At 42.4% G+C, this 65,032-nt stretch overlaps 13 non-coding genes across 13 annotated transcripts; all 13 read left to right on the plus strand.

Annotated features, from left to right (window-relative positions):
* The first annotated feature begins 11,561 nt into the window (after window positions 1-11,561).
* Window positions 11,562-11,634, plus strand: trnak-uuu (transfer RNA lysine (anticodon UUU)). The gene has a single exon. It is a non-coding gene; the product is annotated as a tRNA-Lys (tRNA).
* Window positions 11,635-13,212: 1,578 nt separating this feature from the next.
* Window positions 13,213-13,294, plus strand: trnas-gcu (transfer RNA serine (anticodon GCU)). The gene has a single exon. It is a non-coding gene; the product is annotated as a tRNA-Ser (tRNA).
* A 1,009-nt stretch (window positions 13,295-14,303) lies between these two features.
* Window positions 14,304-14,386, plus strand: trnas-gcu (transfer RNA serine (anticodon GCU)). Its single transcript has one exon. It is a non-coding gene; the product is annotated as a tRNA-Ser (tRNA).
* A 1,010-nt stretch (window positions 14,387-15,396) lies between these two features.
* Window positions 15,397-15,478, plus strand: trnas-gcu (transfer RNA serine (anticodon GCU)). The gene has a single exon. It is a non-coding gene; the product is annotated as a tRNA-Ser (tRNA).
* Window positions 15,479-16,489: 1,011 nt separating this feature from the next.
* Window positions 16,490-16,571, plus strand: trnas-gcu (transfer RNA serine (anticodon GCU)). Its single transcript has one exon. It is a non-coding gene; the product is annotated as a tRNA-Ser (tRNA).
* A 1,010-nt stretch (window positions 16,572-17,581) lies between these two features.
* On the plus strand, window positions 17,582-17,663 carry trnas-gcu (transfer RNA serine (anticodon GCU)). The gene has a single exon. It is a non-coding gene; the product is annotated as a tRNA-Ser (tRNA).
* Window positions 17,664-18,673: 1,010 nt separating this feature from the next.
* On the plus strand, window positions 18,674-18,755 carry trnas-gcu (transfer RNA serine (anticodon GCU)). Its single transcript has one exon. It is a non-coding gene; the product is annotated as a tRNA-Ser (tRNA).
* Window positions 18,756-19,766: 1,011 nt separating this feature from the next.
* trnas-gcu (transfer RNA serine (anticodon GCU)) lies at window positions 19,767-19,848 on the plus strand. The gene has a single exon. It is a non-coding gene; the product is annotated as a tRNA-Ser (tRNA).
* Window positions 19,849-20,856: 1,008 nt separating this feature from the next.
* Window positions 20,857-20,939, plus strand: trnas-gcu (transfer RNA serine (anticodon GCU)). Its single transcript has one exon. It is a non-coding gene; the product is annotated as a tRNA-Ser (tRNA).
* Window positions 20,940-21,949: 1,010 nt separating this feature from the next.
* On the plus strand, window positions 21,950-22,031 carry trnas-gcu (transfer RNA serine (anticodon GCU)). Its single transcript has one exon. It is a non-coding gene; the product is annotated as a tRNA-Ser (tRNA).
* Window positions 22,032-23,042: 1,011 nt separating this feature from the next.
* On the plus strand, window positions 23,043-23,124 carry trnas-gcu (transfer RNA serine (anticodon GCU)). Its single transcript has one exon. It is a non-coding gene; the product is annotated as a tRNA-Ser (tRNA).
* A 1,010-nt stretch (window positions 23,125-24,134) lies between these two features.
* trnas-gcu (transfer RNA serine (anticodon GCU)) lies at window positions 24,135-24,216 on the plus strand. Its single transcript has one exon. It is a non-coding gene; the product is annotated as a tRNA-Ser (tRNA).
* Window positions 24,217-25,226: 1,010 nt separating this feature from the next.
* On the plus strand, window positions 25,227-25,308 carry trnas-gcu (transfer RNA serine (anticodon GCU)). The gene has a single exon. It is a non-coding gene; the product is annotated as a tRNA-Ser (tRNA).
* Window positions 25,309-65,032: the final 39,724 nt, after the last annotated feature.

Raw genomic sequence — 65,032 nt, forward strand, 5'->3', positions numbered from 1 at the left:
TTTATGACAACATACTAAGTCCCCTTTAGCAAATATGCATTTCTACATATAAAACATCCCACAAAAAAAAAGAAACAACACAGCCAATACATTTTCAATTAAGACCACATTTACCTGAATACTGGAATCCTTAATACTCAATACTGGAAGCTGGCATGCATGTCCTTGACTTTCTTCATGTTGTATTTGTAGTTTGTAATCATAGTGAGACATTCAAGATGAGCATGGTTTAGTCCTTTTTTAATTAAAAACAGACCCATTGTGCCTGCATCTCGCTAATGGAGCTAGCGTGCACTGCGGTCAAGTGTGACGGTGGTTTAAGCGAGCTGCGTTGCCAGGTTTAACAGAGCCCCCTTTAGGAAACACCATTAAGCCTTAATACTGTGCTGTAGTCGCTGTATGTTATTTAAAAAAATGTTACCATATTGTTATAAGCTACTATGCGAGTGCGAGCCATCAATTAAAGCGAGGAGCCGCATAATGAGTGTCTCTGCTTTAGCCTATCCCTGCTGCCAATTTAGAGTCAGGGTGCACCCTGGACAGCTCTCCAGTCCAGTCAGCAAAAGGTCTAATAATTTCCACACTTCCATTCACTGAGACTCTGCTAGAACTGTTTGGAGACCTTTTCTAGAGGGCCGTATCGGAGAGACTGCTGTGGGAGAGTACTTTGAAAGTTTGATTGTGCCAACTATTGCTAATTTAATAGCAAGTGATCTGAATCGAAGGAGTTAAAAAATATTTTGCAAATTGATCATGTAGCTTGGCACTCGAGGGGAATTTGAAAATGCATCTTCCACATGTGGTAGAATCAGGAAAACAAAAGCAGAGGAGATATTTAAGTCTTGTGTAGGATGAAAACCAACATGGGAAGATGTGATGCCATGTTAAGGACCGAGTCTGTATGAAGCACAGTGTCATAGCCCTCCAGCTGGTGTCCCAGGTGAGATGAACAAAGGCCGCACACACAGAGGGCAAGTCGAGACAGTTGGTTAAGAGGGATGTATGGCTCTGAGGCACACAGAAGACACCAAGTGGTGCCAAGCAGAGGGGCAAGGCTACGTAGCATAGGCTAACGAGTCACATGCAATTAAAGCTTGGAAAAGGCCAGCGAGTGCAGATTTAACTGAAACACCTTCATGGTGCAAGGTCAAGCAAGGCCACTGTACTGAGCGTCAAGTTATTTGGTCTGGGTTTGTGTAATGCAATTCAACCATGAGGAGAAGGAAACATGTGGTGGTGGAATTTAAAGCAGCAGTATTCAGTTTGCCCTTCAAAAGCAGAGTCAGCCTCAGTGGGTGTGATGAAGACTCAAAGCTATGAAGTGAAAACAAACCTCGAGATCAAGTATTCAATACACAGACCTCATTTTGTTGGTCAAGTTTATTTTGCCAGAGTTCAGCCACATGTTGGAATCTCCATGGAAGTGTCCATGAGAGTCACCTGCAGAAAACAGAAGGGGTCAGTATTGATACAGGAGTCTCAATACTTCAGACACTAGTCCAGCTTTACCTTAGTACAACTTCTGCCCTTTAGACCCAGTCTTGGCATCAGCGTGGTCAAAAGCATCCTGGGAGTAGAGAGAAATCAACCCGGCGCTCAGGTGTATCACGAACAGTCCAAAGTGGTGCTCTTGGGGTAGGGAAATCCACGATATGAAAAGAAATAAGTCCCAGGCACTCAAAAGTAGAAAAGGAAGAAGGTATAAATAAAAAGCCTTTAATGACTTTGGCTAATCATAATAAAAAAACAACATGTTATATAGATAGAGTTTAAATGTTTTTTATGATATTTTGTCTGTAGGTTTTTCTGATGTTATTATCTGCCCATTTGCTATTTTGTATATCTAAAGAGTTTATTGTTTTTGTCATGCTGGTACTTTAACAACAATTATTGTATTGTGATCTATTCCCCCCTCCCTCCTCTATGACAGGTGCGCCTTACTCTTCCAATTGTTATTGGTGGCACACTAATTATACACCTGATCCAGGTGTGGGGTTTAAACATGTGGTTGAAACATGTTGGTATTTTATTATGATTAGCCAAAGTCATTAAAGGCTTTTTATTTATACCTTCTTCCTTTTCTACTTTTGAGTGCCTGGGACTTATTTCTTTTCAGCATCCTGGGAGTATTTGGCGTACGAACTGGAGTCGCGGGCTCGTTGGTAGCCATTGCTGGACTGGACGATGTGGGATGAAGGGTATAAAGCGCGCATCTCAGATGTGTCCTTAGGGACCTGGTCGGAGGTCCAGACAGACTGTGGGAAAGAACTGTTGATCTTCAAGTTCATCAGGGCAGCAAGGAAACGAGCAAAGTCTGCGTCCTGTGCAGTAAAGCCAGCATTAGACCCAGAGGAGCCGCTGCCGTAGCCAGAGGAGCCGCTGCCGTAGCCAGAGGAGCCGCTGCCGTAGCCAGAGGAGCTGCTGCCAGAGCCAGAGGACCCACTATTTTGACCTGAGCCCAGAAATTAGTTGAAGCAAAGTATGACAGCATGGTTAGTCATGCTGTCAGTAGCCTCTGTATCACTGCCAATATGTTTAGTAACATACAAACAAAGCTAAAGGAGTATTTGCAGTTCAAGTGGGTCATTAAACCTGAAGTCTAATATATTGTAAGATTTGGTGCTGTATGATTAATATAGTTGCAGACCCTCTTCCCTCTCATTCCTACCAACATCATGGGTTGAGCATGTCCAGACTAAACAACTCCCCATTTTGGCTGCCTTTATATAAACTGCACCTAAATGTTGATATACTTGCTTTTCTGGGGGGGATAACATGTTCCAATGCTGAAGAGCAGGACACAAAGCCAGGAAATCCTGTTTGGATTTCAAAAGAAAAGAAAGAAACTTTAGTATATAGGAGAACAAAAACCTAAACCATTAAACATGAAGACTCACCTGAAGAAAACCTTAAACAACATGTTGAACAAGACAAAACAGAAGCAACACAACTCAGATCAAACTGGTCAAAAACAGCAATCTGATGACTGCTGTTGAGAGCAGATTTGTGCTGTAACTCATCTGAGGCTGCAGCTGACTTTATATTGGTGCTCTACCTGCTCTAATTACACTCATAAACCTCACCTGGGACCCAGTCAGATCGTGCTGCATTCAATTCAGCTCTGAAAATGAACACTTCTGACATTTAAAAAGGTTTGTTGCAACATGTGAGGAATGAACATGGGATGTTTTACAGAAGGTGAATTCCGCTTGGTCAGATACGGTGTTAAACATCTGGACCAAAGTCCTGCAGATCACTGTGGGCCCCTAATCTCTGGCTGGGGAGTGTGAGGGGAGTGACAGAGATTTGGTCTGAAGGACTCCAGGTTATAACCTCGGTTCTATTACGTCACAAAGTCGTCACAGCCATGAAATTGGGGTCCAACACATCACTTGTCCACTTCACTAGTGGGAGCTGCTAGTTGGGTTTCAAAGGGGAAAAAAGTGAGCTCAGCGTGACATAAGACTGGAGTCTTAGTAAGTTAACCTGCTGAGTTCTGGAAATAACTCTAACATAATGTTGACTCCTTGGCAGGAATAAGGAGCTCTGCAGCTCTCTCATCCAGAGGATCTAGAAGCATGGATGTGTTTGGAACATAGCAGAGGGTGTATTCTTCCTAAAGTCACGCTAACTGCCTTCTGCGCACTCTGAGATGTTTAAAGCTCAGATTAATATCTGAGCTGAGATGTAGAAACGTGAGACAACATGATGCAGAGCTGCTCTTTTATTAAGTGATATGGAGGAGATCTTAGATTTATTTCAGATGAACTTGATTAAACAGGACATAACGGAGGTTAAATGTTTAAAGCACCTTGTGCCACCATTTGGTTCATATCTGGAAGTGTTTCTCAAATTTGTCTTGATGATTTCTGTGGATTTCCATCATTCCTCCTGAAAACTTGTTGCCTTGTGAGAACAACCACAGACTCCCACAGACTCCCTGTGACACAGCAAACTTCCAACATGGGAAATGTGACATTTGAGCACTTAATAGTCTGTAGGCGACTGTTTTCTGTTCTTTGTACTGTGGAGGCTTTACCAGCCATCAGTGAGGTGGAACTGTACTGAAAATACACTGAAGTTAAAGCTACATTTTTAACTCATTTAAAAGGGAAAATGTGTCTATTTGAATCATGCTCTTTTTTAATATAGGTCTATGTTTCTGAGAAAGTCTTTTTTACTGTAAAATGTTGACTGTCACACCTGAACTTCATATTTATTTATGAAAATGAGAATATTTATATCCCCAGGTTGTTTTAATTCTGAAAACTAACATTTGTTACAGTAGTTCACATCATCTGTCCTCATAATTACTTTCATAAAATCCAACAAAGACCAGACTTTATCATGTTCATATTTAAACTGCAACCTGCAGGTTAACAATGTGAGTGACTTAAAGTGTGGGAACAAGTCCACAGAAGTTTTTCTTTTAATTATGTGTCAGTAAATGTCGACTATGTGCAAGTAGTCCCCACAGGCAGTGTCCTTGCTGTAGGGACGACCAGGTAAGACATCTGATTCTCACATATAGATGGAACATTTGATGTTGCATTAGGCCCAGTATTAATCAGACATGTTTGTTCATGTTCCAGACAGGATAGTGAATGCTTTTGTGCATTGTGTGGTTGTACAGCTCACGACTTAACTGAATATATTCCAACACCTGGCTCGCCTTCTTGCATCCAAATGTAGAACAAAATAGATGCTTGCCCAAACTTACTTCCAGGTAGTGACAACATTGAGCCTATAAATTTTGTTCCCAAGCCACTTAGGCCCCGTTTACACGATAGGAAGACGCAGATATTTTCCTGCGGTTTGGCCTCTCATTTACACCAAACCCCGTTTTTAATCACAGAAAACGATTATTTCTAAAACCTCCGGCCAAAGTGGAGATTTCTGATAACGCCGGTTATGTGTTGCCTTGTCAACTGGGAGAAACGGCGTTTTAGGTTCTTCAACGTCACATTATGCGCCAGAAAATGCTTAACGTCATGCGAGCGCCTTATGTTTACTGCTGATCAGGATTATGTCACGATTCACAACAGATTATAGGAATACAGAAATTAAAACATTCTTCATTCGAAGGCTACTCTCCTCAAAATGTAGGCCTACATCTGAGAGACACAGGAAATCTTTATTACCATTGGAAACTGTACAACACTTCGCTGCACATGAGGACGACTGATGTGACTTCTCATCTACTGTTTCATATGTATGCTTACACACTATGGACGGAACTCTTGTGAGACATTTCCTTCCGGATGACTTATTCTGATTGGCTTGCATGGCTTTATTCCTTTCCCTACACTGCCGCCAATAGGTTTGGCGTAGTTATTATGGCGCTTGACGGCATATTTATGCAGGTTGCTGTAAATGACAAGTTTTTAAACGATGTTGTGTGCACGATATTGAAAACCGGGGGGGGGGGGGGGGGATATTTGTTTCAATAAATGTGGCCTTAAAGTAGCTGCCACATCTTTTCATTTGTACAGCACAAGCTTCATTACAAGTATTCAAAGGTTTCCCCCTCAGCACAATATGCAGCAGTGGAATCTTCTGATAGAGCTCAAGGCCACACCTTTACCCACTGCTGTCAGAGAGCTGATGTTGGCTTTTCAGCCAGTTCCCATGGGAATACAGTCCAAGCTGAAGCCGTCAAGACCTTCATAAGCTCACCTTTGAGCAGAAACTGTCCTTAAGTTATGCCAACACCTTATTTATAGGATTAAGTCATCTCACCCTGTCAGGCCCTCAACTATCCCCTCCAACCCACAACTGGATGACCCAGAGACAGCTAGGAGCCATTTGATGGAGCGACAAGGTATTCAAGTTAAAGCCATTTATTCAAGCGGCAGCAGCAGCGATGCCTCTAGAATATTCAGATCTGCAAGACAAAGAAAGTCAGTCACCTAGCAGCAGCTACAGAGAGCACACATGCAGAGTAAAATGAGCCTCACCAGATAGATCCTCAGAAGCCGCTCTGAACTGGAACCTTGTGCTGAGATGTTTTGCCGTGGTCTGGCTCAGATTCTGTTGGGCTGTAGCGGAACTGGCTGAACAGCACACGCTTCTGGTTGTAGCGGGACCGAGATTTGTAAGCGTAGACTTGATCCTCGTCGGTCACAGGAGTGAAGACTGGCTCGTCCTCGCCGCTGGTGTCAGATGAAAGGCTCCAGCTCCCATCTTCAAACTGATAATTGCTGCCAGGAGCTCCAGACTGACCTCCCTGAGCACCATGCTGCTGTGCTGCAGAACCACTGGTTCCAGCTGCTTTCTGATACGTTGGCTTAGATAGAGCTTGTCCATAAACTGAATACATGGGTGAGGAAACGGAGAATTAAGATCAGCCTTCCATTTATACCCGAGTCAATTTAAACTGCTTTTAGTTGCTGAGCTTTGATTGGGATCAGCTTACCGCTTTGTGCAGGAATGCAGGTGATGCTTCCAATCAGCACACAAGAAATCCACAAAACCCTGCAGAAACAGGGACATCTCATATGAAGTTCTGAGTACATTTAGAGACCAGTGGGGTCCAACCACCACCTCCCCTTAACATGCCCAGTCCTGTTGAGCTTAACTGCATATTCATAGTGTAATGCTGCCACCAAATGAGGTTCTGCTTGCCTCAGACATTTAAGGCAGCAGAGGTTCAGTGCTACCACTTAGAAGCACTGGGACAGACTAGAAGTTACTCACCTCATTCTGCTGCAATATAATTACGGCTTGCCTGGGACCTGCTGCTGCCAAACTGCACTAACACAAAGTTCAGAGCCCTGTGACACTAACCTGAAGCTGCAGGAGCTGCTTTCATATGATCCTCAGTGCAGAGGGAACTGATTGCTCAGCGGTAACAGCTGCTGCTGAAAGCTGCAAGGCTGCAGTTAACTGGCAACAATGGACCAACATATGGAGCATCTCAGTGTTATGGCAATAAATAGTAGGGTGACCATACGTCCGTATTTCCCGGGACATGTCCGTATTTCACTTCCTGTCCCGGGCGTCCCGTGAAATACGGACATGTCCCGGGAAATACGGACGTATGGTCACCCTAATAAATAGATAATAATCAGGAACTCTTGTGAGTATTATGTATTTGATTTACATGTATAAATATTAAATTATAAATATAAATGATCAAATATTCTGAACTGCTGATATACGTGATAATAATAACAATAACAATGGTAGCTGCTCTCAACACGTGAAATCTCTCTCATAGTTCATTATTAGTCGGCTAATCGATGAATAAACATCCTGCTGCTGAATATGTGTTTAAAAATAAATAAATCAGAAGGAAACCTGCAGAAGAAAGTCTTCTAACAGCTGTCTCTCTGTGTTTATTGGCATACAGCACGGTTAGTGAGATCCAGATCCATGTGGGCACTCAGGACGGATTTAAATAGCGACTCTGAATGGACGGTAAACCCGCACTGAAGGCCCAGTGAGCCAAAGCACGGCCGCCACTGAAAAATATATTTGAAACCCGTCAATATGCTAACTTTGCGTGTTTACCTCTATAACTGATGTTATATGTAAAACAGAGCACATGGTCAATTAGCTTTTTAAAAATCTTTATTTTAAAGAAAACGATCAAAACAAGAGTTTTTCTGGAAGAGATTTAAATAAGTTCTGAATATGCACTGAAGAGAGGTTACATTTGAGTCTATTTTCTTTGTACATAACTTAAAGGGGACATATTATGCAAAACTCACTTTTTGCAGGTCTTTGTGTTCATATTTGGGCCTCTACTGTTCCTTTAAACACTCCAAGCGCGGAAAAACCCATCCATCCATTTTCTGTAGGTCAGTAGAAAGACTTTGGTGTCAAGAAAAAAATGCTGCTGTGAGCCATTTGGATGGCTCCCTTATTGTGACGTAGCAATAAGGGAATTTGCATTTACCTGTCGAGTCCCCACCCACTCCCCACCCTCTACATTAGCGATGCTTAACTCGAATCTTTTGGGCGATCAGGGCTGATCGGATCATTTCGAGGAGGGGATTCGAGTTATATGGATCACTTGAATCACTTATTTAAAAAAAAAAAAAAAAAAACCTTTCTGCCGTTTAGTGGCTATGCGCCTCGCCTTTTTTTGTCCCATTTATCAATTCATTTTGATAAATCAAAGAGCTGCCTACGGCTACAAGTTCATTCATTTATTTTTGTCAAGTAATAATTCAATGCCATTTAATCTGAAAGCCAGACACAACAGCTAGTGTGTGCATTTACACAGCGACAAATGTGGTAGCATTAGGTGAGGCAATGCTGAGTTTAGACCTACAAGTAAACAACATGGAATGATCTGGCCCTCCCTATATCACTAAATGATTCTTTTTCAACGGCTGTACAAGATGCATGAAGCCACGCTAACCGAGCCTGTAGCGAGCTACAGAGGCTTCAGCAGACGGGTTGACGACGACAATCCTTGCTGCCGGCAGAATCGAAACTTAAAAAGATCCGAGTTGGCATGGATCCGCTACTTGCCCGTCTGACCGCTGAATCGCTGGCTCTGGGTGACTCAGCGGTCAGACGGGCAAGTAGCGGATCCATGCCAACTCGGATCTTTTTAAGTTTCGTTTCTGCCGCGTGACTCGTCTGGCCGTGAGTCACCCAGAGCCGGCATGATTCGCCAGACTCAGGCACCCGCTTCCACACAGAAACAACACAATATACGATCTGACCGAGCAATGATCCGTCAAAGTGGCTGGCTTAACTAGAGAAAAAAATGCAACGCTACGAAGTTGGAACATAAGTGGTGGTGTGGCTCATTTATACAACTAAGAGTTGCGAGCAAGCAGAGAGATAGAGCCGAGCGCGAGCAGAGTGAGCCGTTCGAGCAGTTACGAGTCAGTGGGGATTCGTCCCGTCCGGACAGATCGCAAGTCAGGACGGATCAGTAGGAGGCATGGCTCACTTAACCGGCTCGTGACAAATGGGGCGGGAGTTAGGTTTCGTTTCACTCAGTGTGTCTGTGACTGTGTTCGTGACTGAACACCATGCTAGATAAAGACTGTAGCCTAGTAGGCAACTAAAGAGGGATATATATATATATATATATATATATATATATATATTCCGGTTTAATCTTTTTTTTAATTTTTTTTTTAAGGCGGATCAAATGCATGCCACCATCCGGTCTGCCCGGGGGACGTATTTATCCGGGTTGAAAACCGGATAACCCGGATTTTGTTACAGCTCTACTCTACATTAGTTGAAGATCCGCTATCTTGTATCGAGCATCAAGCATACATGGCTACGAAAGGAAAATCACTTATGAAGTGTTGTGTTGTTGGCTGCACCTGTTGTTGGCTGCACCACATGTTTTCTCAACAGCGGGACCTCGCGCTGCTGTCGCCGCGGTCACCTGTGTGCTGGTGGCCGGGAGAGGCTCGTGCTCACTGGCTGCAGCGGCGCGGCGCGGCGCGGAGGAGCAGCTCACACAGGCTGACCTGTGTGAGCTGGGAAGTATCACCGGCAGAGACTGGAGCTGCTGCTGCTGGACACCTGCAGTCTCCAGAAACGCACCACAGGTGAGTCAGGCTGGAGACTGCAGAAGCTCATCACTGAAAACAAATGAACCCTTAATTCATAGGGAATAGATAGATAGATAGATAGATATATAGATAGATAGATAGATAGATAGATAGATAGATAGATAGATAGATAGATACTTTATTGATCCCGAAGGAGATTAAAGCATCCAGTAGCAAGACATAATAAAGCAATACAATTATAAACAATCTAAGAATAATAAAAAAAACAGTTTAAAAATACACTCAGAAAATAAAGTACAGAATTGTACATTTAGGGGTATGATGGCTTGTCACTGGGGCAGTACCCTCTGAAGGATAGTTTTGTACCCTTATACTGAAGTAGCCTAACACAGACTGTCTATTGTACCCCAGCATGTAGAAAAAAAGGTACATATATGTACCTTTTACCACTTGAGTACATATATGTACCTTTTGGACCCTCAAAACAAAAGGGTAAACAGTACATGCAGCCAGAGGCTTCTCATGAGCGGGGTGGGGCGTGGCCAGCAACAGCTTATTTGCATAAAAGTGACAGAGCCCTTTAAACGGCTCAATTTGGGAGAGACTGAAAATGGCAAGAATAGAGCTGGTGAAATCTCTTTATGTGAGAGTGATTTTGTGCAAAGAAATTCATGAACATGTTTTGTATAGCACATAGACCAATTCTAAATGGTTTAAATAGGTAAAATATGTCTCCTTTAAAACAAAAACCTGAAGTCTGCACACTGAGGAAAACTGGTTTTGAGGATATTTATGAAATTTCCTCCTAATAACCAACTTGGGTCGGTGTCCCCAGTGGAACATTTTATGTGTAGTCTGCAGGTTTCATGTTTTCAGCTGGAGATGGATGCTTTTTGTTCTGTATGTTACATATTTTTATCTTGATCAGGACATTCAGAACGCTTGCATGCACAGGTAAGTCCAGCTTCAGTTCCAGGTGTACTCGTCCATTTAACTGGACCACCATGTTGTCCCAGCGTACATGCACGGGATAGACTGTGTAGGAAACCTTCATGACATTCTGGTGCCTCTAACTTTCTCTGTGGGACATCACGCTGCATGTAAGTGCAGCTGAAATCGCTGCCAACATGTTGTCTTTAAGTCACCTGAAGGGGGATTTTCTCACATGAGGCTGCGGTTACAAAATCAGGATTTTATTAGAGCAGAGCGACAGTCTGGACATGCTTTAAGTGACCACGAGTTGACCCGTAGTCTTAATGGGCTGATTTTCAGTTTAGCCGTCTGACAGAAGAAACAGAAAAATATGTGGATGAGAGCAGCTTTATGGGGAATTTGGCTGGAAATATACACTCATTCTTTCCTGTTTTTATTAAAAGATGCAGAAATGTTAAACTCTGTAACATGTGTTTAGTGCACCAACCCATGCCAACTCAGTTAGCATACATACAGTTATAGGAATAGTTTACTGAATGTCCCATCTTGTAGACAGCCTCAGTGTTGCATTTCCAGTCCAGTCTGCTGTCCAGGTGAACCCTCAGGTATCTGTAATCCTCAACCACCTCTTCACCGAGGATGGAGACGCTGTTCAGCTGACTGCTGCTCCTCCTAAAATCCACAATCATCTCTTTTGTTTGTATCCAGATGAGGCGATAGTTTATTTTCCTATAGATGTGATACTTTCATGTAGATGTGCTGAGGTGTGACAGGGAAGCTGTTGGTACATGGAGGATGTGAGGTCTGTAGCAGGAGGCAGCAGCATGCTGAGTTTGTCTGAACTCTTCCATCTGTCTGATCCCACATTATCCCAAAGCCTGTGAGCTTTTCCATTCCTGACCACACATCCCTCACACTGTTCTGCTGCAGATAGTTTCCCACCGACTTGTTCTCTTCCTTTTTTCTTCACACTCCTCCTTAACTCCCTGTTTTCCTCCATGAAGGCCTTCTTCTTTATGCTCAGTGGCTGCAACACAAGTTCACATCAACCAGGCGTTTGTTCAGAAAACAGCGTCACAGCTTTGGACTCAGGAAGTGTTTCAGATGTCAGCTGTCACTCAGACACACTCTCATAGGGCCTGGATAGCTCAGTTGGTAGAGCATCAGACTTTTAATCTGTGGGTCCAGGGTTCAAGTCCCTGTTCAGGTGTAGAAATGTAATTTACCTCTTAACCTGTACTTCCCTCTATGCCTGCACTCTGTTTCTACACTGTCACCTCTGACAGAGCCTGGCTGATGCTTTTCCTTCTATGTAGCTCATTGTTAGCTTTGCTGTTAGCTGCATCGTTATATCCTCATTTGTAAGTTATATAAACTATACAATGTTTCTATAGAAACTATAGAAATCACCTTAAATACACCAGCTGCAGAGTGTTGATCACATTCACTGAAACTACAACAGGTTAAGAGCATTTATCATGAATAGCTCTGCTTTATATCAGGGCTTCTTTTCACTTAGATTTCACTATTTGGACAATCTGTAATGAATGGAACAGAACACAAGACATTACAAAGATAAATCAACACTGGTGAAGTTTAAACAACAAGGGCATTGTTTGCTTCATTTAAGTGGATATAAAACAAAGCACTTCATCAGAAAAATCAGTGTCAGAAATATATTTTGTAAAGGCCTCAAGAGACATAGATGTTGGAGGAAGTTGCGTAAACTGTGATGATGTCACAAGTTCAGTCGCAGTGGTGCTTCCAGCTTCTCTGGAGTTTGTTGTGTTCCACATAAGGAGCAGCATTCTTTAGTATTCATTCAACTACTTACAAGCAGGCTTTTCAAACAATGCTTCTGTCGCAGAATTTTTATTTGCCTACACCAAGTACATTTGGGCGATTGAATCTATCATGAAGAATTTTGAGTGTGACTTCAGGCTAATGTGAAAGAGCTGTCTTTCTTCCAGTTTGCATCCACCTTTGCCACATCCAGCTGTTAATCATTTCCTCCACAGAGGACAAAGGAAAGACAACTGGAGAATGCGGGCGTCGATCCCGCTACCTCTCACATGCTAAGCGAGCACTCTACCATTTGAGCTAATTCCCCTTCGTTTGATGTATTCTTAGAGCTTCCAAATTAACGAACCATTTCTGACCAAACGATCCATTCCTTGATACATAAAAAGGAATAGATCTCACAACTGAAGCTTGTTGGTTTTTATCAGTGTTTTTAAGAGTGGTTGAATGTATCAAGTAGAGTCTTGCGTTCGATCAGTGAGACATGGAAAATCCGTAGTGTTTCATGGTTTGGCAGATTCTTTTTTCTTTCCGATTTTAAACAAATTTGAATTTGCACATAAGTTGGTTTGTCTTTATAAGATGATCATTAAGGCCTCTCACCAGAAGAGCACCTTAAAGATTTCTGAGGAGTGCGGACATCAATCCCGCCACATTTTGCCTGGAAAGCAAGCCCTTTATAATTTGACATAGTTTGTCTTCCATATTTGGGTATATTCTGAAGAGATTGTAATAACCCCAACCTTAAATTTGACTTATCCTAAGTGCAATTGCTTTTGTTTCGCCCAATTTTAAATCAAACAACCTCAAACATCCCTACATGGTACCACATTTAGATAATAATGATTCTCTTTTTGTGAAAGGAGGATAAATTCATATCCTCTGCACGCAAGGCCATTGTATCTAATGAGGCTCCAATTTTGAGATCAAAATTATACCAGCTGTAGTTTAAGACAGAATTTTTTATGGTCAAACTTGCAACAGAGAGGACGAGGTGGCTGAGCGGTTAAGGCGATGGACTGCTAATCCATTGTGCTTTGAACGCATGGGTTCGAATCCCATTCTCGTCGGCTTTGCATGTCAAGTTCTCTTGTGGTTTGTTAAAATTTCTCATTCAAGTACTTACAAGCAGGCTTTTCAAACAATGCTTCTGTCGCAGATTTTTTATTTGCCTACACAAAGTACATTTGGGCGATTGAATCTATCATGAAGAATTTTGAGTGTGACTTCAGGCTAATGTGAAAGAGCTGTCTTTCTTTCAGTTTGCATCCACCTTTGCCACATCCAGCTGTTAATCATTTCCTCCACAGAAAACAAAGGAAAGACAACAGTTAGAATGCGGGCGTCGATCCCGCTACCTCTCACATGCTAAGCGAGCGCTCTACCATTTGAGCTAATTCCCCTTCGATTGATGTATTATTAGCGCTTCCAAATTAACGAACAATTTCTGACCAAACGATCCATTCCTTGATACATAAAAAGGAATAGATCTCACGACTGAAGCTTGTTGGTTTTTATCAGTGTTTTTCAGAGTGGTTGAATGTATCAAGTAGAGTCTTGCGTTCGATCAGTGAGACATGGAAAATTCGTAGTGTTTCATGGTTTGGCAGATTCTTTTTTCTTTCCGATTTTAAACAAATTTGAATTTGCACACAAGTTGGTTTGTCTTTATAAGATGATCATTAAGGCCTCTCACCAGAAGAGCACCTAAAAGATTTCTGAGGAGTGCGGACATCAATCCCGCCACATTTTGCCTGGAAAGCAAGCCCTTTATAATTTGACATAGTTTGTCTTCCATATTTGGGTATATTCTGAAGAGATTGTAATAACCCCAACCTTAAATTTGACTTATCCTAAGTGCAATTGCTTTTGTTTCGCCCAATTTTAAATCAAACAACCTCAAACATCCCTACCTGGTACCACATTTAGATAATAATGATTCCATTTTTGTGAAAAGAGGATAAATTCATATCCTCTGCACGCAAGGCCATTGTATCTAATGAGGCTCCAATTTTGAGATCAAAATTATACCAGCTGTAGTTTAAGACGGAATTTTTTTATGGTCAAACTTACGAGAGAGGCCGAGGTGGCTGAGCGGTTAAGGCGATGGACTGCTAATCCATTGTGCTTTGCACGCATGGGTTCGAATCCCATTCTCGTCAGCTTTGCATGTCAAGTTCTGTTCTGGTTTGTTAAAATTACTCATTCCACTTCTTACAAGCAGGCTTTTCAAACAATGCTTCTGTCGCAAAATTTTTTTTTGCCTACACCAAGTTCATTGGGGCGATTGAATCTATCATGAAGAATTTTGAGTGTGACTTCAGGCTAATGTGAAAGAGCTGTCTTTCTTTCAGTTTGCATCCACCTTTGCCACATCCAGCTGTTAATCATTTCCTCCAATGAGGACAAAGGAAAGACAACTGGAGAATGCGGGCGTTGATCCCGCTACCTCTCACATGCTAAGCGAGCGCTCTACCATTCGAGCTAATTCCCCTTCAATTCATGTATTATTAGCGCTTCCAAATTAACGAACCATTTCTGACCAAACGATCCATTCCTTGATACATCAAAAGGAATAGATCTCACAACTGAAGCTTGTTGGTTTTTATCAGTGTTTTTCAGAGTGGTTGAATGTATCAAGTAGAGTCTTGCGTTCGATCAGTGAGACATAGAAAATCCGTAGTGTTTCATGGTTTGGCAGATTCTTTTTTCTTTCCGATTTTAAACATATTTGAATTTGCACATTAGTTGGTTTGTCTTTATAAGATGATCATTAAAGCCTCTCACCAGCAGAGCACCTGAAAGATTTCTGAGGAGTGCGGACATCAATCCCGCCACATTTTGCCTGGAAAGCAAGCCCTTTATAATTTGACAAAGTTTTTCTTCCATATTTGGGTATATTCTGAAGAGATTGTAATAACCCCAACCTTAAATTTGACTTATCCTAAGTGCAATTGCTTTTTTTTTTCCCAATTTTAAATCAAACAACCTCAAACATCCCTACATGGTACCACATTTAGATTATAATGATTCCATTTTTGTGAAAGGAGGATAAATTCATATCCTCTGCACGCGAGGCCATTGTTTCTAATGAGGCTCCAATTTTGAGATCAAAATTATACCAGCTGTAGTTTAAGACGGAATTTTTTATGGTCAAACTTGTGACAGAGAGGACGAGGTGGCCGAGCGGTTAAGGCGATGGACTGCTAATCCATTGTGCTTTGCACGCATGGGTTCGAATCCCATTCTCGTCGGCTTTGCATATCAAGTTCTCTTCTGGTTTGATAAAATTTCTCATTCAACTACTTACAAGCAGGCTTTTCAAACAATGCTTCTGTCGCAGATTTTTTATTTGCCTACACAAAGTACATTTGGGCGATTGAATCTATCATGAAGAATTTTGAGTGTGACTTCAGGCTAATGTGAAAGAGCTGTCTTTCTTTCAGTTTGCATCCACCTTTGCCACATCCAGCTGTTAATCATTTCCTCCACAGAAAACAAAGGAAAGACAACAGTTAGAATGCGGGCGTCGATCCCGCTAACTCTCACATGCTAAGCGAGCGCTCTACCATTTGAGCTAATTCCCCTTCAATTCATGTATTATTAGCGCTTCCAAATTAACGAACCATTTCTGACCAAACGATCCATTCCTTGATACATCAAAAGGAATAGATCTCACAACTGAAGCTTGTTGGTTTTTATCAGTGTTTTTCAGAGTGGTTGAATGTATCAAGTAGAGTCTTGCGTTCGATCAGTGAGACATAGAAAATCCGTAGTGTTTCATGGTTTGGCAGATTCTTTTTTCTTTCCGATTTTAAACATATTTGAATTTGCACATTAGTTGGTTTGTCTTTATAAGATGATCATTAAAGCCTCTCACCAGCAGAGCACCTGAAAGATTTCTGAGGAGTGCGGACATCAATCCCGCCACATTTTGCCTGGAAAGCAAGCCCTTTATAATTTGACAAAGTTTTTCTTCCATATTTGGGTATATTCTGAAGAGATTGTAATAACCCCAACCTTAAATTTGACTAATCTTAAGTGCAATTGCTTTTGTTTCGCCCAATTTTAAATCAAACAACCTCAAACATCCCTACATGGTACCACATTTAGATAATAATGATTCTCTTTTTCTGAAAGGAGGATAAATTCATATCCTCTGCACGCGAGGCCATTGTTTCTAATGAGGCTCCAATTTTGAGATCAAAATTATACCAGCTGTAGTTTAAGACGGAATTTTTTATGGTCAAACTTGCAACAGAGAGGACGAGGTGGCCGAGCGGTTAAGGCGATGGACTGCTAATCCATTGTGCTTTGCACGCATGGGTTCGAATCCCATTCTCGTAGGCTTTGCATGTCAAGTTCTCTTCTGGTATGTTAAAATTTCTCATTCAACTTCTTACAAGCAGGCTTTTCAAACAATGCTTCTGTCGCAAAATTTTTATTTACCTACACCAAGTACATTTGGGCGATTGAATCTATCTTGAAGAATTTTGAGTGTGACTTCAGGCTAATGTGAAAGAGCTGTCTTTCTTTCAGTTTGCATCCACCTTTGCCACATCCAGCTGTTAATCATTTCCTCCACAGAGGACAAAGGAAAGACAACTGGAGAATGCGGGCGTCGATCCCGCTACCTCTCACATGCTAAGCGAGCGCTCTACCATTTGAGCTAATTCCCCTTCGATTAATATATTATTAGCGCTTCCAAATTAACGAACAATTTTTGACCAAACGATCCATTCCTTGATACATAAAAAGGAATAGATCTCACGACTGAAGCTTGTTGGATTTTATCAGTGTTTTTCAGAGTGGTTGAATGTATCAAGTAGAGTCTTGCGTTCGATCAGTGAGACATGGAAAATCCGTAGTGTTTCATGGTTTGGCAGAATCTTTTTTCTTTCCGATTTTAAACAAATTTGAATTTGCACATAAGTTTGTTTGTCTTTATAAGATGATCATTAAGGCCTCTCACCAGAAGAGCACCTAAAAGATTTCTGAGGAGTGCGGACATCAATCCCGCCACATTTTGCCTGGAAAGCAAGCCCTTTATAATTTGACATAGTTTGTCTTCCATATTTGGGTATATTCTGAAGAGATTGTAATAACCCCAACCTTAAATTTGACTTATCCTAAGTGCAATTGCTTTTGTTTCGCCCAATTTTAAATCAAACAACCTCAAACATCCCTACATGGTACCACATTTAGATAATAATGATTCTCTTTTTGTGAAAGGAGGATAAATTCATATCCTCTGCACGCAAGGCCATTGTATCTAATGAGGCTCCAATTTTGAGATCAAAATTATACCAGCTGTAGTTTAAGACAGAATTTTTTATTGTCAAACTTGCAACAGAGAGGACGAGGTGGCTGAGCGGTTAAGGCGATGGACTGCTAATCCATTGTGCTTTGCACGCATGGGTTCGAATCCCATTCTCGTCAGCTTTGCATGTCAAGTTCTGTTCTGGTTTGTTAAAATTACTCATTCCACTTCTTACAAGCAGGCTTTTCAAACAATGCTTCTGTCGCAAAATTTTTTTTTGCCTACACCAAGTTCATTGGGGCGATTGAATCTATCATGAAGAATTTTGAGTGTGACTTCAGGCTAATGTGAAAGAGCTGTCTTTCTTTCAGTTTGCATCCACCTTTGCCACATCCAGCTGTTAATCATTTCCTCCACAGAGGACAAAGGAAAGACAACTGGAGAATGCGGGCGTCGATCCCGCTACCTCTCACATGCTAAGCGAGCGCTCTACCATTTGAGCTAATTCCCCTTCGATTAATATATTATTAGCGCTTCCAAATTAACGAACAATTTTTGACCAAACGATCCATTCCTTGATACATAAAAAGGAATAGATCTCACGACTGAAGCTTGTTGGATTTTATCAGTGTTTTTCAGAGTGGTTGAATGTATCAAGTAGAGTCTTGCGTTCGATCAGTGAGACATGGAAAATCCGTAGTGTTTCATGGTTTGGCAGAATCTTTTTTCTTTCCGATTTTAAACAAATTTGAATTTGCACATAAGTTTGTTTGTCTTTATAAGATGATCATTAAGGCCTCTCACCAGAAGAGCACCTAAAAGATTTCTGAGGAGTGCGGACATCAATCCCGCCACATTTTGCCTGGAAAGCAAGCCCTTTATAATTTGACATAGTTTGTCTTCCATATTTGGGTATATTCTGAAGAGATTGTAATAACCCCAACCTTAAATTTGACTTATCCTAAGTGCAATTGCTTTTGTTTCGCCCAATTTTAAATCAAACAACCTCAAACATCCCTACATGGTACCACATTTAGATAATAATGATTCTCTTTTTGTGAAAGGAGGATAAATTCATATCCTCTGCACGCAAGGCCATTGTATCTAATGAGGCTCCAATTTTGAGATCAAAATTATACCAGCTGTAGTTTAAGACAGAATTTTTTATTGTCAAACTTGCAACAGAGAGGACGAGGTGGCTGAGCGGTTAAGGCGATGGACTGCTAATCCATTGTGCTTTGCACGCATGGGTTCGAATCCCATTCTCGTCGGCTTTGCATGTCAAGTTCTCTTGTGGTTAGTTAAAATTTCTCATTCAAGTACTTACAAGCAGGCTTTTCAAACAATGCTTCTGTCGCAGATTTTTTATTTGCCTACACAAAGTACATTTGGGCGATTGAATCTATCATGAAGAATTTTGAGTGTGACTTCAGGCTAATGTGAAAGAGCTGTCTTTCTTTCAGTTTGCATCCACCTTTGCCACATCCAGCTGTTAATCATTTCCTCCACAGAAAACAAAGGAAAGACAACAGTTAGAATGCGGGCGTCGATCCCGCTACCTCTCACATGCTAAGCGAGCGCTCTACCATTTGAGCTAATTCCCCTTCGGTTGATGCAGTTTTAGCGCTTCCAAATTAACAAACCATTTCTGACCAAACGATATATTCCTTGATACATAAAAAGGAATAGATCTCACAACTGAAGCTTGTTGGTTTTTATCAGTGTTTTTCAGAGTGGTTGAATGTATCAAGTAGAGTCTTGCGTTCGATCAGTGAGACATGGAAAATTCGTAGTGTTTCATGGTTTGGCAGATTCTTTTTTCTTTCCGATTTTAAACAAATTTGAATTTGCACATAAGTTGGTTTGTCTTTATAAGATGATCATTAAGGCCTCTCACCAGAAGAGCACCTAAAAGATTTCTGAGGAGTGCGGACATCAATCCCACCATATTTTGCCTGGAAAGCAAGCCCTTTATAATTTGACATAGTTTGTCTTCCATATTTGGGTATATTCTGAAGAGATTGTAATAACCCCAACCTTAAATTTGACTTATCCTAAGTGCAATTGCTTTTGTTTCACCCAATTTTAAATCAAACAACCTCAAACATCCCTACATGGTACCACATTTAGATAATAATGATTCTCTTTTTCTGAAAGGAGGATAAATTCATATCCTCTGCACGCGAGGCCATTGTTTCTAATGAGGCTCCAATTTTGAGATCAAAATTATACCAGCTGTAGTTTAAGACGGAATTTTTTATGGTCAAACTTGCAACAGAGAGGACGAGGTGGCCGAGCGGTTAAGGCGATGGACTGCTAATCCATTGTGCTTTGCACGCATGGGTTCGAATCCCATTCTCGTAGGCTTTGCATGTCAAGTTCTCTTCTGGTATGTTAAAATTTCTCATTCAACTACTTACAAGCAGGCTTTTCAAACAATGCTTCTGTCGCAAAATTTTTATTTACCTACACCAAGTACATTTGGGCGATTGAATCTATCTTGAAGAATTTTGAGTGTGACTTCAGGCTAATGTGAAAGAGCTGTCTTTCTTTCAGTTTGCATCCACCTTTGCCACATCCAGCTGTTAATCATTTCCTCCACAGAGGACAAAGGAAAGACAACTGGAGAATGCGGGCGTCGATCCCGCTACCTCTCACATGCTAAGCGAGCGCTCTACCATTTGAGCTAATTCCCCTTCGATTAATATATTATTAGCGCTTCCAAATTAACGAACAATTTCTGACCAAACGATCCATTCCTTGATACATAAAAAGGAATAGATCTCACGACTGAAGCTTGTTGGTTTTTATCAGTGTTTTTCAGAGTGGTTGAATGTATCAAGTAGAGTCTTGCGTTCGATCAGTGAGACATAGAAAATCCGTAGTGTTTCATGGTTTGGCAGATTCTTTTTTCTTTCCGATTTTAAACATATTTGAATTTGCACATTAGTTGGTTTGTCTTTATAAGATGATCATTAAAGCCTCTCACCAGCAGAGCACCTGAAAGATTTCTGAGGAGTGCGGACATCAATCCCGCCACATTTTGCCTGGAAAGCAAGCCCTTTATAATTTGACAAAGTTTTTCTTCCATATTTGGGTATATTCTGAAGAGATTGTAATAACCCCAACCTTAAATTTGACTTATCCTAAGTGCAATTGCTTTTGTTTCGCCCAATTTTAAATCAAACAACCTCAAACATCCCTACCTGGTACCACATTTAGATAATAATGATTCCATTTTTGTGAAAAGAGGATAAATTCATATCCTCTGCACGCAAGGCCATTGTATCTAATGAGGCTCCAATTTTGAGATCAAAATTATACCAGCTGTAGTTTAAGACGGAATTTTTTTATGGTCAAACTTACGAGAGAGGCCGAGGTGGCTGAGCGGTTAAGGCGATGGACTGCTAATCCATTGTGCTTTGCACGCATGGGTTCGAATCCCATTCTTGTCGGCTTTGCATGTCAAGTTCTGTTCTGGTTTGTTAAAATTACTCATTCCACTTCTTACAAGCAGGCTTTTCAAACAACGGTTCTGTCGCAAAATTTTTTTTTGCCTACACCAAGTTCATTGGGGCGATTGAATCTATCATGAAGAATTTTGAGTGTGACTTCAGGCTAATGTGAAAGAGCTGTCTTTCTTTCAGTTTGCATCCACCTTTGCCACATCCAGCTGTTAATCATTTCCTCCACAGAGGACAAAGGAAAGACAACTGGAGAATGCGGGCGTTGATCCCGCTACCTCTCACATGCTAAGCGAGCGCTCTACCATTCGAGCTAATTCCCCTTCAATTCATGTATTATTAGCGCTTCCAAATTAACGAACCATTTTTGACCAAACGATCCATTCCTTGATACATAAAAAGGAATAGATCTCACAACTGAAGCTTGTTGGTTTTTATCAGTGTTTTTCAGAGTGGTTGAATGTATCAAGTAGAGTCTTGCGTTCGATCAGTGAGACATAGAAAATCCGTAGTGTTTCATGGTTTGGCAGATTCTTTTTTCTTTCCGATTTTAAACATATTTGAATTTGCACATTAGTTGGTTTGTCTTTATAAGATGATCATTAAAGCCTCTCACCAGCAGAGCACCTGAAAGATTTCTGAGGAGTGCGGACATCAATCCCGCCACATTTTGCCTGGAAAGCAAGCCCTTTATAATTTGACAAAGTTTTTCTTCCATATTTGGGTATATTCTGAAGAGATTGTAATAACCCCAACCTTAAATTTGACTTATCCTAAGTGCAATTGCTTTTGTTTCGCCCAATTTTAAATCAAACAACCTCAAACATCCCTACATGGTACCACATTTAGATAATAATGATTCTCTTTTTGTGAAAGGAGGATAAATTCATATCCTCTGCACGCAAGGCCATTGTATCTAATGAGGCTCCAATTTTGAGATCAAAATTATACCAGCTGTAGTTTAAGACGGAATTTTTTATTGTCAAACTTGCAACAGAGAGGACGAGGTGGCTGAGCGGTTAAGGCGATGGACTGCTAATCCATTGTGCTTTGCACGCATGGGTTCGAATCCCATTCTCGTCGGCTTTGCATGTCAAGTTCTCTTGTGGTTAGTTAAAATTTCTCATTCAAGTACTTACAAGCAGGCTTTTCAAACAATGCTTCTGTCGCAGATTTTTTATTTGCCTACACAAAGTACATTTGGGCGATTGAATCTATCATGAAGAATTTTGAGTGTGACTTCAGGCTAATGTGAAAGAGCTGTCTTTCTTTCAGTTTGCATCCACCTTTGCCACATCCAGCTGTTAATCATTTCCTCCACAGAAAACAAAGGAAAGACAACAGTTAGAATGCGGGCGTCGATCCCGCTACCTCTCACATGCTAAGCGAGCGCTCTACCATTTGAGCTAATTCCCCTTCGATTAATATATTATTAGCGCTTCCAAATTAACGAACAATTTCTGACCAAACGATCCATTCCTTGATACATAAAAAGGAATAGATCTCACGACTGAAGCTTGTTGGTTTTTATCAGTCTTTTTCAGAGTGGTTGAATGTATCAAGTAGAGTCTTGCGTTCGATCAGTGAGACATGGAAAATCCGTAGTGTTTCATGGTTTGGCAGATTCTTTTTTCTTTCCGATTTTAAACAAATTTGAATTTGCACATTAGTTGGTTTGTCTTTATAAGATGATCATTAAAGCCTCTCACCAGAAGAGCACCTAAAAGATTTCTGAGGAGTGCGGACATCAATCCCGCCACATTTTGCCTGGAAAGCAAGCCCTTTATAATTTGACAAAGTTTTTCTTCCATATTTGGGTATATTCTGAAGAGATTGTAATAACCCCAACCTTAAATTTGACTTATCCTAAGTGCAATTGCTTTTTTTTTTCCCAATTTTAAATCAAACAACCTCAAACATCCCTACATGGTACCACATTTAGATAATAATGATTCCATTTTTGTGAAAGGAGGATAAATTCATATCCTCTGCACGCGAGGCCATTGTTTCTAATGAGGCTCCAATTTTGAGATCAAAATTATACCAGCTGTAGTTTAAGACGGAATTTTTTATGGTCAAACTTGTGACAGAGAGGACGAGGTGGCCGAGCGGTTAAGGCGATGGACTGCTAATCCATTGTGCTTTGCACGCATGGGTTCGAATCCCATTCTCGTTGGCTTTGCATGTCAAGTTCTCTTCTGGTTTGATAAAATTTCTCATTCAACTACTTACAAGCAGGCTTTTCAAACAATGCTTCTGTCGCAGAATTTTTATTTGCCTACACCAAGTACATTTGGGCAATTGAATCTATCGTGAAGAATTTTGAGTGTGACTTCAGGCTAATGTGAAAGAGCTGTCTTTCTTTCAGTTTGCATCCACCTTTGCCACATCCAGCTGTTAATCATTTGCTCCACAGAGGACAAAGGAAAGACAACTGGAGAATGCGGGCGTCGATCCCGCTACCTCTCACATGCTAAGCGAGCGCTCTACCATTTGAGCTAATTCCCCTTCGGTTGATGCAGTTTTAGCGCTTTCAAATTAACAAACCATTTCTGACCAAACGATATATTCCTTGATACATAAAAAGGAATAGATCTCACAACTGAAGCTTGTTGGTTTTTATCAGTGTTTTTCAGAGTGGTTGAATGTATCAAGTAGAGTCTTGCGTTCGATCAGTGAGACATGGAAAATTCGTAGTGTTTCATGGTTTGGCAGATTCTTTTTTCTTTCCGATTTTAAACAAATTTGAATTTGCACATAAGTTGGTTTGTCTTTATAAGATGATCATTAAGGCCTCTCACCAGAAGAGCACCTAAAAGATTTCTGAGGAGTGCGGACATCAATCCCACCATATTTTGCCTGGAAAGCAAGCCCTTTATAATTTGACATAGTTTGTCTTCCATATTTGGGTATATTCTGAAGAGATTGTAATAACCCCAACCTTAAATTTGACTTATCCTAAGTGCAATTGCTTTTGTTTCACCCAATTTTAAATCAAACAACCTCAAACATCCCTACATGGTACCACATTTAGATAATAATGATTCTCTTTTTCTGAAAGGAGGATAAATTCATATCCTCTGCACGCGAGGCCATTGTTTCTAATGAGTCTCCAATTTTGAGATCAAAATTATACCAGCTGTAGTTTAAGACGGAATTTTTTATGGTCAAACTTGCAACAGAGAGGACGAGGTGGCCGAGCGGTTAAGGCGATGGACTGCTAATCCATTGTGCTTTGCACGCATGGGTTCGAATCCCATTCTCGTAGGCTTTGCATGTCAAGTTCTCTTCTGGTATGTTAAAATTTCTCATTCAACTACTTACAAGCAGGCTTTTCAAACAATGCTTCTGTCGCAAAATTTTTATTTACCTACACCAAGTACATTTGGGCGATTGAATCTATCTTGAAGAATTTTGAGTGTGACTTCAGGCTAATGTGAAAGAGCTGTCTTTCTTTCAGTTTGCATCCACCTTTGCCACATCCAGCTGTTAATCATTTCCTCCACAGAGGACAAAGGAAAGACAACTGGAGAATGCGGGCGTCGATCCCGCTACCTCTCACATGCTAAGCGAGCGCTCTACCATTTGAGCTAATTCCCCTTCGATTAATATATTATTAGCGCTTCCAAATTAACGAACAATTTCTGACCAAACGATCCATTCCTTGATACATAAAAAGGAATAGATCTCACGACTGAAGCTTGTTGGTTTTTATCAGTCTTTTTCAGAGTGGTTGAATGTATCAAGTAGAGTCTTGCGTTCGATCAGTGAGACATGGAAAATCCGTAGTGTTTCATGGTTTGGCAGATTCTTTTTTCTTTCCGATTTTAAACAAATTTGAATTTGCACATTAGTTGGTTTGTCTTTATAAGATGATCATTAAAGCCTCTCACCAGAAGAGCACCTAAAAGATTTCTGAGGAGTGCGGACATCAATCCCGCCACATTTTGCCTGGAAAGCAAGCCCTTTATAATTTGACAAAGTTTTTCTTCCATATTTGGGTATATTCTGAAGAGATTGTAATAACCCCAACCTTAAATTTGACTTATCCTAAGTGCAATTGCTTTTTTTTTTCCCAATTTTAAATCAAACAACCTCAAACATCCCTACATGGTACCACATTTAGATAATAATGATTCCATTTTTGTGAAAGGAGGATAAATTCATATCCTCTGCACGCGAGGCCATTGTTTCTAATGAGGCTCCAATTTTGAGATCAAAATTATACCAGCTGTAGTTTAAGACGGAATTTTTTATGGTCAAACTTGTGACAGAGAGGACGAGGTGGCCGAGCGGTTAAGGCGATGGACTGCTAATCCATTGTGCTTTGCACGCATGGGTTCGAATCCCATTCTCGTTGGCTTTGCATGTCAAGTTCTCTTCTGGTTTGATAAAATTTCTCATTCAACTACTTACAAGCAGGCTTTTCAAACAATGCTTCTGTCGCAGAATTTTTATTTGCCTACACCAAGTACATTTGGGCAATTGAATCTATCGTGAAGAATTTTGAGTGTGACTTCAGGCTAATGTGAAAGAGCTGTCTTTCTTTCAGTTTGCATCCACCTTTGCCACATCCAGCTGTTAATCATTTGCTCCACAGAGGACAAAGGAAAGACAACTGGAGAATGCGGGCGTCGATCCCGCTACCTCTCACTTGCGCTTACTGTGTTCTGTCAATTTCGCCAAAGTAAGCCCAAAGTAAGCCCAAAGTAAGCCCACAGTAGCCAATCACGTCTCAGTTGAGCTTACTTTTGACCAATCACGTTTCCCCCTTTGGGCTTACTTTGGGCTTACATTTGACCAATCAGCGTTCCTCCCTCCCCTTTCTTACTTTTGACCAATCACTGTTCGTCCTTCCTCTCCGGCGTACTTTGCCGCATTCTGTAGTCCGGCAGTTCTCAACTTTCCATCTATCTCTAAGGTAAGTCGTGTTTTATTCTGTTATTGACCGTAAACTTGTAAGCTTTTCTAGGGTAAATAAATAGCAAAGGGTGTCGCTAAACGTAGTATAAAATGCAAAATATAAAAAGTTAAAAATATCGCCTGATATGCGAGTGTGTGAATGATGAGCGAAGCCGCGCTGTTTTATGATAGCTGGAAAACGGATGGATGGATGGATGGATGGATGGATGGATGGATGGATGGATGATGGATGAATGGATAGATGGATGGATGGATGGATAGATGGAGTAGTGCCAGGAGACAGTTCTGTTTTTAAAAATGTAGCTCGGTAGGTCAACAAACTAATAGAAGTCTAACGTAGCTGTCATGCTACCATACAACGCGAATAAGTGTTAGCATTACAGTTACAGAGTACAGTTAATAAACATCACAGCAATTATCCTAGGCCTGCCGCTGCATGTATTAAAACCCATATGGACAGATATACTGTATGTATGTATTGAAAGTTAGCCTAATGACATTTTACATTGTTGTGATGGGTTGGCGTGACGTCAATGTGGCGTTAATCCACGGATCTGATTAGCTGATTTTAGTTCTGATAGAAAGGAAAATAAATAACCTTAATAAATTCAGCCTGGGAAAGAAGCTCTGGCTGCACCCCCTGCTGTTTGTCACACCTCTGTGTTACAGCAGGTGCGAGGGTGTGGAATAGGGGCGTGGCATGTATGGGAAGACTAACACTTTCCCTCAGCTCTTTGTGCAGCTGCTCTGTGTTTGTTGGTTTAATGGGGGGGGGCAGCCTCTGTTACAGTTGAATTTACACATTTTTTCAAAATTTTCATTCACAGAATGTATGCGTATCCAGCTTTTCGCCGCCAGTCAGCCAGTTCAACCAGACTGCTCATGGCGCCGTCGGAGGAGGCAAAGAGCTTTGGCAGTGTCAGGTCTGGAAGAGCTAAACCCAAAGAGGAGGTGCTGGCAGAGGCCAGCAGCTTTGTCACTGGCCATGGTGGAGACCAAACTGATGACTTTTTAGTACTGGCTCACTGCCAGCTTCAGTTTGGTATGTACCAAGGCCAGAGATTTAGATGGCTCCTGGAGAACAGTCTTGGCTATGCAATATATTTATTGCATAGTATTTCAAATGAAAGAGCACAAGAAACCCCTCTTTCCCAAAACAAACAGCTGTTCCTGCAGTACACTTCCCAAGTCAGAGAGATGACAGAGGAGCTGGAGAAGTATAGGAAGAAGCAGGGCATGCAGGCAAGAGCATGGGAAACTGGAGACTCGGGCTGTTTGATGGTGGAGTTTGGAGATTTTAAGGGCCGCTCCATGAAGGAGGTTTATGAGGAGCAGAGCAGGGAGGCCCAGGCCCTCATTAAGTACCTGCTGAGAGCAGATGCCCGGCCCAACACCAACATGGCCGTGTTCAAGGCATATGTCTGAAGAGACAGACACCTGCCTCCACCTCCCCTGCACCACCAGCAGCCTCCACTTCCCCTGCACCACCTGCAGCCTCCACCTCCCCTGCACCACCTGCAGCCTCCACTTCCCCTGCACCACCGGCAGCCTCCACTTCCCCTGCACCTCCACCTGCAGCCTCCACTTCCTCTGCACCACCGGCAGCCTCCACTTCCCCTGCACCACCGGCAGCCTCCACTTCCCCTGCACCACCTGCAGCCTCCACTTCCCCTGCACCTCCACCTGCAGCCTCCACCTCCTCTGCACCTCCACCTGCAGCCTCCACTTCCTCTGCACCACCTGCAGCCTCCACTTCCTCTGCACCACCTGCAGCCTCCACTTCCCCTGCACCTCCACCTGCAGCCTCCACCTCCTCTGGAATCCAAACTGGCCCATGGAAAACTGCCACTGTGAAAGCGTTGCTGGCACGGAGCAAACATTTGTCTCCCTCACAGCTGGCAAAAAAGCTGACATCACCAGCCAAACCCTGTGAGTAGCAGTTTGAATTTTCCCTCCATCAGTTCTACTTGTGTAGCTTTACCATTTTACAGACTTGTAAAACGCAGAGCCTCCACCTTTTTGCAGCTCCAGCACCACAGTGCCCCTTGCCACCACCTTCAAAAGCCCTGACGGAACACTTGGCCCAACGGCAGCTTTTCCCCTCTGGTAAGTACGCACCATCCTGTGTACATTTGTCTCTGTGCGTTGTTAGCAGCAGGCCTGATGGTTTAAACATTTGTTCTCCAGGCACTTCTGAGGTTGATGATGAGGAACTGGTATCTGCTGCAGAGCAATGTGAAGCACAGCTAAATACAGGTGTGGCATATGACACACATATTGTGAGAATGTTTAGTGACAACACTAAAAAGTATTATTTTGTGGAAAACTTCTGTGTTTTAATATATTTTTCTTCACAATACAGAATTCTATCAACCGGGAAGCATTCTTTGAGTGCACTTCTTCCAAACCTTAAGGATGTACAAAGGTGTCTGTGTATTGTTTTTTGATTTTGCTTCCCCCAGCTCACTTCCACTTAACTCTGCACACCCATGTGCTCTAATACAATCACCTGAATTTAATGGCATTTTTCGCAGTTACACTGCATGCTCCTCTCATTCACGCTTCAGCTCCTCTGAGCCCACAGACGGTGGCCATTCCTTGTTCTAACCATTAGAATCGATTAGTAATCGTAGTCTCTTTACTGTGTCTGTGTGCATGTTTCATATCTGTGGGCATCATTAATACTACTGAATTCATTTTGCATCATTTTACTTGCTCTATTCCATTTAATTGTTACTTTTTTTAACATCATTTCTTGTATTCACAGCTTCATATTTCTTGCATCAGAAAGTGTACACTGGGTTCTTTGCTTCTTAAAACTATTCCTTCAGTTTCTTTCTGTAGTATTTCTGCACTGCGCCTGTTTGTGAGCTGCATTTATGGCATCTTACTATCAAACGCAACGGTTAATCTAATATTGTTTTGCTGCCTGCTTGCCTCGTTTCTCCTTCATCAGCTCTTGCAGCCACTGTGCATCTCGAGGCCGGTGCCGATCCTCCACCAGCAGCGATACCGGGTCTGGTTCTTCATCAGCCACCGGCTGAGCTTCCCAGTCACTGGAAGAGTCAGCTTCCACCTTTCCAGCAGGAGTGGATTCGGCGCACCTTGTTCAAGACCAACCCACAAACCGGTAAGCCGGAGCTGGTGGCTCCGCTGAAGCTTTGGTGGCATCCTCCTCAGCCCCCCCTCATCCACAGCCAGCCTCCCGCCTCACCCGACCAGTTCTTCTGTCGGCCAGTCTTCCTGTGGATGCCCCAGAAGATGTGGCTGTTTCCTCTCGTCTGTGTCCGTCCAGCCTGTGGCAAGCGCAGACTAACAGCAGCAGGGCTGTACCAAACGGTGCGCAAGGTGTTGGACATTGACGGGTGGTATGACCTTGCCACTGAGTACCTGGAGTGCAAAGGCTGCTCTAAAAAGTATCCTGCTTGGTCCGAGGACATCTTAGGCCAGCTGGATATGGGCCACCGCAGCCAGTTTCCAGCTTTGCTTACATACAGGTCATTCATAATGAATGTTAACCATTATGAGGTGCTTGCATTTGAGTTGTTATTGACATTACACTCTTTCCTTCCCTTAGATACTCATGTGACATCCGGGTGCTGAGGATGATGAGGGAGAGGACGATGGGCAACAGTGTGACTCAGCTGTACAAAAAGCTGCTGGAACAACACAGCGAAACACGGATGCAGCGTGTCCTGCAGTACCTCACAGCTTGTGAACCATTCACAAGGTCCTCTGTAGTGCGCCCCCCTGCATTCGCTGAGCCTCCCCTCTTACCTGCGCTTCCCAAGCCCAAGTGGCTGTTAGCCGTGTATGCCAGGGATGTTCTTGGGCGACTTCATGAGGTCAAAGCCAAAATCACCAGCATCTTTGGCTCTGTCCTCAAGATGGACTCCACGAAAAAGGTATCACAGCTCTGTTTATAAGCAGAATTTTGAGTGTATACATAATGAATACAGATTTGAACTCTTTTTTTTTTCTAATCTTTATCTTTTCTGCATAGGTCACCAAGAAACTTGCTGGTGCTGCTGCAGGTACAGCTGCCTGGTGCACGAATGTGGGCAACGAGCACGGTCAGGTTCTTGTCTCGGTCCTGACAGCCGGCGAGGGACAAGCACTGGACGCGATGGCAGCTGGCCTGATGAAGCGGTACAGTGTGGCAGGAGAGGCGCCACCCAGAATGATGTACGTGGACAGAGACTGCTGCAGTCAGCATGGCCCTTGTCGGGTGAAGGCCATGTTTTCAGAGTGGGATGGGCTTCAGGTGCGCCTTGATATCTGGCATTTCATGCGGCGGTTTGCTGCAGGCGTCACAACTGAGGCCCATCTCATGTACAGCATCTTCATGGCACGCCTGTCCACGTGCATTTTTGAGTGGGATCCGGAAGATGTTGCTGCTCTGCGCCGTGCCAAGGAGGGTGAGCTGGCAGCAAAGAGGATCGGCCACATCTCGGAGGAGGCGCTGACCACTCGTATTACCCGGAGGGAGTTGGCGCTGCACTGCAGGAGGAGGACCAGAGGGGTGGAGGAGACCACCAGACTGATTGGCTCACTGATCAGTCTGTTTGACAGTGTAAGTGGGAAGGACACTCTGGGCGTTCCTCTGCTGGACCATGAACGGATCCAGCAGATATGGCAGGAGCAGAGGAAACATGTGGGCTGCATCCAAGACCCAGAGGACTTCCCACTTTACATCAGGACAGGCACCCTGAAGAAAGGCGGTGTGGAGCTGTGCTGCTACAGGTGTGCCCGTGGCTCCACCTCCCTGGAGTCCTTCCACCTCCACCTGAACAGATTTATTCCAGGTATTGCCTACATATGGGTTACTACCTATTTTGTCTCAATGTGTGGTTGTAAAGACAATTATTTTTTAACATAATTCTATGACAGGTTACAGATCCTTCACAGCATATGTATGTCATATGTAGTGAATATCTTGTACGAATGTGACAAACGCTTCTTTGTTTATTTCCCTTCAGGAACCAGTGCCAGTGATGCGCATTTCCAGGCGTATCTCCTTGAAGGGGTGATGCGCTGGAATGATGACCGGATGGAGGACGCCGTCAAAGGAGCACCTGCTTTCCGCGCTTACAGCAGCGCTCTGAGAGAGGCAGTGGACCAGGTCAGCCAAAGGGTGCTCGGGAGATGCTGGGATGAGCGTTATCGCACGCCTGGAGCATACACAGGCAAGAAATAATGCCCCATTCAACATGAAAAAGAACAGCGGGATTAATGTGACCTTTAATAACACTATTTATTAATCAGTTAAACCTTTAATGTATTAAAGGCAGCGGGAAGAGAAAGTGTAGCTGCAGTCCAGGTGAAGACAAACTGTTAGATAGATGTAAGGTGAAATATTAATTACTTTCTGTTTTATGTGTTGTTTCTGTAGGTGAGTTGCTGGGAATGGAGTACTTGTACAGCCAGACCGGCAACACACTGACTCCTGTGCTCCAGAGCCCAGAGGAGGAGGACAGGCTGGTGGAGGCAGTCAGCGATGAGGACGTACGGGATGAGGGGTTTGAAGAGGAGACCTTCAACGACATCACCATTCCTGAGCTCCACGAGGATGACCTCTCCCGTGATCTGGAGAACAGGCCCTCATCGCTGATGACGAGTCCTCAGGCCTCACCACCTCAGGCCCCTCCATCACCTGCTGACCTGCCGTCCACGTCACATGACGGGGGACAACATGCTGTCGCTGGCCCTTCAGCGCTTCCTGACACTTCTCAGGTAAGACACATTACTGGCTATTTCAATCTAATGACATTTTATTTCATATATATTACTATTAATCAATTCATTTATTAGGGAGCAGTCTTCGGACCAGATGGGATCGCTGGGTGGGACAAGGTCCAGGATCTGGCGGGTTACCTGGTGGGTCTCCGTGAGGCTTCTTACCTCACTGAGCTGCAGGTAACCCAGGTCATCCAGCTGTGGACAGCTCTCCCTGAAGGAGACAAAGAGCGGGTCAACTACCAGCCTCGTCATCAGCCCAGACTGACAAGTGGCCGTTTTAAGGCTCCTAAGCGGTCTGGAGTCACGCCGGGTGTGGAGAGTGTCAAGCGCTGCTTGATTGGACATCCTGGGGGGCCAGCGCAGTGGCCCAGCACCAGCCGCTTGGTGGAGGCAATGTGCGCACGGCTGTGCACTTTGCACAAGACCACCACCAAGAAGGCTGGAGTTTCCACCCCCAGATGGACCAAGATACTCTGCGACTACCACCACATCCGGGACCTCGTGCTCAACAGTCCGCGGGTTCTGGCTGAGACGATGATCCAGCTCTTTGAGCTAAATCAGAGGACACTCATTCAATGGTAGGTCAGGCACATTATTCACCTCAAATTGACTGAAGAGCTCTCTAATGAATACATATCTAACAAAACTGGTCTTCTCTCAGGTTTCAACGGCGACAGAAGAGCCAGGAGAAGAGTGTCCTTTCTCAGGGAATGACTGCAACCAACCCGATTCCTCTGGCACCCGACCAGCTTCCACCACCCAAGGAGAAGCTGGGGCTCCTTCCCTCCACATCTGGCCCCAGGCATGAGTTTGTCCTCCCTCCAAATCTGGAAGGACAGGCTCCTGTTCTGCGGCCAGGCCGACGGCCCGCTGCTGCCACCAGGGTGCAATTGATTTTACCCACCTCCACGGCACCAGACACTGAGCAGCCCGTGCAGTTCATAATGCTGACAGCGCCTGGTGCCTCAGCACCCACTGCAGGCCCAGCTCCTCCCATTCTGCCCCCTGCTGCTCCTGTGTCCCGGTTCACAGAGAGGAACAGGCGCCGGCGGGCTCTCCAGGAGGAGAGTGGAGTCCAAAAAAGGAAATATGTCAGAGCAGTCGGCTACAACACCTGCAGCCAGTGTGGGCACCCAAAGACTAAAGAGTTCGGGCACAGTCGTCACGGCAATAAGACATTTTGCTCACGTGCCTCGAACGGCAAAACTCTGGAAGAGTGGCTGGCAGAACAGAGACCAGCAAAATAAATCTGTTTCTCTTGTAAATATTGTATATTGTGTGCTATAGTATGTATATATTTTTTCTGTACAGATTTTTTAACTTAGTGTACAGTTTTTTTACTTGTGTGTATAGTTTCACTACAAAGTGTGCCTTTTAACCGTGAGTATAATGGCAATAAAGACTCTTTATTCTTCTTGATTCTTAAATATTTGTTTATTTTACATTTTGTTCATCTACATTAGATCTGATTGTACCAAAATTTAAGACTCATCATCTGTACATCATCAAGAAAGCTCCATATTACTCCATATACCAGCTCCCACAGTCTTTGAAGACACTTTATTGTTATCATTATTATACAGAAACAGAAATAAACATGACAAGTCATTAGGGGGGCATGTGATATTAAATCCACAGCAATGCTCTTCATAATAAACACAAAATTATAAGTATGAATCAATACAATGACGTGACACTGCTATGGCATCAGGCACACTTATTATCATTATGGCTATTGTTATTGTTATTATAATAACAATAAACAGATAAGCATTAATGGTCATTGGGAGCATATAACCCTAAAGCTAAAGCCATGTTCTTAGTAATACACAAAATAAGTATTAATTAATACAATGGTCATAAATCGCGATCGGATTTCTGATCGCGAGGGCGCATCACAGCTCTGTCCGGCACATATCTGGTTCGCATCTAACTCGCGGCAGGTGAGTCCATTGACATAGTATTCAAAATCTTCCATAATGCACAGAGATATCGCCTGGATAAAGCTGCATGGAAAAATGTCTCTGATATTTAATTAATCTGTATTTTCTGCGTCTTTTCACTTGCGTTGACGGGCTCAAAGATCGGCTCCCTTCCTATGCTAAGCGAGCGCTCTACCATTTGAGCTAATTCCCCTTTAATTGTTGCTTTCTTAGCGCTTCCAAATTAACGACCATTTCTGACCAAACGATCCATTCCTTGATACATCAAAAGTAATAGATCTTACAACTGAAACTTGTTGGTTTTTCTCAGAGTGATTTTCAGAGTGGTTGAATGTATCAAGTAGAGTCTTGCGTTCGATCAGTGAGACATGGAAAATCTGTGGTGTTTCATGGTTTTGCAGATTCTTATTTCTTTCCCTTTTTAAACAAATTTGAATTTGCACATTAGTTGGTTTGCCTTTATAAGATGATCATTAAGGCCTCTCACCAGAAGAGCACCGAAAAGATTTCTGAGGAGTGTGGACATAAATCCCGCCACATTTTACCTGGAAAGCAAGCCCTTTATAATTTGACCTAATTTGCCTTCCACATTTGGGTATATACTGAAGAGATTGTAATAACCCCAACCCTAAATTTGACTTGTCCAAAGTGCAATTGATTTTGTTTCGCCCATTTTTAAATCAAACAACCTCAAACATCCCTACATGAAACCACATTTAGATAATAACGATTCTATTTTTGTGAAAGGAGGATGAATTCATACCCTCTAAACGAAAGGCCATTGTATCTAATGAGGCTCCAATGTTGAGATCAAAATTATACCAGCTGTAGTTTAAGACGAAAATTTTTATGTTTAAACTAACACGCGAGAGGACAAGGTGGCCGAGTGGTTAAGGCTAGGCGTCCACTATTCCGGCACGTCAACGTAACTCGCCGGATTGGATGCCTAGTCCAATGCCGAGTGTGACTTCAGGCTAATGTGAAAGAGCTGTCTTTCTTTCAGTTTGCACCCACCTTTGCCAAATCCAGCTGTTCATCATTTCCTCCACAGAGCACAAAAACAAAGGAAAGACGAGTGAAGAATGCGGGCGTCGATCCCGCTACCTCTCACATGCTAAGCGAGCGCTCTACCATTTGAGCTAATTCCCCTTTTTTTTTTTAAACTTTTTTTTTTTAAACTTTTTTTCATTTGAGAGAATGAGCATAGATCAAAGTTATTCAACATACATATTTTTCTCATTTTTTTATCCCCTTTCTTCCCCCCACCCCACCATGCTGTCGATACAAAAAAAAAGCTGAATAATAAAAATAAACAGTGACTGAAGTGTTACACTAGAAAAAAGTTACAGACATGAAAATATACAAGATTAAAATAATAAAGACAGTAATGATACAAAATAAAAATAAAAATAAATAAATGAATAGGATAATAATAAATAAATTTTTTTTTTTAAAAATTTAAAAAAAGAAAGGAAATAAAGAAAAAGTGGATATTCAGGACAGTACCAGTAGGCTATTTGCTTTATTTAATTGTCACTACACAGGTCTTCTGAGGTCTCTGAGTCTTCATTCCCGTTTACTTTTCAGTCATGTGGGAGGGCTTCAAGCTTTTCAAAATAAGATAAAAGTGGGGTCCAAGTTTCATGGAATTTTTGGGTCGATCCTCTAATGCAATATTTTATCTTTTCTAATTTAAGGAATAGAGTCAGGTCTTTCAACCAGGAGGAGGCTTTGGGTGGATGTGCTGATTTCCACTCAAGTAGGATTCTTCTCCGGGCAAGGAGAGTTGAAAAAGCAAGCACATTTTTAATTTTATTTGTCATTGGTATACCCTCCCCTGGGACTCCAAATATAGCCATTTCAGCACTGGTTTGGATATCTCTGTTAAAAGCTTCAGATAACGTTTGAAATATCGTAGTCCAAAAATTATATAGTTTATTACAGGACCAGAACATATGGGCCAAGTCGGCCTTCGCTATATGACAACGCTCACATGTTTCACTGACATTCGGATAGATCTTAGAGAGTCTGACTTTACTATAATGGATACGATGGAGAACCTTGAACTGAATTAAGCCAAGGCGAGCACACGAGGTTGTCCCATTTACTCTATATAATGCACTATCCCAGGTTGCATCGGAGATATCTATTCCAAGTTCTCCTACCCAATCTGCTCTGATCCTGTCAAGTGTCACTTTGTTAAGTGATGTGATACTATTATAAAGTTTTGAGATAAGACCTCTACGGTGCGTGGGAATTTGCAAAATGATATCTATTCCTTTTTTCGGAGGTAAGTTAGGGAAACATGGGCTACTGGTACGAACAAACTGGCGAATCTGAAAATAGCGGAAAAGGTTAGAGCGCTGTAAGTTAAATTTGGTGGCGAGAGCATCAAAAGTAGCAAAAGTTCCATCTATATAGAGGTCACTAAATTTGCTTAAGCCTACCCTCTGCCACTGAAGAAAGACAGGATCTAATTTGGCTGGGAGAAAGAAATGATTATTGCAGATGGGACTATAAAGAGAGAAGTCTGTCAGATTAAAATTTTGTCTGAATTGTGACCAAATTTTTAAGGTGGAAATTACAATAGGACATGAGGAGTATTGTTTATGAGAGAGGGGGAGCTTTGAGGTAAATAATGCAGGGAGGGATGATGATATACAGGCATTAATTTCTCGTTGGCACCAATCAACATTTGGTTTCTGAATCCAATAAACAATTTTTTGTAGGTTTGCTGCCCAATACTAATACATCAGATTGGGTAGAGCCATACCCCCTTCTGCCTTATGTCTCTGAAGGAATACCTTACGAATTCTTGGATGTTTGCTACCCCATAAAAATGGCGACAGCAATTTATCAACAAGTCTGAAAAAAGACTTTGGGAGGAAGACTGGAATACTCTGAAAGAGGTATAAAAACCTCGGCAATATGTTCATTTTTATACATGCTATTTTACCTGCTAAGGATAGGTTTAGAACACTCCACTTCTGAAGATCACAATTAAGATTATTAATCAGGGGAGTAAAATTTTTGTCATACAGACTAGAGAATGAGCGGGTAACATTGATTCCCAGATATCTAAATCCTGATTTAGAGAGAGGGAAAGGCAGATCCGTTTCTGCAATTTGGAGGGCTAGGTTATTGATTGGAAAACATTCACTCTTTAAAAAGTTTAATTTATATCCTGAGAACCTGTCGAACCTGCGCAACATGTTGACAATGTCAGGGGCAGATGACACTGGGTCTGAGATGTAAAGCAATAGGTCGTCCGCGTATAAGGATACTCTGTGTTCTAACTGTTTTCTGTGTATTCCCTTAAGGCGTTGTGAGGTTTTCAACATAATAGATAATGGTTCGATAGCTAGAGCGAAGAGAAGTGGACTAAGAGGACAACCCTGCCTGGTACCCCTGGACAGCGAGAAGGACTTAGAACACAATTTATTAGTAATTACACTTGCTTTTGGTGATGCATATAACAGTTGTATCCAAGATATAAGTTTGGGCCCACATCCAAATTTTCCCAGCACTGCAAATAAATAGGGCCACTCAACCCGATCGAATGCTTTTTCCGCATCCAGGGAGACAACCACCTCGGGAGTCTCCAAGGATGCGGAAGAGTGAACAACACTGAGGAGCCTGCGTATATTAGAAAAAGAATGGCGACCTCCAATAAAGCCTGTCTGATCTGGCAAAATTATGTCCATCATAACAGAATCCAGTCTAATAGCAAGAAGTTTGGCTAGTATCTTAACATCTCCATTCAGAAGGGATATGGGCCTATAGGAGCCACAATCAGCTGCATTTTTGCCAGATTTTAACAAAAGTGTAATATTAGCTTCCGTGAGGGTTTGTGGCAGGGCTCCCTGATTCAGTGAGTGGTTGAACATTTCAAGTAGCAACGGGGCTAATTTGGAGGAAAATCTCTTGTAAAATTCGACTGGGTAGCCGTCTGGTCCGGGGGCCTTGCCACTTTGCATTGCTGAAATAGAACTGATGACTTCATTAAGTGTAATGGGTTTATCCAAATCTGACATCTTGTCAGGATTAATAGAGGGGGCATCTAAATTATCCAAAAAATTTAACATGTCCGAATTATCCTCTGGGAATTCAGATGTGTATAAGTTTGAATAAAAAGTCTTAAAAATATTATTAATTTCAATAGGGTCGACTGTTAGCTCATCAAAGGGTTTCTTGACCTGTGGAATGAGCTGAGCTGCCGATCTACATTTTAGTTGATGGGCTAAAAGACGGCCTGCCTTTTCACCATGCTCGTATATAAAACCTCAAGACCTGAGCAGATATTGTTCCGTTTCCTGGGTTGATACTAGGTTGTATTGCATTTGTAAGCCCAGTCTTTCTTTATACAGTTCAGGGGAGGGTGATGTGGAGTGTCTGCGATCTAAATCAAGCATTGCGTCTATGAGTTGTTTCTGCTTTGATTTCCTGGATTTGTTACGTGCTGCTGTGTAAGAAATAATTTCACCTCTAATTACCACTTTCAGTGTCTCCCACAAGATAGACGGTGTTATTGAGTCTGATTTATTTGTCAGTAAGAAATTATCTATGGCGGTGGATATCAATTGGTAAAAGTTTTCATCTGCCAGTAAAGTTGAGTCCAATCTCCAACTGGGACGCTGAGCTTGATTAAGGGGAAAGTCTAAATCCAGTAATACTGGCGAGTGATCTGACTCTACAATAGCTGAATATTCACTTTTCCTAACGAGGGGTAGAAGGGTTTTATCAATAAAAAAAATAATCAATTCTCGAATATACATGTGAGAAGAATGAAAACTCCTTATTACGTGGGAAAAGAAAACGCCATGGGTCCACACAGCCCGTCTCATTCATAAATGTAGATAGAGCATGAGCCATCTTGGATGGGGACACCGACTTGGAGCTAGATCGATCCAAGGTCGGATCCATAACGCAGTTTAAGTCACCACCAAGGATCAAACGGTGAGAATTAATGTTAGGTAAAACAGAGATGAGCTTGGATACAAAACTGGTATCATCCCAATTAGGCGCATATATACAAGCAAGTGCAACTTAAATATTAAAGAGGGAGCCGGTCACTATGACAAATCGGCCCTGTGGGTCTGATATGGACTCCTTAAGAGTAAACTGTACACTTTTATGAATTAATATCGCCGTTCCTCTTGCCCTGGTATTGAATTGTGAATGGTAAAGTTGTCCTACCCATGGCTTTTTAAGTTTCATATGGTCTGCTTTTACCAAATGTGTTTCTTGTAAGAATGCTATCTCTGTTTTTAATTTTTTTTTAGGTGGGCAAGAATTTTGGCCCGTTTCACCGGCCCTCTCATGCCTTTAACATTCCAGCTCTAAAGCGAACTGCTGAACCTCCCATTCTTGTGCTGCTGCTTGATAAGTCAGTCATAGTTGTTAAATTTTATGGCCGTCCTGACCCAGTGACCTCATCTGAAAACCCATCATACAACCACATGTTGTCTTATCCACAAAACCAAATAGAATAAAGTAAAAAAACAAACACAAATTAATTAACCCTGATACGACAGCACTGAACTTGAACTCCATTAGAACCCATCCTAACTGTGCCTTCGCTTCCCCAACTGAAGCGAACTGCTGTTCCTTATATAACTCGTAGATCTCCCGATAGACCATCCAACCAGTATTATTATGGAGATTATATTGATCGTTTTTTGCAGCTGCACTTCGCTTGGCCTTGGCGCCACCTGTTGGTTTGCGAAAAAAAAGTAATAAAAAGTCTTCACGTATTTATTTGAAGTACCACAGATACACTTTTTATTTATAGAAAATATAAACACAAGCTAATGTCAGGTAACAATGAGGTGATGTGATTTTTAACAGGTACAGGTGAGTTAACAATTGGTCGGTATTTTGTCTTTACAGGTAGTGAAATAATATTAATACAGAATAATTGTTAAAATCAGGTGAAGTAATCTTATCTAGGTCAGCTGACTTTGTATGTACAGACTAAAGTAAAAGTGAGTTAACAATAGTTAAGTATTTTGTCTACACAGGGATATTTATAGCCTTGGCAGCAGTGGCGGCTGCTGACTTTTAAAAAACAGGGGAAGCCCATATTACGCTTGGCTAAAAGCATGTCAACTACATTTGGTGTTGCTAACTGCTTAGCTGCGAGCATAGCCGCCATTGTGACAAAACTACTAGCCAACACGACAAACAAATGCACAACAGGAATATGATTGACAAAACTTCTAAACAACAAGGATGTGTTTCTTATTTACAGTGTAATATTTACAAAAGTGTATGTGTGTGAGGATGGAAATGGAAACCATGGGAAATGAGTGAAACTCCGACAGCACTTTCACAGACAACCAGTCTCTTTCGTATCCGCTTTTGGACTGAAGTTCCAGCGTGCTTCTCCCCGCTTAAAAGTTCGGCTGCCAAAGAATCTCTCATGATGGACAAACGCTAACTCCAATCATCACGACACAGCCCCTCATATTGACACGCCCACGTCTAATCTACCCCCAGAGACGCCGGGCTTCCAGAAGTGATGAGTTTTTGTCGATTTAGCCAATGATGACCTAGAATTGTAGAAAAAAAACTTGACTCTCCCGCCCCCTCCTGAAGCCGGGCAGCCCCGGCTCGGAAGCTCGGCTGTTACTGGCGGCTTCATAACATGATTTCCTCAGTGAACGGCGGCGATTTCAGAACAAATCACTTCATTAAGCTACAGGACAACATGTTCTAGTTATGAAAGTAAATGCAGTATTGGGCATATCAACCCTGAACATTCTCTCCATGAGACTGTTATCGGAAAACAGAGTCTCTTCAGTCAAAGGCTTCTTCAGTTTGGATGCAAAACGGACCGCTACAGGAAATCTTTCCTGCCCACAGCCATCAGCATCTATAATAACTCCTTGATTTAATTTAGTTACATCAACATTTAATTTCCCTCTGGGATAAATAAAGTATTTTTGAATTTGAATTTGAATCTTGTGTTTTGTGAATAACTGTTTTATCGTCAATTTAACATTGAAGATGTAGCAATTTCGCCAGAGAATGGGAGAGGCTGCCCGGCTTCCCCTGTTGTCTCTGAATAGCCGCGGCTGCTTGGCAGGTTCTATTCCAGTTACAGCCAGCCTCAGAAACTGATGCAGGTGTTGGTCTGAGAGTCTTAGAATAGATTTTAAAAGTCTGCTCATGGTTTACGAATCCCAGAATGGTTTAGGCCCAAAATCCATCTGTGACATGTTCAGAGAATATAAAGCCAGCAGAGCTCTTAGATCCAAGGACTCAGGTCAGCTGGTCCAGTTCAGAGTCCAGACTAAACATGGAGAAGCAGCATTTAGCTGTTATGCTGCAAACAAGTGGAACAAACTGCCAGTGGAGATTAAACTTTCACCAAATGGAGAGTTTTAAATCCAGGTTAAAAACATTTCTTTTCTCATGTGTCTATGCATGAAATCTGCACGATATCTTTGAACTTATCTGGACTGTTGCTTGTTTTTAAATTCATTTTAATTATTTTATTTGTTTCTCTTTATATTCTTTTATGTATTTTAATGCTTCATCCACTCCCTGCTGCAATGCTTTTATTTTATGTGAAGCACTTTGAATTGTTTTGTACATGAAATGTGCTATATAAATAAATTTGATTTGATTGGATTTGATCTTGATCTAATCTAATTATTTATCAGCTTCATGATAGAAAAAGTTTGCTCACAGATATATGTGCTCCCAAAAACTGTGGACATCTTCATTGCATGCTTTCTTATGTTGGGGTAGGACTCGTTTGGGAAGCATAGTACTTTATGAGACAGCTGGGGTTGAATGCGTCTTTCAGCACATCACAGGTCTGCAACTCAGCCAGTTCAAACTGAAGAGAAGGCAGGGTGTCATTAATGTCGGCAGCAAAAGGGTTCTGGAATACGTAAATTTCTTTAACGTGGTCATGAAGCTCACGGAACCGCACACTGAACTCCGCCCTCAGCGTTTCCAGTGCGTCCTTGCACTTCTCGGTTGGGAACGGGACCGCTGGTTTCTCAGCTGAGAGGTTTCGAGTAGCAGGGAGATTGGTGAAGTCTTGTTTTTGCACTTGTCCAACAAGCAGCGCCAGTTTAACCTCAAATGCTTTGATGTGGGAGTACAGGTCACAGATTAGTTTCCCCTTGCCCTGCAGCTGTATATTGAGGCCGTTTAAATTTCCTGTCACATCTGTTAAAAAGGCGAGGTCCCATTTCCATTCTGCGTCGATCAGCTCTGGGACAGTTTTTCCCTTTGTCAGGAGAAAGGCGTTGATTTTGGGCAGTAAGTCGTAAAAATGCTTCAAAACTCTGCCCCGGCTTAACCATCGGACTTTAGTGTGGTAAAGCACGTCTCCATGGGCAGACTCCAGCTCGCAGAGAAAAACTTGGAACTGCCTGTGTTTAAGTTGGTTTGCTTTAGTTTATGCAGACACAACTACCTTGATGACAGATTCCCACTTCAGGACTTTACAGCACAGTGCTTGCTGGTGAATCAGACAGTGGACTTGTAATGAGGGTGCATTTCGCTTTTTATGCACCCCACTAGCCCCCTCGACATACCAATCATACTCGGAGCACCGTCCGTTGTGATGCTAGCCAGCGTAGACCAGTCTAAACCCAACTCTTCCATTGTTTGGCGTACTTTACAACAGATATCCTCTCCTGTCGTAGTATCCGTGAGACTTTGTAGAGCTGCCAGCTCCTCGGACACTTCAAAATTTGAATTAACTCCCTGAATAAAGATCAGCAGTTGTGCTGTGTCCTGCATGTCATTGCTCTCATCCATTGCCAATGCAAAACACTCAAAATCCTTAGCTTTTTCTTTTCGCTGGACATGTACATTATGTCCCATTTCCTCTATTCGCCTGGTTACTGTAGATGCCGACAGACTAACCGCGTTCAGGGCATCTTTCTTGTCCGGACAGCACTCAAACACTTCTTAATGAACTCCCCATCACTGAACGACTTTCCACAGCTTGCTATCAGTTTAGCTACCTTGAAGCTGGCCCAAACGGATGACAGGTTCGTCTGTGTTTGGCGTAGCATTGTACTCTGCTGGGCAGCTTTTACTTTTGACATGTTGAGCTTTAAGCTTATACTCTTTTTTCCACTTTTTAGCTTAGCCACCTTGTCTCTCCTCACTTGACCATGTAAACTAGCATAGTGCCCTCTGTGGCGAGTTTCATAGTGCCAGCGAATGTTGAATTCTTTAAACACCGCCACTGCCTTTTCCTTGCACTGGACAAAAAATATTCATCCGTCCACTGCTGTTTAAAAACTCTACACTCCGAATCTATTTTCCGTTTCAACATTTTGTTTTCTGCTTTTCTTTTGTTAGCTCGCCTCACCCGCGCGCACTTGTCCGTTGATCACAATCAAAGACAAGTTGGAATATACCATTGTGTGTGTGTGTGTGTGTGGGGGGGGGGGGGGGGGGGGGGGTAAAATGAGCTACAACTGTAAATAATTTGTAAATAAGGTAAATCTTAATTGGAATGCCAACCTTAATAATTAAGTGCTGATATTTTATAATAGGAAAATACAATTCTAAAAAAAATAGGCCATGTTTAGAGGGATTGTTAAATGGGACACTCCAATTGTTTAGGCGGGCCGGATGTGGTCCGCGTGCCGTAGTTTGGGGACCACTGCCTTAAAAGTGTCAGTTCGGGTGGTTGTTAAGAGGACACGGATATTCAAAAAAGCAAAGTAGATTTATTATACAAAAACAAAGTAACAACAGAAAGCCGGATTCAAAAACCTGAACTGTGGAAAAATTATTTAACAAAACAAATCACTTGCATAGCATGGAAAAAATATTTAACTGTGGCGTGGCGTAGCGTGGCATGGATGGTGACGGGGAAGGATCTCACAAAAACTGAAAGGGAACCCGGAAACTAAATACTGTGGAGGGTGATTAGGGATTGAGTGCTGCTGATGGGGAAAACACAGGTGAGGGACGTGAGGCTGATGGCAGGGCAGGAGAGGGTGGCATGACATGAAACTAAACACAAGACCTGAACCTAAAACATGAGAAAAGAACTAAACTAAGACATGATCTAAAACGTGAAAAACCAAGCATGACCTAAACATAGTCCCATGACAAAAAGAAGCCTGAGAGACAGCTAAATCATCAGTACTTATCCTGATCGACCTATCGGCTGCGTTTGACACTGTCAACCATTGTATCCTTTTGTCCGTACTCTCTTGCGTGGGCATCACAGGGAGAGCACAGTTCTGGTTTGAATCATACCTCACTGGTCGGTCATTCAAAGTATCCTGGCTTGGTCACACTTTTGCAGGGCACCACCTCGCCACAGGGGTCCCCCAAGGCTCAGTACTGGGACCTCTTCTCTCTGCCATATACACCACCTACTGAGAACGACTAAGGTACATGTACCATCCAAGTATTAGTTCAGCTTCAGTAGCCCGTAGGTAACACAGTAAGCTGGTTATCATGTTGTACAGACTAATCCTTTGTAGCTTGACCTACTTTGACATGTTAGAACTGTGGTGGTGCTAGATATTCAAATAGTCTGTATTTTCCAATATAAATTAAAGGGAAACTTGAACTAACTCACTTCTTAACATGATTGTTCCCCACATTCAGTCGTTTTGCCTGAAACTAGTTGGAATCGAACAGGGTAGCAAATGGACTGTACTTGTATAACGCGGTTCTAGTCAAAGTGACGATTCACACTACACACCACATCCACCCATTCACTCATACAGCACGTCTTAGTCCATACAGGCTAAACGCTACTTTCTTCTACACATTCAAGCACCAACGCGTCGGTAGGCAGCGTGGGGTTCAGCCCAAGAACGTTTTGACATGTGGCCGGGAAACGAACCACTGATTGGAAGGCGACTGCTCTTTCGGTGGCAAGTGGGATTTTCTCAGCAGCCATTACAAGCAAGGGTTCCTTGTAAGTTCCTCAGAGAACCTTAGAAATGCAAATATAAGCATTACAGGATAGTGACATGGACGTTTGGGAAGTCTGTTTCTTTGACAGGGAGAATAACACCTGAACTGGCAGTAAATGCAGAGCCTATCTAACACAAGAACGAGTGATTCCGGTTTATTTATGCTATGACGAAGCTTTGTCCAAATTCAGCAGATGGTAAAACACACAAAGGAAGATGAAATCATTTAAAAACAAAAAAGAAATGTTCTTAGAAATTAATTTATTCGTATAAAACATTTTACAATTGATCTTCATCAATCTGTCAATTCTTAAACATTAAATAGTTGATGAAATCCCAAAATACAAGCCAATGCAAACATAAGATGAAACAATGAGTCCAGTTGGCAGGGAGCAAAACCTGAATACAAGAGTTCACAATCCATAAATAACTTTACAAGTAAAAACACAAAGCGAGACATCAGTAGTGTCAGAACCGTCATGTAGCCTCTGGCTGCACATCCAAATCATCCATCCTATCAAACATGAGTAACTGGTTGGTCTTTGAAACCCTCCAGATAATTGAAGAGGACTTTTAAAGAATTTAAGGTAAACACAAGAAATGGGTGGAATGCTCTCTCCGGGTCGGGAATGAGATCCTTCCCCAAGTGGAGGAGTTCAAGTATCTCGGGGTCTTGTTCACGAGTGAGGGACGAATGGAGCAGGAGATTGACAGACGGATCGGTGCGGCGTCTGCAGTGATGCGGGCTCTGCACCGGCCCGTCGTGGTGAAGAAGGAGCTGAGCCAGAAGGCGAAGCTCTCGATTTACCGGTCAATCTATGTTCCTACCCTCACCTATGGTCACGAGCTTTGGGTAGTGACCGAAAGAACGAGATCGCGAATACAAGCGGCCGAAATGAGTTTCCTCCGCAGGGTGTCTGGGCTCAGATGAGGTGGCTCGGGCATCTGGTTAGGATGCCTCCTGGACGCCTCCCCGGTGAGGTGTTCCGGGCCCGTCCCACTGGGAGGAGGCCCTGGGGAAGACCCAGGACACGTTGGAGAGACTATGTTTCTCGGCTGGCCTGGGAACGCCTCGGGGTCCCCCCAGAAGAGCTGGAGGAAGTGGCCGGGGACAGGGACGTCTGGGTCTCTCTGCTCAAGCTGCTGCCCCCGCGACCCGATCCCCGGAGCAGCGGAAGATAATGGATGGATGGATGGATGGATGGATGGATGGATGGATGGATGGATGGATGGATGGACAAGAAACGTGCTGAAGAAAAAATGGACCAGACTCAGTGAGTAATTATGGGTGCCAATGCCGAAGGCATTAGACACACATATTACTCTGTTGCCAGACTCTTCTTCTTCCGTTTCCGACATGAATTTTGACGTGCTACTAGTCTAGTCTATTTTAGAGGCCTTATACCTCAGCCATAAAGCATAACACAAACCTCATTCAAAGTTTATATGTGACAAGAGACTCTCGGCTTTAACTGAACCAAAGGGTTTGTTGATACATTTTACAGCTTTGACACAACGGCAGTTTACGTTTTAGGAAGACTACATCTTGGCCGAGGTGTCTCTCCCACTCAGATCCCCACTCTAATTTCGATACTGCACCAATTCCTCGAACAAATGTCTCTCATGTCCAAAATATCTGCCCGATCTGGACAAATTTTTGTCCTCTTTCCCCCAAAGTCACACTCATTGAGCTCTGCCACACATATTTCTTACAAATTGCATCTCCATTACCATTATAAAGGCCTAAAGTCATCAAATTCAGGTGAAAAATTATTTTAAAACTGCCATAAAAAATGAGCCACACATAGTAGCCGAATGAAAATTACAACGCTGGCTTCTGCCGTCGCTTGGGGCACTGAAGGTTCAAGAATTATTCGGATACGACTTTTACTTTTCGAACAGCGACCGTTTGTTCGAGACAGTAGGCAACAGTCAAAATTATAGTCTAATTTTAAGAAGCCATAGTGTGGGCACATATGTCAGTTTGCTCTCTGTCTAACACAGACGAGCCGCAGCTGGTTCCGTCTCCGTAGCAACGCATTAGGAGCCTGCTCTGTTCTAAGACTGCTTATGAGGGCAGAGCCAAGATGGATGCCGTTATAACAGCTTCATGTTATTAATCAGATCTGCTTTTCTCCTTTTAACTGATTATGAGGGAAGTTTGAAAATACCCACAATGAAATGGGAAAATGCATTGAAAAGCACTTAACGAGGCCATTTTGAAAATGCCATAAAAGCTGTATTTTAAACAGGACCTTGATAAAAAAGACATAACTCTCTTGAGCAGACCTGTCTTCTCCATTTTAAGACTCGCAGAGGCCCAAAATTCAATGGGAAAATCGGTTGAAAAGCACTTAACGAGCCCCAAAATGCATTTTGAAAATGCCAAAAAAGCCAAAATGCCAAAAAAGCTGTATTTTAAACAGGACCTTGATAAAAATGACATAAATGTCTTCTCCATTTTGGGACTTGTAGAGGCGTAAAATGCAATGGGAAAATCGATTGAAAAGAACTTAAGAAGGCCATTTTGAAAATGCCATAAAAGCTGTATTTTAAACAGGACCTTGATAAAAAATGACATAGCTGTCTACAGCAGACATGTCTTATGAATTTTGGTTCTTGCAGAAGCCCAAAATTCAATGGGAAAATTGATTGAAAAGCACTTGACGAGCCCCAAAATGCATTTTGAAAATGCCATAAAAGCTGTATTTTAAACAGGACCTTGATAAAAATGACATAATTGTCTTCATCAGACCTGTCTTTGGAATTTTGGGCCTCAATGGGAAAATCGATTGAAAAGCTCTTCACGAGCCAAAACAGCTAAAAACTCCTGTTTTGGAGGCCTCATAACTCAGCCATACGACATCACAGAGACCTCATTCAAAGTTTATATGTGACAGGAGACTCTCAACTTCAACTGAACTAAAGCGTTTTTTGATAGTAAATTTTCTAGTTCCCTATACAGGTATAGATGTTCCATCCATCCATCATCTTCCGCTTCTCCTGGGATCGGGTCGCAGGGGCAGCAGCTTAAGCAGAGAAACCCAGACGTCCCTGTCTCCGGCCACTTCCTCCAGCTCTTCTGGGGGGACCCCAGATGATGTTAGATGTTAAAATTGGCTTTGTTCTTAGACATTATGAATGAAATAGTCTCTGTACTTTTCCACAATGACCTAAAGTGATCCAGGAATGGGAAGACAAAACAATTAGCCTGGGAAAGCAAGGGCAGATTCACACACACACATTGTTTGGCTGATCCAGAGAATATGACGAAGCATGTTGAACCTACTCATGTCCAATCATACTCGGTCGAGTGTGAGTGCAACCTATGAGGCTATAAATGCAAATGATACCCAGAAATCGAGGCTCAGTCTGACGGATTTCCTGCGGGAGCTCTGTTCCACTGAGCCCAGCGCTGATTTGCTTGACGTGTGACTACCATTAAACATTTTATTTAACTTGAGATTCCTCTGGCTTGTTCTTGAGCTTCCATTGATCACTGGCGTCCCAGAGTAACTCCCCTAATGACAAACCAACACTGCTCCTCATACCACAACAACCATCTTTTTTCTTTTTTTTTCACAACCACCAGCTACCCCAGCCTCTCACCAACTGCAAACCAGTCACAGCGGGTGGGGATTTAAACCCTGGTTCGGGTGGGGGTAATAGACGCTTTCGGACTGTAGGAACCTTTGGCAGTTCTAATAACCTTTTAATCCGCGGGGCCGTTTTCTCCCGTGTTCGGACATACAGGAACTCGGGGCTATCTCCCTCAGTTCCTATAACTATTTAGCTCCTTCTCCGAGGTCGGGTCTTTTCATGGTTCTATAGAACGCATCTGACGGAGGTGTGTGGTGGTCGGTAGCTACGGCCCATGTCATGCTATCACGGCTGAAATGTTTACTCATACACAGACACAACCGGCGGGTGTTTAATAAGTTAAACTTACACTGGTCTCATTTGTCTGCAGCGCTCTGCTCTCCTTTCTTCCTTCATGAAATGAAAAAGTATCTCCTGACTCTCTCTGTGAGCTTTTCCAGACTCGATGTTAGACGCCTGATGTGATTGTCCATGATTAATATCACCATCATGCAGACCATAAACACGGTGGCCTCCCCACTCTCCATATTAGCTTCTTGGTGGTGTTTTTTCTACTCTCATTACTTTTACCGTTTTGTTTTGTGTTTGAATGTAGCGCTAAACGGCTAACACGTCACTGAAGCAGACGGCTGCGCGCGGCGCATCAGTCCCTATCATGTCCCGACTCATGTGCGAATGCAGACTGAAACAGTTCCGCTGGGGAAGGATAGTTATCAGAACGAAATTCGAGGAGGGTAGTTCTGACAACTACTTTCTTAGAACGGTCTGTCCGAAAGCGGCTATTGAAAGTATAGAGGGTGCCAGAGGTGGAGGCATGACAAGAAACACTAGCAGATTCAGCAGACAAACTCACCTAAACAATCCTACAATCACTAAAAATGCCAGCAGAAACAAGGCCATTCAGGCCAACTCACATAAAATGGCCGCCTGGTTTCAAAAGGCTCACATGGGCCACCCCATCATTTAAATATCCTGAATTTCTTCTTTGCTTCTTCCAAGAGTCTGTTTTTCCTAAGTACTCCCCCTGCTGGCCCCCCAGCTACTATTGCTTCTTGTAATCCAAATCCACTGACTGGACTTTATCTCTCCTAATGGAGCATATCAGGTGGAAGGCCTACTACTCTACGCTGCTCAAGATCTGAATATCTATTTCTTAGATACTCTTCCACTTCTGACTTTGTTGCCATAAGCTGCCCTCCCTTTTCCTGGTTAAACATAACTATTTACAAAATAATCCAATTCATTCATTCATCCATCCATCCATTTTCTATACCCGCTGAATCCGTCGGTCGAGTCGCGGAGGGGCTGGAGCCTATCCCAGAGGTCATTGGGCGAGAGGCAGGGTACACCCTGGACAGGCCCCAATTCATTCATATAGAGCCAATTCAAAAACATTTTCCTAGCTAAGGAAACGAACAGATTGCACCGAAACTTGTCTTCAGTCCAATCTCCCGTCCTGAGCGTGCCTGAGGCGACTGTGGAGAGGAACGACTCCCTTTGAACAGGAAGAAACCTCTGGCAGAACCAGAACCAGGAAGGGTGGAAATTAAACAGGGGAAAAAGAGAGTAAAGTGAGGAAAGGTGTGACAGATGAGCTCCCCCAGCAGTCTGGGCCTATAGCAGCTTAACTATGGGATGTTTCAGGATCACCTGAGCCATCCCTAACTATAAGCTTTATAAAAAAGGAAAGTTTTAAGCCTGGTCTTAAAAGTGGAAAGGGTGTCTGCTTCCCGGACATTTACTGGCAGCTTATTCCACAAGAGAGGGGCCTGATAACTGAAGGCTCTGCCTCCCATTCTACTTTTAGAAACTCTGGGAACCTCAAGTAAACCTGCAGTCTGAGAGCAAAGTGCTCTGTTAGGAAAATATCTTATAATGAGATCTTTATGATATGATGGAGCTCGGTCATTAAGAGCTTTATATGTGAGGAGAAGAATCTTAAATTCTATTCTGAATTTAACAGGGAGCCAATGAAGAGAAGCTAAAACTGGAGAAATATGATCTCTCCTGTTAGTTCTCATCAGAACTCTGGCTGCAGCATTTTGGATCAGCTGGAGGCTTTTCAGAGAATATGTGGGACAGCCCAATAATAAAGAATTACAGTAGTCCAATCTTGAAGTAACAAATGCATGGACTAGTTTTTCTGCATCACTCTGAGACAGGATGTTCCTGATTTTAACAATATTACGAAGAAGAAAGAAGGCAGTCCTAGAAACCTGTTTTATATGCGAGTCAAATTATAAATTCTGGTCAAAAATAACTCCAAGGTTCCTCACTGTAGAACTAGAAGCCAAGGAAATACCATCTCGAGTAACGATATAACCAGACAGTTTCTCCCTGAAGCGCTCACCCAGGTCTTTATGTCTTTAAGACATGCTTGTAGTCTGACTAACCTATTGCTTTAATCTGGTTTTATAGATAAGTGCAGCTGAGTATCATCAGCATAGCAATGGAAATTTATGCCATGCTGTCTAATAATGTTACCTAATGGAAGCATGTATAAAGTGAAAAGAATCGGTCCAAGCACAGAACCCTGAGGAACTCCATGACTTACTCTGGTGCGTGAGGAAGATTTTTCATTTACAAGAACAAACTGAAATCTATCAGATAAATATGACTTAAACCAGTTCCTTTAATCCCAATAACATGTTCAAGTCTCTGTAAGAAGATACTGTGATCGACCATATCAAATGCAGCACTGAGATCCAACAGGACAAGCACAGACACAAGTCCGCTATCAGGGAACAACTCCAAACCTTTTTCAGACTGCGTTAAAGATTTCTGGGTCTTTGGGGAAGATAAGGGTCAACTTTCCCTCGTAACCAAACACACATTTTCTTCAAAAATATCTGTAACAAGAACATGAAAAGCATGAGAAAAGTTAACATCTGACCTTTAATGAAATGCAGAACAATGAAATACAGACGAGTGTAAAGCTCGACTTCACATCAAACTGAAATGATATATTGCTTCTTCAGATGTTTATATAAATACCCACAGCTGGTGCAAAGCTACTTTGTGGATCTTAACTTTTAAAGCAATACAATGTAACTTCTCAAAAAGCCCATTATGGAGCTCCCCCTACAGGCTTGGAGGTAATGTACGGTTACACTGTCGTAAATACAACACCCTTTCGCTTTCACGTTTGTTGATGAACTGGCGAGGAGTCAGAAAGTGCAAGCTATGTCGACCGAGAAGGTAAGAGTAATCAAATGTACCTGGGAGCGTGAGAGGGGTCTATTTGTTTTTGCGGAAGGTGTACCAGAAAGCAAGTCGAAGTACTTCCGCTCAGCTCCCGGGCCGGTCCAGCAAAGTTACATAGCGCAGTTATTCCAACTCAGACCCCCGAAGGGCATAGGAGACAGGCCAATTGTAATATTAAAACTCATTCTAGCCGCACAATTTTTTTCAAGCTGTTATTTTAAGGTAGATAGTATTAATTTAACAAAACAAATATAGTCAGTATAACAGAAAAAACATGTTTCTACTTTCAAACAGACTGCATTTTGTTCTGTCAATCAACTCACAATTGATGCCATGTTTGTCTTGAACGGGAAATCCGTCCCCAGTTAAAGCAATCCCAACAAATTATAAAGCACTTTCAATGGTTCTTCAAACATGTGCTCCCCCCAGAACATTCAGAACTAAAGTCCTGACAAGAGAAGGTGGTAATCCACAAAGAAGATTTTTAATCCGAACAAAGGCAAGGCTTCTGATTGGTAGTTCCTGCTGCTGCTCCCAGGTGAATGTTTGCTTATCTGCCGTAAAAATTGATGTTGATTTAAGCCAATCATTTCTCTGCAGTGTGAATACGTTGGTGTCTCTTTAGATCAAATAATTTACTGAAAGCTGCCCCACACTGACCACAGCTGAAAGGCTTCTCTCCTGAGTGAATACGTTGGTGTCTCTTTAGACTAGATAATGTAGTGAAAGCTGCCCCACACTGACCACAGCTATATGGCTTCTCTCCTGTGTGAATACGTTGGTGTGTCTTTAGATGACCTAATTCAGTGAAAGCTGCCCCACACTGACCACAGCTGAAAGGTTTCTCTCCTGTGTGAATACGTTGGTGTTTCTTTAGATCACATAATGCAGTGAAAGCTGCCCCACACTGACCACAGATGAAAGGTTTCTCTCCTGAGTGAATACGTTGGTGTCTCTTTAGACTAGATAATTGAGTGAAAGCTGCCCCACACTGGTCACAGCTGTATGGCTTCTCTCCAGTGTGAATACGTTGGTGTCTCCTTAGATTAGATAATTGAGTGAAAGCTGCCCCACACTGGTCACAGCTGTATGGCTTCTCTCCAGTGTGAATACGTTTGTGTTTCTTTAGACTACCTAATTCAGTGAAAGCTGCCCCACACTGACCACAGCTGTATGGCTTCTCTCCAGTATGAAGCCTCTGATGATACCTCAGACGAGATCGTTTGATAACTTTCCCACAGTCCTTACAGCAGTGCCATCTGGATCCCTCTTGGGCTCTACATTTCTGCAATGACAGAGAGGAAGAAGACTTAGATCCTTTTGAAGTTCACACAAAAGATTTCTCTAAGCTAACCTACGCTAACCAACATATTCTAACTGGACCTGGACAGACCGAGCCACACAGGTCTCAATATCTTAGATCAAACGTGAACGCTGAGGGTGCGTTTATAAGTGCCCTCAGCTATCAGCACTGTGCTCTGATGTGTTCTGCACACGTTCAGCTTTTTAAGCAGTAAACTCTTGCTTTTTGCTCTTTTACTAATTCTTTTTTTCATGATGAAACTCTGAAAAGGAACTTGAGCTACAATATTTCTAAATGATGGAAGGAACCAGAGTCTTGTCCAAGTTGTTCACTTAAACACCATGTAGAGGTTGGAATGAAAAAGGTTGATGACCACTGGTTTAAAGGAATAAAAGTAACAGTGGTGGTAATACATGACAGTCTTTACACTAACCCTCTGTTCCAGCTTACAACTCAGAGGTCTGCAGCCATTCAGCTCAACAGCCATCAGGGAAACACAGTCCGTTTTAACTCAACCTTTGTTTCTCTTTGTTAAAACAACTCTACAAACCTGTCATCTAACCATTAAAGACCCAGAATATTACCACCACCAGGTTCAATTCGTGTAACCCAGAGACTTTAAACACAAATAATGAAGATTAGCTCCTGAACCTCTCAAATCTGCAGACTGAGAGCCAGAAAACGTCCCACCACAACAATCTGCCTGCTGATTTTCTTCCAGCAGATCATTCAGCCTGCAGCACATGTTGAGTCTAAGCACATCTGGATCTGCAGCTCAGAGAGAGGAGATGAAACCAGGAAACACTTTGCTGTTTTTAACCAGGAAAAACACAAACTGAGCAAATGGAACATTTATTAAGTGACTCTAATATTGATATACTTGGAATATGTGACAGTTGGTTGACACATTCATCATCATCTACAGCAGCTACCAGCATTCCAGGATATAATGTATTTAGAAAGGCTAGAGAAGCAGGGCGAGGTGGGGGAGTATTAATCTGTCAGAGAGAAGTTTCAACATGAACTAATAAGGTGGCCTAAAGACGTTAACACTGAGTGTATTGGTCTAAATGCATCACTCTGCTCTGCAATGTCTTTTACTGTGATTTGTGTGGATCCACCTCAGCAAAGGATGTGTTTTATGATCATCTTCAGACAATCTTAAATCACTGCAACTCGAAGAAAGAAATCATCCTACTCGCTGATTTTAATATCAACTGGGACATCAAGTCAGGAAAAATATTAAACAGCTGATGGATGAGTACAATTTGACACAAATTATAAAAGGAGCGACAAGAATAACTAATACGTCAAATACAACAATTGATCTAATATTTACTAATAATCCTGAAAGAATCTCTAAGACTTTAAATCTATTATCAGGCCTGTCAGATCACAATTTTATCTTGTGCTCATGGAAAATTAAGAAGAAGCATTTAATGGCATCCACCAGAGGTCACCAGTTCTACTTCATACCCAAAAGCCAGCAACACTTCCTGAATGAGGAAATCCAAAATCTAGAAGGTCTAATATTCTGGAAAATAACGACATTGAGGCTAGCTCTGATACTTTATTAAAAAAGTCAATGATATTATAACGATTCACAAAAAAAAAAGGTAAATCCAAGCAACATAGAAATAATCTGCCCTGGTTGAACAATGAAATGATAAAATGAATGAAAAATAGAGATAAAGTCTTAATCAATCCATAAAACAAGGAACGGTACCATCGACATGGAAGATTGCTCGAGTCACCCCCGTCTTTAAATATTTTTATTTTATACGACAAAGTATTAGGGTCACACTGAGGAAGAAAAAAAAGTCGTACATTTATGAGACGGAAAAGATGCATTTTCTTGCATACATATAGTCCTGATACTTATGAGAATGTGATGCTGATGTGCCAAAAGATTAAAGACCTCATGACACCTGGAAAATACTGTAATATACATAAACACATTGAAAGTACACATACAAAATAGTCACTTGAAGCTGGTTTTAATCATTATGATAGAGAAATTGAGTTTGTACAGCCTTTTAAAAGTGCGATTTTTGCGATCTGCTGGCGAGCTTCCTATTAGTCCGTCACGTGACCTATGACGTACACTCCGGAACAATCCTGACATCTGTCATAGCTACAACAGGGTTTCTGACAACTCCTCCTATTCATCCTCGGATCCTGACACATTTTTCGAAGTGGCAGAGTCCGACCAATACTGGAGGACAATGTGAGGGGCGTTACCTGGATGAGTTGGAGCCAGACGGTTCCACGGAAAGTTCGGATGGCGAGGCGGAAGGCGCTGTTGCTCATATGTTATAGCCCAGATCCTAACCCTAACCCTAATAATAAACTTGAATCCACTGTGTACTTGTATGTAACTTTATTAGCAGCGTCCTCCCGATATAACGACTCTGCCTCCTAACGCTCTCTGGTCGCTATGGTAACGCTGAAACATGTCTTCAAAATGCAGCTTTCTTCTGTCTCCTCACTGGGAAGAAGCTTTCCAAACACGTCTGTTTTTGACATTTTTGCTCGGTTCGTGGGTTTAATATCAGCGCTGATGTGACCGAGACGAGAGCGAGTCAAGAACAGACAGATGGAACGGAGAGAATTCGGTCATTTTTCCAAATAATGTGGCTCTTTGTGGTAACACAGTAAAAAATGCGGCTCTGACCGGTTGGCCACCCCTGCTTTAGGTGTTCTTGTGGGAGGTGTGAGCCAATGCCAGTGGTAGATGAGTCGGTGTGCGCTGCCGCGAACAGTCTAGAGTGTGCGAGAGGAGAGGAGGAGGGAGCAGACGTTCCGGAGCATACGTCATTTTTATGACTTATGCTCCAGGGACACTGGCCTGTGGATTTCAGTGGCGTGCGTTCAAATTTCGGAAATAACAGAGAACCGGGCATATTTATCACAAAAATGTACTTCAACTCGAAAATAATAGTTATTTCAGACTAAACAAAAAAAAGTCGTCTCCAGGTGTCATGAGGTCTTTAAGTATCTCCTTGTTTGTGAAACCTATACTAAAGTACAATTCCACAAAATGCTCCACGGTCCTCATTTCAACAACTCTCCTCCTCTGACTTTATTCTCGTAAATTTATGACTTTATTCTCGAAGTCTGTGATTTTTTTTTTCTCTGTGGCCCTAATATTCCGTCATTTTATATATAATCTTATAGTCTATGGGAAACCGTAAATGATCTAATGATTGCAACATCATCTAAAATCATCATTTATACAAAATGATTAAAATGAATGATCACAAACGTTTAAATAATGACAGTGGGTCTAGTTATATGTGATAACAACATGCAGTGGGCAGTGGAATAACTATTGGTTTCTGTTTGTGATGACTGAGATAAGGGATGAGATTAAATAGATCCTGGAACTTAGCCTGGTCTGGAGCAGGCTAGCTCCACAGAATAAATCTCCACGGTAACTTATACCCATAGTCACTCCTAAAGGGCAGATTACAGTTCTGCGTCTATCGTCTTGACGTGTTGCTTTGCTCTGGTCGCGAACCACTTTTCATGTTATGGTTCTGCAACCTCGGTCTGGAATTTCTAGGGACGCACAGCAGTTTCCCCCCAAAAGTATTCGAGAACTCGCGAGAATTTCGGTGGGCGCCGGTAGAAGTGTTTATCTTTCAAAACAACAATGGCGTGTATGCAAGATATGGATCTGGAGTTGCTCGACATCGAAGAAGAACAGCTTCTTTTATTGGAGTTGGCGAAAATGCAAAGGAGGAAGCCACACAGACAACCGGAAAGGCATACCAAGGACCAATCACAGCTGCTTTTTGTCTGCGCACTTCCGCTTGAGCTCTGCGTGGGTTTGCGTCCGTCCGACGTGTAGTCAGGATTTTTCTGAGGTGCACGAGAACGCGCGCAGAGCCTCTGCGTGGGGGAGTGGTCAAGATTTTGACGGTCGCAGAGGCTCTGCGTCCGAGCGTCAGAGGCTTTGCGTCTGAAGCATAAATTAGGCTTAAAGGAAAACGCCGGAAAGTTTCAAATTGACTATTTTCCCTGGTACATGTTCCTCAAAATCGATTTCTCACCTTGTTTACATTTGTCAGCCCGAGAGAGTAACATTCGCGAATGTTTGAAATTCAAGTTATACCGCTCTGGCTCTCCCTCCCTAGCGCCGCCATGTTCACTCAACATGACGTCAGAAATGCAAACATTTTTTTTTTTCTACAGCAATGGAAGACACTTACGAACTGTCTTGGTCTGACTCAGATCATGATCAGCCTCTCGATCCAAGTTATGTTAGCTTATGGCCATCAGCCGAGATGGTCGAATAAGGCTAAAAATAAGGATGGACAAGTGGCTGTCGCAGCAGCCGCGACACCGCCGCCAAATGCTAACGACTCACCGGTTATATCCACGAGCCGTGGATATAACCAGTGAGGCGTTTCCGGACCCCATACCCAACCTTGTGTGCTGTTTCCAGGCCTACCGGCAGGTGACCTACTTTCTCCATGGGAGACTTGGGAAGCGCTTCCGAAGAGTGATTCCCTCCTGTGCGGTGTGGGCGATCAGGGATAAATATGAGTCGCAGGACGGGACCTACAAGGGTTTCCTTCACGCCGGCGAGGCAGTTGTAGACTATCACTACAGATATATGTGAACATACATGTTGAAATAAAAAAAAATTCTAATTCTACTATATACAGGTAGTATTCAATCATTGTGTATTTCCAAGTTACACTCTACACTTTGTTAGAGCACACTCCCGCCACACAAGTAGAATTTTATTTCCGCTGCACAAGTAGAATTGCATTTCTGACGTAAAATATGCCCGGATGTGGCTGAACATGGCTGCGCCCATGGCCAGAAGTGAAAAAATCTGGGGGTGCAAGGTTATGGGTTGAATAATGTAAAACAGTGTAAGAAATCGATTTTGGGGGACAGGTGTCAGAGAAAATAGGAAAATTTAAATTTTCCGACGTTTTCCTTTAAGTTATTTGTGTCAGCCATTAGGAATGATAGTGAACGATACACCATAAATATACCCCTTCAAGACAGCGTACTTTAAGACACATAAGACAGTTAACAAAACAAACAAATAGTATAACTCTGGTGGGTCTCTAACCCCTGTCACCTAAGAGAGCACGGTGACTGCCACACCCTTTGCAAACCACACATTAAGTGCTGGTAGTGGGGAACCGTTTAGTGTCCAGCGGGCCGGCTCCCGCCAAGCCTCCCGTCCAGGAATAGAAATAAAAAGCGCATCGAGGCATATAACGTTCAGTAGTGCCAGTTGGGCAAGCAAGGGCTGCACATGAATGATCGGAGAGAATGATAGCTAGTAATATATATATTTAACACATTGACTCCCAAGTCACGTAAAACTACGTTTTTACTGCCCATGCGTTGGCTCCCAAACCGTAAAAATACGTTTTTACGTTTTTTTTATGGATTCTGAATCTATACATTCTAATGCACATTCTGTGTGATTTTTGTAATTATGTGATGAACAGAACTGACATAGATGGCAGTCAAAAACTGGTGTCATCATCTGGACATTTTGATCATTACGCCAATGGCTTTGTGTCAACTCAAGACCAATTTTGATAACGCTGCATTGATTGTTGTGCATTTCCGCATTTTGTCCAATCGCACGTGTCGGTTTCCAGAGGGTGACGGTAAAGTAACAAACAAACAACAAGAAGTAGAAGAAGACACGCGACAAGTCAGGAGGCGGTCTTATGAACAGGTTAGCTTAGCTTAGCTTTGCAACGTGCTGCGATCACGCTTGGAGGGAAAGGGAAGCCGATATCTCAGTTTGTTGTTGATTTTGGTGGATACCCGCCTTTAGCTAAGGATAGCTCGCTAATGGCGGCACCTAGAGACACGCAGTTTTGACCCACAAAGAGTTTAAAGTCTCAGCTTTCAAACGAGCCATAACATGTTTCAGTGGCCCTATCACATAATATGCTGTGACTGTACAAAAAACGTCAAAAAATGGTTTAGAACGCTGGGATTCTTCGACATAATTCTGTAAAAACCGCTGGTAGTCAATGTGTTAATTAATAAATAAATAAATAAAAGAGAGGGATATTAGTTAATTAAAATAAATATATATTATATATATATATATATATATCATATACACACACCCCCACCCGTCTTGGTATGTATCTGCACACACAAAGCAAAACATAACGTATCCATAACTGCCATATAAATGTGCATTAGCATGTACTCACACTCCAATTAAAAGTGGCAAAATAGTCAGATAAATGCTGGTCTTCAGCATGAGAGTACATATACATGGGAACAGGCGTTAGCAAGTGAACTTACCCTATGGTGGGGGGGGCATCATGATTTGTCATGATCATGTCCTACTCCATGGCTGGCTCACTACATTACATTACATTACCGTCATTTTGCAGACGCTTTTATCCAAAGCGGCTTACAATAAGTGTGTTCAACATCGGTAGGCAAAAGAACTTCAGGTCACAAGAAATCATAAGTGCATTTCCTTCCAAAACCAAACAGCTAAGAGCATAACTAGTGCTAGAGTAAGTGCGGTAAGTTAGGTACCGAGACACATGGGAAGACAATTTAGTAAACGAATAAGTGCGTAAGGAACTAGGATGAAGCAAGTGATGTACTAAAAAACGCCCCACGGACTCATAACTTTGATGTGAATCTTTCTAAATATTTTCTGTTTGTTTGTTCTTTAGTTTTTTGTCATGGTGTATTGTCTGTATGTTTTTATGATACCTGCCTGAGGACAACGGATGAAATTTAGCAACTGTGCTAACTCCGGCATATTTACATGGATGCTTTGCTGATATGTTGATTAATGTGCAGAGTCCCAACCAAATAAATAAGAAATAAAATAAAAACCTCCTCCACACTGACCTGTGGCCCGGTGGACCCAGAGGATGAGCCGGCTCTGTTCCTGGTGGAAGGGTTCTGCTCCTGGTTCTGCTCCTGGTTCTGCTCCTGGTTCTGCTCCTGGTTCAGCTCCTGGTTCTGCTCCTGGTTCTGCTCCTGGTTCTGCTCCTGGTTCTGCTCCTGCTTCAGCTCCTGCTTCAGCTCCTGGTTCTGCTCCTGGTTCTGCTCCTGGTTCTGCTCCTGGTTCTGCTCCTGGTTCAGCTCCTGGTTCAGCTCCTGGTTCAGCTCCTGGTTCTGCTCCTGGTTCTGCTCCTGGTTCAGCTCCTGCTTCAGCTCCTGGTTCTGCTCCTGCTTCAGCTCCTGCTTCAGCTCCTGGTTCTGCTCCTGGTTCTGCTCCTGGTTCTGCTCCTGGTTCTGCTCCTGCTTCAGCTCCTGCTTCAGCTCCTGCTTCAGCTCCTGCTTCAGTTCCTGGTTCTGCTCCTGGTTCTGCTCCTGGTTCTGCTCCTGGTTCTGCTCCTGCTTCAGCTCCTGGTTCTGCTCCTGCTTCAGCTCCTGCTTCAGCTCCTGCTTCAGCTCCTGCTTCAGCTCCTGCTTCAGCTCCTGCTTCAGCTCCTGCTTCAGCTCCTGCTGCTCCATTCTGGTCTGCACAGTTTTAACCATCCAGTCACATTCCATTAAACTAGTAATGCTCCGATCAGCATTTTTTGGACCGATCACCGATCGCCAAAATCATGATCTGCCGATTGCCGATCACTGCCGATCACGGAAGGAATCGGACATTTCCATGCCTTTCATCTAGCAGAGAGTGCACCATTTATAGAAATTAAACCGCCAGAGGTAGCTGGGGACATGTAGAACAAGAATCTGGTGGAGTCGGCAGAGAACATTTTGATTTGGTTCTAAATGAAGTTTTCAAATCTGACTATGCAGAAATGAGTTTGATTCTGAATATGCTTCAATAATTTTGTTCTATCATTTTGTTTTAATCATTAAAAAGAATGTAGTAAAAAAAACAACCAAGTAATGACAGGTGTATGTATTCCAACAAATGAAAAATCAACTTTGATATAGATTTCTGAGTTTACGGGGTGCACTTGAATGCACCATGAAACCGCTCACACTATTTACCGTACGTCGCGATGTAAACGGGCACTCGATTTTCAAGTGTAGCTAGCGCGACCGTGCCTCTCCGAAGCGCAGATAGCATGACCGCAGTAAGTTTCACATCTTTCTGACACACTTTGAAGAAATTCCAGACAGGAGAGGTCATGTTGTCGAGATGCACTGTAGAGGTTTTGCCTGTTCGGTTCTGTACACACGTCAAGTAACACATTAGAAAGTGGTCGCTAGTAATTTACGTCACATGATCGGCTTTTTGATCGGCATATTTTTCCGATCGCCGATCAGGCTATTTTTGGGCATTATCGGCCGATCATGATCGGCAGCCGATCATGATCGGAGCATCACTACATTAAACTCATTACTGTGCTTTTTATTTAAATCCCTGTGAACTTTAAAATGCTTCTTTAAAGACCCACTAAGGTCACAGTTCAAAATATTTGTAGCTTTTTGATCAAATTCAGAAAAAAATGTAATAATAACTCTGTAGACCGACAGCCACTGTGTGCAATATCCCATAAATCTCATCTGAGTCAGTGGAACACCATCAACTTAAATCATTCTACTACATTAAGACAATGATCCTGTTTGAGGAAAGGGTCCCAATATCATCCCAAAGACTGAGGTTCAGATTATCTCCGTTTCTAAACCTGTTCTCATTTCCAGAACCTTTTTATCATGTGCTCAGTCCTTGTTGATTCGTGGATAACAGAAAATATGGGATATGTAAAGGAAAGTGAATAATGAAGCTTTCATGAGACACTTCTGAAGAGGACAGTCAGACTGTCTTTTAATGGGCTTCTGAGTGTAAATCTGAGAAATCACACACTGATACTGAGGAGAACTGGATTTCTACTGCTCCTGTGATACTTTCCTGGATCACCCACAAGTCTTTATAATAATGCTATGACTCCTCTTCACACAACTTAAACTCTTCATGTCATTAAATGATTTATATTGAGCATAATTAAGTCCCATTTTAAGATCTAATCATGAAATATGGCATATTGTGTACGTTAAACACATCAAATCACATGTTTTGGCTGCACACTTCTATCAAAAAGCCAAATGATGCTCAGATAAGTCTGGAAAGTGTGGAGGAATAAATCTTTCTGTCTTAAAGACATGCTATGCAACTTTTTCATGGTCATAAAATTGCTTGGCAATCATCAGTTTGCTTGGCTGACCCGTTCCGATGAAAACGCGGACATTTCCATCTCCATCTGGTGGCCCTAGCCCGAAACAGCGCTTGCAACTTTGCCTGTGGCGCCGCATGCTTTGTTTATCGGTGGAAGTCTCGCAACACACGAGAGCCGAGAACTACTGCTTCACGGCAGGTCGTAAAGGGCTCTGAGCCGAGCCAGGTAGCCTGATAGACACACCCCCTCTCCATTAGCTGTCGACGGCTAAATTGAATGCGGTTAGCTTCTAGAGTTGTAATATAGTTTGTAATAGATATCGTGATGGCAGAACCACCGCTACTTGCCCGTCTGACCGCTGAGTCACCCAGAGCCAGCGATTCAGCGGTCAGACGGGCAAGTAACGAATCCATGCCAACTCGAAGCTTTTTAAGTTTCGATTCTGTCTCGTGACTTGACGAGCAGCGCCCAGTCGGCAGCTACAGGCAGCTACAGGCTCGGTTAGCGTGGCTTCATGCATCTTGTACAGTCGTTGAAAAATAATCATTTAGTGATATAGGGAGGGCAAGATCATTCCATGTTGTTTACTTGTAGGTCTAAACTCAGCATTGCCTCACCTAAAGCTACCACATTTGTCGCTGTGTAAATGCACACACTAGCTGTCTGGCTTTCAGATTAAATGGCATTGAATTATTACTTGACAAAAATAAACGAATGAACTTGTAGCCGTAGGCTGCTCTTTGATTTATCAAAATGAATTGATAAATGGGACAAAAAAAGGCGAGGCGCATAGCCACTAAACGGCAGAAAGGTTTTTTTTTTGTTGTTGTTTTTTAATAAGTGACTCAAGTGATTCAAGTGGTCCGTATAACTCGAATCCCCTCCTCGAAATGATCAAATCAGCCCGGATTGCCCAAAAGATTCGAGTTAAGCATCTCTACTTCTCCAACTCTCTGCCAGTGTCTTGAAAAATAAACCGTAAATTGCCTCTGGTGGGTTTACGACAGTCTGGCTAGACTGTCGCCTATTTTCTCACGGAGCTCCCCCTACAGCTTTGGGATGTGTATTGCATGGTAAACAAACCCCATATTACTGAGCCCTGCTTTAAGTCAAATAAATGAACTAAGTCCGTTATGTGCCTTGGTATGATTTATTAAAATACATGCTCATTCAGAACACGGAGAGATCTGCCGTTACGGCGCGTCACACAAGCTTTTATACAGTGGTACCGTAGTAACTCTGTATTTGCTTAAAAATGGTAGAAATGTCATATCAAATACTATGAAACCAACAGAAATGCAAAATATACATTCTAACGGTCTTTGGTCATGTTGTTTTAACAGGTTGAAAACATATTTTTAAATTTGTCATCATGCCAACCCTTATCATTGACCCACAAACAAGTTACACAGAAAGGAGTTATTTCCTGTCTGGCGCGCGAGGTGCGATCTCGTGAGGTGCATGACGGAGCTTAACCTAAATCAACAGGACGTTCACACGCATCCCACGCTTACAGATAAAGAATAGATGGTTGCAAGTTGCAGGGCAGATTATACCATTAATATCATGCTGTTACTAAGCAGAGGCAAAGTTCAAAAGTGTCTGGTACAACACACAACACTTGAATATATGATTGCCTGTAACATGAGTACATAAATTCTTTCACAAAAGAACCATTCTACATTTGACATTGATCATCAAACTTTTTAAATCACAAAAGATTTCAGCAAAACTACAGAAAGAAGTTAAGAAAACTGCAGCTTTAGTGGGAAATGTGACAGGATGGTCAAAAAGTGCCCCAAAAGGTTAGAAAAGAGGAAGAAAAGGGCCCAGAAGTATGTTTCACACACAGCTAAAAGGATAAAGCTCCATTTTATTTGGCCATCTGGCCGGCTTATTGAATTCTATAGCTGAGGTTGTGTTTCTGGGATGGTTTAACGCTTTAACGGTTAGCATTAGCTTTAGCATGCCGGGCTAACTGTGAATAGCAGCCAGGTTATCTGAACTTTTTACTCTCTGCTGCATGTTCTGACTGCCCGTGTCCAGCAGCAGGAATCAAACCAATGACACAGAGCACTTTGAAGACATTTCTGCTAACGTCTGACCGCTAAATTCATTCTTTTCTGGACTCACCTGCATGCAGCTTTCTGTTGCTATGCTACCAGATGTTCCGAGATGAGCCGAGATGAGCCGAGGCTTCGCAGTGTGTGTCGGGTAATGGGCCGTTTCTCAATGTGCGTATTTGTCTGTAGTGATGTTTCCAACAGGGTCTTGACTCTAAAGCGCGTGTCCAGTAACTTCGGATGTATTTTGTGAAGCTTGTACCGAGGCGCGTGTCGATGACTATGTGGTGACGTCAGAGGCCTTTCGAACCGGCCGTACCATGTGACCGGTTTAGGAGGGGTTTTGTTTTTCAATAAAATGTATTGTTCTATGTAAATGTACAAAAAGCATGGCATACAAAACATTGTACAGATATCTGTAGTGTTGAGCTGACTGTAGAAATATCAACATAATCAACATGTTATTCTGTGTATGATTAAGTTGAAAAATGAAGAAATAATACATTATACATATAAGATAAAACACAATATACATAAACTATTTATCAGAAAAAAATATATCTATATCTACATATATCTCAGAAGAAATTAAAAAAGAAATATATATATATATATATATATATATATATACATACACTAATGGAGTTTATATTTAATTACTTTGAAGATATGATAAATAAATATATCCATGATACCCCATAGTGATGCTGACATGATTCTGTTGGACTTAAATGATGCACTAACTGAAGGTTAATCTGACTGATGAAAGTATCTTGGGAACAAAGACGGAACAGGATGAGACCAAGAAATCCGTGTTTATGGAACTTTGTTTTGCAATTACAACAGTTTTCTACAACAAATTGAAATCTTCTTTTTAAAAAATCCTTTTAGGGATATATGTTGTTTATATTTTTTAAATGAACTTCTTTACATTTTGGGGGAATTTTAAGTATTTTGTCCCAATAGTTGATTTTTCATATTTGTTATAATCCCTAAGAATGAATGAGCTTCTTGCTATATCTGGATATAAGGTGTTTACTGAATACTGTCTTAAAAATGTATTGTTACATTTTTCACTTACTAGGTCCAAATCATCTAACTTTATTTGATGTAAACTTGGAGTTGGAATGTTCAAGATATTGTTCTGAGGCTCAGCTTTCCACCCGAAATCGCAGTAAAGAACTTGCGCCCGGACCTGGTCCTATGGTCCAAGTCCTGCCAGCGTGTCTTCATTGTGGAGCTCACTGTCCCATGGGAGGATGCGATCGGGGAGGCATATGAGCGGAAGA

Source organism: Odontesthes bonariensis, chromosome 11 (genome assembly GCF_027942865.1).
Source record: "Odontesthes bonariensis isolate fOdoBon6 chromosome 11, fOdoBon6.hap1, whole genome shotgun sequence".
Lineage (NCBI taxonomy): Eukaryota > Metazoa > Chordata > Actinopteri > Atheriniformes > Atherinopsidae > Odontesthes > Odontesthes bonariensis.